The sequence below is a fragment of the Anabrus simplex genome, chromosome 1, assembly GCF_040414725.1.
Source record: "Anabrus simplex isolate iqAnaSimp1 chromosome 1, ASM4041472v1, whole genome shotgun sequence".
In the NCBI taxonomy this organism is placed as follows: Eukaryota; Metazoa; Arthropoda; class Insecta; order Orthoptera; family Tettigoniidae; genus Anabrus; species Anabrus simplex.
Window position 1 is genome coordinate 578,127,311 of NC_090265.1, and position 72,089 is coordinate 578,199,399.

Consider the following 72,089-nt stretch of genomic DNA (forward strand, 5'->3'; position numbering starts at 1 on the left):
ATTTAGAATTTGCTTTACGTCGCACCGTAGGTCTAATGGCGACAATGGGAAAGGAAAGGGCTAGGAGTGGGAAGGAAGCGGCCGTGGCCTTAATTAATGTGTGAAAATGGGAATAGGGCTGCCGACAGTGGGGTTCGAACCCATTATCTCCCGGATGCAAGCACACAGCTGTGCACCCTCAACCGCACCGTCAACTCGTCCGGTGGATATGAAAAGAAAGCCGGTCCTACCGAGTGCGGTAATGGATCTTGTGTAGATATTGATGGTTTTGATTGTTACCATGTAATTATATCCAACAATCTAAATCATAGCTTCTGTACTCTAAACCGGCTGCATTATTGAAACTGTTCGTAAAATTGATAATATCGTTCTTCGTTTGTGAGGAAGTAGAATCTTCATTTAATTTGTCTTCTTAAAAAAGGAACCACTTTGGTACTACGCCCCGTGAAGGTGACTACCTGCCAGGTCGTGGATATTTTGATCACGGGAGACTCATGGCCAATTCTATTGCACCTACAAACAAAGCTGTATCTTCCCGATCCCATGCCTTTCTTAACTCTGTCAGTGCCGGCATCGAATGCAGGATGCCTTAAGTCAAATTCTAAAATAAGGAGACCTAAAATAAACCAGCCGGCCCCGCAGTGTAGGGGTAGCATGCCTGCCTCTTACCGGAGGCCGCGGATTCGATTCCCAGCCAGGACCGGTTTTTTTACCTGGATCTGAGGGCTGGTTCGAGGTACACTCAGTCCAGGGGCTAACAGACGGTGAGATGGCGGTCCCGGTCTAGAAAGCCTAGAATACCGGCGGAGAGGATTCGTCGTGCTGGCCACAGGACACCTCGTAATTTGCAGGCCTTCGGGCTGAAGAGCGATCGCTTGGTAGGCGATGTCCCTTCGGGGCTGTTACTCCATGGAGTTTGGTTTGGAAAAGTGAACAGAGAAGGAAGCGACACCCCTGCAAGGCTCTTTAGGTTCCAGCTAGTTCTTCTGTCCGGCCTCGTGCATTTAGGATCGTTGGATAAAGTACGCCGTAATAAATACTCCTCATAAAGCCTTTGTAAAAATACTAACTGCATCTATTTATAACAATAATCACAAACTCATCCTTTTCATGTGGCTCAGTTGGTTGAGTCGCTGTCCGTCTGAGTCCGAGTTCGCAGGTTCAAATCCAGGCTTGGGTCGGTGGCCCTTAAAATGGTGTTGAAATGGCAACAGTTTCGTGTCGTTGGTTTCTGGCACTTTAATAAAAATTATACTTACGAATATAAGCGTCAAAAACTGTAACTTTTTACAACTATATTCTGTATCCCAGGTTTGCGAGGGAAAATAATTAACAATTTGCTTTACGTCGCACCGACAGAGATAGGTCTTATGGCAACGGTGGGACAGGAAAGACCTAGGAGTGGGAAAGAAGCGGCTGTGGCCTTAATTAAGGTACAGCCCCAGCATTTGCATGGTTTGAAAATGGGAAACCACGGGAAACAATTTTCAGGGCTGCCGACAGTGGGGTTCGAATCCACTATCTCCCGGTTGCAAGCTCACAGCTGTGCGGCCCTAACCGCGAGGGAAACTAATAGGACAACGTAAACCCTACCTAGCATATGATGTGACGTGTATTTTTCTATACCAACTAACAGAATAGCTGTACCCATACGCTTTACATTCTATATTTATTTATTTATTTATTTATTTATTTATTTATTTATTTATTTATTTATTTATTTATTTATTTATTAGTGCCTTCTGTACGGTGACGAAGTTAGGACTCCAGGCCCTCTCGTACACTTAACCACATACTAATCAGAATCTTAAATAACATACTGAGATACTTAAAATAATTAAAACTACATTAATAGAATTGAAAATAAATTTAAATAAATTACTAACTAAATTAACATTAAAACTAATTAATATTTTAACTCTTAAAAATGACTAATCCTCAGGTAAGCACATATTCATACTTCAACCATTCAGTCAGCTGTCCTCAGCATGTAGTCTCGGCAGGTGACCTTAAATCGTGATTTTTAAAAAGCTAGTTTCTCTAACCTGAGCTGGCAGGGAATTCCATAATCTGGCGACAGTCACCACAAGTGATCCATTAATTTTATTTGTGCGGTGCAGTGGAATAGAAAACAATGAATCTACAGTAGAACGTGTATTTAAATTGTAAAATGATGATTAAAAAATTAATTTAGAAGAAATATACAGTGGCTGACTTTCAGTGTGTAGCTGCCGACGTTTATCAGACATCAGCCATTGAGACAGCCTGATAGTATGGCGTGATATGAACATCGTACCCGATATTGTAAATAAATCGCAGGCAAGAATTCAGTGCTCGTTCAAGTTTAAGTGTTTCTTCTCTCGTCATGTCAACTAAAACAACGTCACAATAATCAAGAATAGGGAGAACCAGTGTTTGTATTAGTTTGGCCTGTAGCTAAAGTGACCAGACGTCCCGTTTTGAACGGGACAGTACCGTTTTTCAACCTGTTGTCCAGGTGTCCCGACAGATTTTGTCGGGACGCCTCTTTGTCCCGTTTTGTTAGAAAATGAATTTTAATTTTAGTCTCTATTTTCGTCAACGTAATATTTTAAATTATTATAGATACTGAAATTCGTGTATGGCAAGGTAACTGTTTTTATGTCCATAACAACTAAGCTAGCTAAGAGTAAAGAGGGAATATAGGAGGCTGTGACAATATTCATTACGAGCAACAACAAATATGGCAACCCTGCTACTCTGCCTGCATTTGTTTTCCTTGCCTGAAGCGAGTCCCTGGTTAATTCTCTCAACAACAGCAGTTGGAGTGTCGTAAGATGCAGGATTAAAGATGCCGATACGAAAATGTATGTTCTCTACTGCGTTGCAAGAAAGGTAAGCTCCATATTAACTTGGAATTTATAGCGAATTTAATGCAATTCAACTCCCAGTAATTATGTATAGATCAACAAATACTTATTTTCTATCGTAGGTACATGTTCATAAAGAAAAAAACTGACCGATTGTGATTGTGATGTTCGTTGCACCATTTGTAACCCCGAATTCTCTGTGTCCCATGGAGGGAAACGCGACATTGAACAACATCTAAAATCAAGGAAGCAGAAATTGCGGCATCGTCATCCAAAAGTGTAACTTCATTTTCTCGGCCAACTTCAGCAACAGACCGTGAACTGCACTTGGCTGCAATAGGGAACATGCATGATCCGTGGTTTTAATTTAAAATATGCTAATCTGATTCAAAATTTCATGCAGAATTCAAAAATGTGATCAGAATGTACAAATAATAACTCCAAACATGATAAAAATCTACGAAAATGTCACGTCACGCAAGTACGCGATCTCATTGGTCTGACGTCATCGTACAGGTTGACCGAATTAGCAGACGAAATAACACATAGTGCGCTGTGAGAAGCAGGATACACTTCGCGTATTTCTACTTTACGTTAGTGTCTAGTATGGTTAAATTCGAGGTCTATACATTGGATAATAATCTGAGTGGTATTATTTTAGACTTAAAATGAATCCTGCGCAGACAGTGAGGCAGAAAACTTATAAATGGTGTAGAGTTCCGATGTGCAATAGCACATCGCATACCATACCAAACAAATTGTTTATAAATGTTCCAAAGACGCTAAAACTAGGGAGAAATGGATTTTGGCGAGCCGCAGAAATGCTGATGATATATCGGAAAAGTCTACAGTTTATTTTTTTGAAGATTTTAACGTAAGATGAATTTGTTTGAATTTTCAAATCACTTTTCCATGTCAGCTGTCCTAGCGGTAAAACTTTAAATTTTAATGAATGATGCTTTATTTAAATGCTTCAATTACATCTTGGAATATGAAAGTAATAAACAGTGCATTAAATAATGCTGATTATTAAAGTATTCTCCAAACCTAACCTATGTTTTAGGTGATCCATGTCAAGATAATAAATCAAAGGGGTTATGAACCATTTTGACAGCTCTAATTCTACCAATATATCTTGGCATGGGACAGTTATGTATGTCTTTATTGAAGAGCTTAATTGGTAAATAAATTTAGGCTATATCTAAATACTCTATAATGTAACAAAAAATAGGCGTGTACATCATGAAAGGAAACAACGTAAATTTAACAAATGTATAACTCTACACAAAACCAATGCTTGTCTGTTGGGGTCTTATAAGTTAACAATGCTCAATTATAATAATTATCATAATATTAATGAAATAAATAACATAATTGCACACAGGTGAAAATAGTGATGTAGGTGTTTAAAATATTATCCAACTTAGCCTAAGTTTTAGGTTATACAAGCCAAGTCAATAAACCGAAGGGTAAAAATACCCCGCGAGTTGGCCGTGCGGTTAGGAGCGCGCAGCTGTGAGCTCGCATCCGGGAGATAGTGGGTTTTGAACCCCACTGCCGGCAGCCCTGAATATGGTTTTCCGTGGTTTCCCATTTTCACACCAGGCAAATGCTGAGGCTTTACCTAAGGGCACGGCCGCTTTGTTCCCATTCCTAGGCCTTTCCTGTCCCATCGTCGCCATAAGACCTATATGTGACGGTGTGACGTAAAGCAAACAGCAAAAAAAAAAAAATGTCACAGCACCCAAAGACATTCCTGTATTGAGCGACTAAAATATCACCAGGACACTTTTCTTTCCTGATATGCTCAGCTTGTTAAAAGCCAAATGTAATTAATGTTATTGGCTTCACGCCCCGCTAACTACTTCTACGATTTTCGGAGACGCCGATGTGCAGGAATTTAGTCCTGCAGGAGTTCTTTTACGTGCCAGTAAATCTACCGACACGAGGCTGACGTATTTGAGCACCTTCAACTACCACCGGACTGAACCAGGATCGAACCTGCCAAGTTGGGGTCAGAAGGCCAGCACCTCAACAGTCTGAACCACTCAGCCCGACTTGTGAAAACTAGATGAAGTCATATTTATCTTTATCATGTTTAACTTTTTCCCTCCACAAAGATATTTAATTCTCTTTCATGGGCCCTGGAAGTGGGTAGGCCAGTTGTCCCAACCATAAATATATATTTTTTTGGGAATGATATATTATAGCCGTATAGTACTATGATCTTTCTTTCTTTCTTAATCAGTTTATCCTTCAGGGTTGGTTTTCTCTCGGACTCAGCGAGGGATTTCACCTCTACCATTTCAAGGGCAGTGTCCTGGAACGTGAGACTTTGAGTATGGTGATGAAACTGGTGAGGAGGGCCATTACCTCGCCCATGTGGCTTCACCTGTTATGCTCAACAGGGGCCTTTTTGGAGGATGGGAGGATCGGAAGGGATAGACAAGGAAGAGGGAAGGAAACGGCCGTGGCCTTAGGTGCCTGGAGGAGAAGTAGGAAAATACGAAAAACCACTTCGAGGATGGCTGAGGTGGGATTCGAAACCCTTCTACTCAGTTGACCTCCCGAGGCTGAGTAGACCCCGTTCCAGCCCTCGTACTATTTGTTTTCAACTTTCATGGCAGAGCCGGGAATCGAAACCGGGCCTCCGGGAGTGGCACACATTAACCACTACACCACAGAAGCGGACTAGTACTATAATGCTACCTATATGTTTATGTTAGTGCTGAAATCCGATTTCTTGTTTACTAATGCTGAAAGCCCGAAAATGTAATGTTATTCTTTAATAGGGGAATCAGTCTAGAAGGAAATGTTGAAAGTGATGTGATATCTATCCAGGTTCGTTGTTATCCTAATACTATGGGTTACAGTACATTGCACGTATATAAAAGACGCCACTTACAAACTTGCTTGTTATCCGCGAATTTCTGCGGCCACAAAAGTCACATTTTTTCAAGAATGATGACATCTACACATGGTAGATTGTCTGAATGTGCTGTTTTGAACCTTTCTTCTGTCATTTCGAAGTTTTTCGCGATCATGAATAATAAACAATCGGCTTTTAGCAACGGCTGATGCACAATGGCTGGTAGAGCTCCATGCGGTACTGGATCGTGACGTCACAGCGCGCCGCTTACGTCAGAGGCCGTTTCACTCGCCTTGCGGAAAGGCACTATTAAATATTTTTTTAATGGTAGAAAACAAGGCAACATACCACAATGTAATACGTTTACGTACTATTTCATTGGTGTACTTTTCAAAACAAATATTTTTGAAAATGATGCATGTTCCCAATTGAAGGAGCCTGGACTTACCACATGGTTGAAGAAAATCATAGCTTTCGCTCAAATGACTGTGCTTCGAAACTAATAAGAACTTGGTTTGAACAGAAATTCTCTTGCGGTCGTACGAAGTGTGAAGTCATTGTTGTGAACGCACTTGCACCTCATTCTTATGAAATATTGCAGAAGGAAGAGAATGAAGTCACGTTTGTTACAATGTTTACAGATGCTTCTAATCATGGGGAGAAAAATATTTTTCCTGTTATGGTTAGGTACTTTTTTCCACTACAGGGTGTCCGTGTTCGAATTTTGGAAATTGATGAACGTCCTGGCGAAACAGCAGATATTGTTACCGATTATCTGATTGACGTGTTTGCTAAAAACAATCTTAACAACAAGATAATTGCATTCTGTGGTGACAATGCTAATAGTAATTTTGGTGGGGCAGCACGTAAGGGATCAAGAAATATTTTCCACAAACTTAGGATGTTATTACATCGTGAAATCCTTAGCGTTGGATGTGCAGCGAATATAGTGCACAGCACAATTAAGACTGCTGCTGATTGTTTACCTATCGATGCAGAACTTGTTATTCACAAAATATATTACCATTTTCACTCATACACTATTACAGTAGAATCATTAAGGGATTTCTGCAATTTTGCTGAGATTGAGTAAAGAAAATTGTTAGGTTATAGTAACACCAGGTGGTTAGCGTTGATGCCATCACTTGGAAGAGTTCTTGCAATTTTTGAAGGACTGAGGTCATATTTTCTGAGTCAGGAAAAATGTCCAATGATAATGAAAGATTTTTTGAAATCCCGTTGGCGAAAATTGTTCTTCATTTTCTGCACAACCAAGCTACAACTTTCCACCAGGCAGTTCTCCAGGTAGAAGGTGAGTTAACAACAGGAGTTGTAGTAGCCATGGCTCTATGTTGAAAGTAAATATGACTCAGAAAAAGGAGAACAATTTTAGCCCAGATGTTGTAAAATGTGCTTTGCATGAACTACAAGATGAGGGTAAGGTGAAAGTAGAGGATTTCCAAAAAATTGCTAATAGTTTATATGATTCATGTATTCAGTACTTAAAAGTCTGGACTGACAGATTTGAAGTATATAAGAAATTTGAATGGATCTTGATTAACAATGTCCTGAAATGGAATGATGTTGAAATATGTATACCTACGACTAAAATTGTATCTGGAGAACCAAATGTTGATGATAATGCTATTTTCAGTGAATTTGTTTATGTTAAGCAATTTGCTACTGCAGACAAAATCACTCAATGGAATAATGAAGGACAAGAAGCCCATCTGAGATGGGTAGAAATGTTTCAGTATTTCTCTTCTCAAAAACTATCATTCAGTACCTTTTCTAAGGTTGTAGAGTTTGTGTTATCCTTGCCAGGTACTAATGCACCTGTAGAGAGGGTTTTGGCAAGTATGAACAAAATATGGACATCAGAAAAATTCCAATTAAAAGTGGGAACGCTGAAAGCATTGTTGTTTTCCAAAGTCAGTCTAAAATACAGTTGCTTTGAGTTTTTCAATTACTTGAAGCAAATTGAGAAACTTCTGAAGAAAATCCATTCTTCAGAAAAATATGTCCTCTAGGCTAACTGTATAACATGATGTTAAATGTATGCGATGTTTATAGTAATTGTAATGCTTTAAATGTTCTGTATTCATTAGGCCTATTGTAATAATTTTGTCTTATGTTTGTAATAAATAGATAAACAGGCTTATAGTTTTCTATTTTCTTTAACTTATAGACCAAATAATACTTTTTTAAAGTCAGTTTATAAGTGTCCCGTTTTCAGCTTGAGAAAATATGGTCACATTACTGTAGCTCAAATGGAAATACATCCCTCTGCCGTTTAAGAGGATGAAGCACTCCAAAAATCTGTTTACGCATTTCTTTCGTGCAATCAGACCAACCATTTCATTCATCATTACGCCGAGATTTTTAACCGTTTTACTGTAGGAAATAATGTTACCATTTAGTAGGTTAGGCGGGATTGCGACATTGTTTAGAAGCTAATTTTCGTGATACAATTATGATTGCCTGAGATTTTGTGCAGTTTGATATAATAAGAGAGTTTCGTTGTGCGTATATATTGAGTCGTCGGAGGTCATTGTTAATATCTTATCTTGCAGAGCCGATATATTTGAAGATCGTCAGCATAGAGATGGTGTGTGTATTATTTCCTGTCACAGATGGTATGTCCTTGATATAAACAGAAAATTCCGGACCCTGGAATACTGCCATGTGGGGCAACACTAAGTTTCATTTTCCATTTAGAGGCCTTGTGCTTTACTGTTACACGCTGTTGACGGTTGTTCAAATAAGAAATAAAAACCTTAAGCGCAGCCAGGTCGAAATTTAGCGGTTTCATTTTCTTTATCATAGTCGGAATTACTATAGTACTAAAGGCGCTACTGAAGTCGAGAAGGATAAGTATAGTGAGCAGTCGTTTGTCCATAGCGTTTCTAATGTCTTCAGTAACCTTCACAAGTGCTGTCGCGGTACTGTGACCTCTCTTAAATACAGATTGCAAAGTGTCCAAAAGAGCATTTTTATTTAGGTATTCCAGAACTTGCTCGTATACTAAACGTTCAAAGGCTTTAGAAAGCGCAGGGAGTATAGACTAGACATAAGACGACGATAGTCAGAGGGTGATTATGGGTCTAAACTGTTAAGTACCGGTATAATATTGGCTGTTTTCCAGACAGTAGGGAAAGTTCCGTTTAGTAAACAGTACTTCAGTATGTGCGTCAGTAGTATAGTCAGGACAGCACCCATAATGCTATGTATAAAAGTAATAGGAATATCATCTACACCTGTAGCCTTTGATTTAATGGAATACAAAACCTTTTTAACCTGAAGTTTTGTGACACTGTGAAATGTGAATGGCGGATTGGCTGGAGGGGAGGGCGGTGGGTCGGTGCAGTTAATTGGGGTAGGTTGAATATTTATTCTACTAAAGTAATCGTTCAGTTCGTCAAGTGGAATGTCAGGAGTTGTCTGTCTCTGTTGATGTTTTCTTATTCCCAGAGCTCTAAGTCGAACAATTGCAGGAGTTGTCTGTCTCTGTTGATGCGCGATTAGAATTTAAGTTGTTGCCTAAATTACGGAAATATATATATTTATTCCTGATTAACCGCTTTGTGCGATTTCTTAAGGTGAGGTAAGATTCGAAGTCTGTGTCATCTAGGGTTTGTTTATAATGTCGAAATAACGAGTAACGGCGGGCCATCATTCTCTTGGCTTCAAAATCAAATCAATCAAATCAAAATCTCTTTATTTGCAAATGAGGTGTCTACCTCGGTGGCAAATGGTACACTAAAATACATTATTGTCAAACACTAAATTTTAAATTAACAGTAGACGAAGAAAATTTTCCTAGAATACAATATTATACAATTTACGCTAATAATTTTTTCTATTAAACACACACATCATCCTTAATGAATTTATATTGTTTACAAAATTCTACTTATAATATCTTACAAACATAGTCAACTCATATACAGTATGGTATGTGAAATTACTTCTAATAATACTATACAACTGGTATAAGATTAAAATTAACACTGAATTTATTTACATATTTATATTTTACCCATTTTGGAACCTAAGTAGCATAACGACCTGCTGCGTCTTAACCAGAGCCCTTTTTGCCACCACTTTTCAGAGTTCCTGAAGGGCCTTCACAGCTACCGTAGCGGTCCCAGGGCCCTCGAAGTCCCCACTGTACTTCACCCCTACAGGCAGTCCCCTACTTGGGCTGTCCAAACTCCTTAGACCAGGGGATGGAATTAATTTAATCACACACATTTATTATTTACAATATCCTGCACTGGTCGAATGCCCTCTAACATTTAATTTATTATCTCTGTTGTTGTTTATTCTCTTCCTGAATATCTGTACAGATTTTGGAAAAGGATCAAACACTGCCCCTGGTAAACTGTTCCACTCCTTCACGCCCTTCCCAATGAAAGAAAATTTACCCCAATCGCTTCTGCTAAAATTCCTTCTAATTTTGTACTTGTGGTCAGTTCTACCAATATAATTATTTTCCAACCGAAGCCTCTCACGGATATCTCCCCATGCTTCTTCTCCTGTATAGGCTCTATATAATCCTATAAGTCTAGTTTTCTCCCTTCTCTTACTTAAAGTTTCCCACCCAAGTTCCTTTAACATTTCTGATACACTACTCTTTCTCCTGAAATCCCCTGTTACAAACCTTGGTGCTTTCCTCTGCACACCATCTAGTTCTTTTATTAGGTACTCTTGGTGAGGATCCCAAACACTGTTTGCATATTCCAATAATGGACGAACCATACTTAAGTAACTTTTTTCTTTTAATTCTTTGTTGCATCCTTTAAGTAGTCTCATTATGACATGTAACGATCTGTATGCTTTCCCAACAATGTCATCAACATGACCCTTCCAGTGCAAATTACTTTCAAATCTCACACCTAAGTATTTGCACTTGCCATCTTTTGGGATAACTACCTCATCCAAAGTATATTCAAATTCAGTTTTAAAGCTCCTGTTGGTAAATGTTGTAACAGTTGATTTGCCTCCATTAATCTTCATATTATTTTCTTCAACCCATTCTTGGATACTGTCAAGGTCCCTTTGTAATTCTGAACAATCCTCATTGTTATTTATTTCCCTATAAACAATTATGTCATCTGCATACAATCTTATTTTCGATGTTATATTGTTCCCTAAATCATTTGCGTATATTAAGAAAAGTAACGGACCGATTATACTACCCTGTGCAATTCCCTTCCAGACTTTCTCTTCCTGTGATATATTATTTCCTACTTTGACTTTTTGAACCCTTGAATTTAGAAATGTTCTTATCCAACGTATAACCCTTACATCCAATTCTATTCCCTCCAATTTCTTTAATAATATTCCATGTTCCACTCTATCAAAGGCTTTGGAAAGATCTATGGCTATGCAATCTAACTGGCCTCCTGAATCCAATTGATCTGATATGTCCTGCTGAAATCCCACCAGTTGTGCCTCACAAGAAAATTTCTTTCTAAATCCATACTGGCTCCTCATGAACCAATTTTTATCATCACATATCCCTCTGATGTACTTTGCTATTAAACTCTCCAGTATTTTACAAACTATACTGGTCAGGCTGATTGGTCTGTAGTTCTCTGGTTTCCTTTTATCACCCTTTCCTTTATAAATTGGTATTATTATAGATTCCTTCCATTCCTTTGGTATCACACTATTATTTATGACATAGTCAAAGAGAAATTTTAAATAAGGCACTATGTACCACCCCATTGTCTTTAATACCTCCCCAGTAATTTGATCACTTCCTGCTGCTTTTCCTTGCTGAAGCAGTTGGATTTCTCTGAAAATATCTTCATTTGTGAATGAGAAGCTTCTTGTTTCCCTCTGTGTCTCTCCCTCTCTACCTTCTGTTACGGTTTCCAAGTCCTGACAATCTTCTACTGAATCTCGGAATTCCCTACTAAAGAGGTTTGCTTTCTCAGTATCTGTTAAATAGTGTTCACCCCCTTCTCCCACCATTGTAGGAATTTGGATTCCTTTTCCTTTTTGATTCCTAATATATGAATACAGCTTTTTCCATTTCCCTTTGTGGTCATTACCCTCTTGAAGAATGCCATTCATATAATTCTCTTTTGCTTCCTTTTTCACTCTATTCAGTTCCCTCATTAGCTGTTTTCTACTTTCTCTACTCTCCCTACCTTCTTTGATTTTCCTGTTTACTATTCTACATTTTCTTTTTAATTTTCTTATTTCCCTTGTGTAATAAACAGGGTCTGATGTCATTTTACCCTTCTTAACAGGTACAAATCTCTTCTCTCCTTCCCAAATGATTCCTTTAAATTTAGCCCAAAGTGTATCCACATTATTCCCTTCACTTATCCAACAACTGAATTGTGATTTAAGGTAAGTCCCAAATTCATCAACTTTAGTTTTTCTGTATAATTTCTTGTCTTTTGTGACCCTCTTATTAAGCATTTTTGGTACAAGTCCTACATCCATTATTACAGCCTTATGGTCACCTATTCCTTCAATTACCTCAGTTTTATCAACAATTTCCCATGGTTTAACCAAGAATACATCTAGCAAGTTATTGAGACGAGTTGGTTCTTGTACTACTTGTGTAAATCCTCCCTCCCAAATTAACTTATTTGCCAGTTTCTGTTCATGGGCTTCACTTGCAGCTCCATTCCATTCAACTTCAGGCAAGTTTAGATCTCCCCCAATTATTACCGTATCATTATTGTTTTTATGAGTATAATCTATTATTTTCTCAAATATTTCCATGTCTCTTTCCTCTCTTCCAGGTCTATATGTTCCTATAATTCCCACCTCCTTCATATTATCACAAACTAATTTTATCCCTAATATTTCATCCCTTTCATCAGTAAACCATTCATGCGAACAATAAGTTTCCTTCACCAGAATAAATACCCCTCCTCCCTTTTTATCTCCTCGGTCTCTGCGATAGACTGTATACCCTTCCGGAAATACTTCTGTATTACCCACCCCTTCTCTCAACCTTGATTCCACTCCTATCACCACATCCGTCTCATAAGATTCCATCAATGTACCGAATTTTAATTGTTTATTTACTACACTCTGACAGTTTACCAAGAGCAATCTCAGACCTCCTTCCTCCCTAAAACTTGACTGTTGCAATTGGGTAACGTTTGACTCATGAGTTGAGAACTTCCCTGGAACCCAGATCCTTGTACATAGATCTTGATTTAAGGGTCTGGGTTTTATGGCAAGTTTCCCTGTATGTGCCAGTTTAGTGGTATGGGTTTTCTTAAGTACAGATTAGTTTGCAAATCTCTGTTGATAATTGTAGCAATTTGTCTACAGAGAGTTGCTTTTCCATTACCATTTAGATGTAACCCATGTCTAGTGAACATTTGCCTGCCAAGACCTAAAGTATCTACTACATAGACATTTCTAAAACTCTTACTTAATCTCTTGATTTTTATATTTACATCATGTACAGCTTTGTTCACACATGAGTCCTCTAAAAGGTCAAACCTGGGTGGCACATTTACTACAATTACTTTTGAGTCAGGTAGTTTAGAAATCTTACCTCTGAGAGTAGTAATTAATTCCTCACCTTCATTTGCAGCAATGTCATTTGTACCACTCACAATCACCACATAATTGTCCTTCTCTAACACAGGATCACAACTTGAAAGGACGTCTTCAGTTTTGGCACCTGGTTTTATTAGTCCTAAAACCTCAGTCTCTGGATTCTGCAGCTCATCCTTGATGCCTTCTGCCATACCCCGCCCTTGACTGTCTGCGTAGAGATGAATCTTTGGCGATCTTGACTTTCGGTTGGTTTTCTTCTTCTGTAGCTTACCTCCACTGGATTTAAAATTATTTGGAAAACTTGGTGTGTTTTCTTCTGGAACTTGCTGCAATAACTGAAATCTATTTTGGCACTGCAAAGAATTTTTTCCCGGTTTTAAGTTGTACCGGTACGTAGTTTCTCCCATATGTTTAACATTAGGCCTAAAATGGCCACGCGTCACTTCCGTCCACGGCGATCTTTCTTCTCCAATGTCTTCTTTATCTTCCAGTTTCTTTATTCTGTCCTTTAAGCTTTCATTTTCATGTTTCAGAGCGCATAAGTCCTCTTGTAGCACTCCTAAAATCTTAATTATAGTTTCGTAAGTCTCTCTTTCTTGTTGTTCTGCCTCACTCTCAGTTTGTTTACACTCGGGACACAACCACTCACTTCATCATCTAGCCATGGACAAGAAAGGATAGAAACCTGTATTCGACGTGTGTGTGTGTCTGTGTGTATTTCTTTGCCGCATTATTTGTATAAAATGTCACTTTATTGCTTATCACATGGCCATTATTGTAATAACTAGGTGGCGGATTTCTATGACAAGTCATATTTTTTCCCTTAACATTATATCTTATAGGCTTGTATTTTCAACACGTTTCCAAGCATGATAATCAAAATTAAACAGGTTTTATTGGGCATATAAATGAATACTTAGGCTTTCTTAAGTTTTATGGCATATTTTGAATAAAATATCATTATAACGGCATATTTTGGTAATTTTCATTTGAATTTCGTATTATAAAAATCAGAATAAGCTCTAGAAATTATTTTTCAGGATAGATTGGAATATACTACTGAAGAACCATTCTAAAGTAGTGCATGGAATGTTTCTAACAGGTAGGAGCTATTGTTTGCTAGCTGGATCAATTCCTGGAAACCGGGCTATTGTTTACACGGAAGCAGAGGTAATTCTGCAGTTATTTTTCATTGTCCTTATCTCTCTCCTTCGCCCTTCCCTCTTCCACCTTCAACACACTGAATGACCTTGGTCATTAGGGAGCTTCAGTCATTCAGTTCCTTTCAATATGCCTAAAACGAAAGTCTCAGTTTGTGGGAAGTTGCGAAGTTTTGTTCGCGAGTTCGGTGAAAACATACTCAGTACGGCTGGAGTGATATTATTCTGTAAATTGTGTGAGGTAAAAGTTACTGCCGAGAAACGCTTCTCTGTGCAACAACACTGTAATACTGTAAAACATAAGAAATGTGTAACTAGATATTCTGCACTCGAAAATAGGCAACGTCTGCTATTCGAAACCCCGACATCAAGTTCACAGTGTTCAAAATTTTCACCAGATTTCTGCAAGATGATGGTTTCGTCTAATATTCATTTGAAGAAACTTAACAGCCGAAGCTTCAGACAGTTTCTTGAAAAATATACAAAGCATCCTGTTCCCAACGAATTTACTCTCAGGAAGGACTATCTGACCCTTTGTTATGAAGAGATGTTGGATATAATAAGACGTGGCGTGGGAGACAGTAAGATATGGGTTTCAATAGACGAAACCACAGATGTGGATGGAAGATATGCAGCAAATGTGATCGTTGACAGGCTGAAGGAAGACCGGCCTGGAGATACGTTCCTCCTGACATGTGAAGTGCTAGAGAAGACAAACCATTCCACCAATGCAGTTCTCTTCGACAATTCAGTGAATCTGTTGTGGCCAAACGGGGCAAAGAGAGAGCACATTTTTCTATTTGTAGCCTAACTGACACTGCTCCATATATGGTGAAGGCAGCCAAGGGACTTAAAATGCTATAGGCCTACCCGAAAATGATACATGTGACATGTCTTGATCGAGCTCGATAGCTGAAGTCGCTTAAGTGCAGCCAGTATCCAGTAATCGGGAGATAGTGGGTTCAAGCCCCACTGTCGGCAGCCCTGAAGATGGTTTTCCGTGGTTTCCCATTTTCACACCAGGCAAATGCTGGGGTTGTACCTTAATTAAGGCCACGGCCACTTCCTATTCCTAAACCTTTCGTATCCCATCATCGCCATAAGACATATCTGTGTCGGTGCGACGTAAAACAAATAGAAAAAAACAGAGGTAGCCTTGGAGGGGGTTGTCGTCCAAGGAATCGAGACAACACAGGAGTTTTAACGAATGTAACATTAGCTTCCGGAGTCCGACTCATTGGCTGAATGGTCAGTGTCGAGGCCTTCGGTTCAGAGGGTCCCGGGTTCGATTCCCGGCCGTGTCGGGGATTTTAATCGTGTCCGATTAATTCTTCTGGTTCGGGGACTGGGCGTTTGTCCGAACACTTTCCTCTTCATATTCAGACAACATACTACACTACCAATCACCACAGAAACACACAGTAGTGATTATATCCCTCCATATAGTATTGGCGTCGGGAAGGACATCTGGCCGTAAAACATGGCCAAATCCACATGTGCGACACAGTTCGCACCCGCGACCCCACAGATGTGGGAAAAGCGTGGGAAGAAGGAGATTACTATTAGTTTCTGGAATCTGCACGAATCCACCACTCTTACTTGGATCTAAGGGCACTCATTTCCTTTTTAAGTACTCTACACCACCTAAGCTTTGAAAGTTTGGACTCCTATCAAAATAAAATTCTGGTTGAATGCCCCCCCCCCCCACCCCCACCCAACTGAAATCCTGGCTACGCTATTGGCTGGGAGGATTGAAATCAGTGTTTCGCCGCATGCCCTGTTGTCTTCTTCTGCCTGCGCTGCCAGCTACCGATCGCTGCTCGATATTGCTCAATGCCAATCATGTTACACCGCTCTCATCTTACCACACATCCACACTGGTCGGTTGCAAGTTGTACTGGAATCAGTGTTTCAGGACATTGATTAGGAGCAATCATGAAATACTGTTCGTTAAATCTAGGTGTCGTTAGTAATCATATAGGTGTTGGCTTACATTTGGGAGATAGTGGGTTCAAACCCCACTGTCGGCAGCCCTGATGATGATTTTAGATGGTTTCCCATTTTCATACGAGGGAAATGCCGGGGCCATACCTTAATCAAGGCCATGGTCGATTCCTTCCCACTCCTTGCCCTTTCATGTTCCATCGTCGCCATAAGGCCTATCTGTGTCGGTGCAATGTTAAAAAAGAGAAAACAAAGAAAAGAAACGTTTAGTAATCTGGACATCAAGAGTTGGCAAAATTTTCTAAGTTCTATGGTGGCAGCGTAGCTATATGGTTACAGTGTTAACAGTCTGGCATTTTGAAGAAGGCATGGCAAAATTTGTTTTGATTTGATATGCCGTCCTGTTGAGATGCAGTTATGGTTGCTTACGGTACGACTTGTTAGTACTTCTAATGAATGTTGTACTAGTTACTTGCAGGTAACGGGTCTTGTGGTTATGCTTTAAGATGACAGAGCCAGGTGGATATGGGGTTCACATTGTTTGTAATAAATGAGAATGTTCTTGAGACCGAGAGAGTTGGTAATGCAGTTTGGGTTTTATAGTTGTCAGTTTGAATTCAGGAGATAATGGGTTCCAACCCTACTGTCGGCAGCCCTAAAGATGATTTTCTCTGGTTGACCATTTTGATACCGGCACATGCTGGGGTTTGTGCCTTATTTAAGACCATGCTTGCTTCCTTTTCAGTCCTAGCGCTTTCGTATGCCATCATCACCATAAGACCTGCCTGTGTCGGTGCAACATAAAGTAAATAGCAGAAAAGAAAAAAAGAAAATTTTAGAGATTCAGTGACTGGCTTAACACAACTATGGAGTATTTTAAGAAGGTCCCATTTTTAGGTCAAGGGTGAGAGAAAGATGAAGGCTGGGGTTGCCATAAGGTTCAGGATGAAATTCAGGACACCAACATCGACAAGTTCCAACCATAGGCGCCGACTCCAAGGGAGCACTTGCTGCCATACATATGGTGGTACGGGAACGCAGTCATAGAGTTAGTAGTGTATCATTTACTAACTCTATGGACGCAATCGTGTTTTTGCTCCCGTAAGAATGTTTGATATTTTCATCCTTCCCCGTACTCAAGACCAGAAGTCGGCGCCTATGGTTCCAACGAGTGTATGTGGGTAATTCTATATGAACTGTCCCGTCCGTTACCAAAATACACACTTGATATATGATGTTAATGTTTAAAATCAAATAGAGAAATAATAAGAAATCATACCTTATGTAAAACACCTAGGTACTTTACAGTACCACTCCAAAATTATATAATATACAATGTTATTTGCATAGATTTTTAAGTACCGTAACTGTTGGGGCAGTTCGCGTAGACTTACTCATTTCTCAATAACACGGATAGGTGAAAACTAAAAACAGCATTTATTTACTTATTTATTTATTTATGACACAGAAGTGCCGTGATGTTGATACCTATCATACTTTTCCGAACTTGACACACTTTTTAGCAACTCATCACATTTTAAAATGTAATCATGAAAGTCCTGCCAAGATATTTCTTTAAAATTATATTGCAGCAATGATATTGATTTACCAGATTCTACTTTCAGTCTATTTCTGTCATCTGTCCATTATGAATTCATAAAAGAAAAACTTATTACCACATGTGGATTATGGTCAGGTATAAAGAATAGAAATGAGCCAATTTAAGCAATTCAGAATATTGCTCACTGGATTCACACTGCTTTAAAAACTGAACCCATTTATTACTAGCAGTGGCGTATGCTGGTATCAAGACATGAGCTACCACTAGACTTACGTTACCTCTTTCGATAGTTGAGCTGCAGCCAATAGCCAACGGAGAAGCCTGCTGTGTTGTCAAGACTGCTTCGCAAGCTACTGTCCTGGCCTCTGCTACTGCCAACGCTCAACAACTGATCAGTGGAGATGGTAGCTTTAGGTTTAGCAAATTAAAATCCGGCTGTATGGCTAAATGGATAGAATGCTTGCCTTTGATCTGATAGACCCGGTTCAATTTTTCAGAATCAACCCCTTCACACTGTTAATTCCTCTGGCTTGGGGACTGGGTGTTTATGATGTCTTCACCATTCATGTTATCCTCATTAGGTCACCCCCAAGCCTATACAGATGTCATGCACTATTATTTTTATTATTATTAAATAAACATGTTGAATTTTACAGCGGTCGTACCCATCGTTCACTGGTTAATACTTCCTGGTGATCAGTGGTGGTGTCCGACCTATGATAACGGGTTCAATTGCAAGCAACAAAAGAGAACACTAAACCTGAAAGATTGCATTCCATTTTAGCAGATCTACCTATAAAAAGAAAACTATATTACTCCTATAACAGCAGCCCTGCAGTGTCTTCCTACAAGGATATAGAAGTGAAATACCAGCGGTCTGTTATCTCTATGATAAAGTCAGAAGTATGAGATAATGATAATAATAATTTCGTGTGGCTATTTCTAGCCGAGTGTTATGGTGGTGGAGGATAGTGTTATGTGTGGGGTGTGAGTTGCAGGGATGTTGGGGACAGTACAAACACCCATCCCCCGGGCCATTGGAATTAACCAATGAAAGATAAAATCCCCGACCCGGCCGGGAATCGAACCCAGGACCCTCTGAACCGAAGGCCAGTAAGCATCCCATTCAGCCAATGAGTCGAGGAGTCAACGAGCCAATGAGATGAGGAAGTATATACGATGAGTAACGCATGGTTGATAGTCAGCAGTGGCAATCTGACGGAATGAAGCCTAGCACAGCTATCACCCCGGTCCTAGCAGGAGGCCTAAAGGGGCCCATAGACATGCAATATTATTGCGCAAAATGGATTGTACAATATATTGTTAGCTGCCCACAGACATACAATATTATTGCACAACAATCGGGTTTGTGCAATAAATAGAATCGTGTGGAGATTGGTTGTCGGCCATACACGTACAATATGCGTGGCAATATATACCGGTAGTCAGTCCATGCCGGTATTTTGTTTGGTAAACACTCTTTTCTGTATCAGGAAGTCGCTTCACTTCCTTCCGAAAGTATGTACGCAAAGAACTGATTTTTTAAAATAACTTCTCGCTTGTCGGCATTGGGATATTTTTCGCGATATTTCTCAATAAGCACCTTGTTCCGTTCACGTTTTTTAACGCAATGACTGTAATCCTTGCTCTTAACGTCCCATAGAGCCGGAAGGTCATGTGGTACATACACTCCGATAAACTCCAAAATAAACTTTTTCACCAACTGTTTCTCTGCCATCACGATACATCCCCCCCCCCCCCACATGTTGATACCAACTGGTGGGAGGACGAGATATTGCACAATATTGCCAACACACGCCACAGTATTTTGCGATTTGCGCAATATATTTCAAACTTTTTTGATTTCGTACAATTTATTGCACAACCCTTCAATATTAAATACACACTGTCAGTTATATTGAACAAACCCCGATATTGCACAATAATATTGCACGTCTATGGGCCCCTTAAGATTCACCGCCATCTAGCACCACGCATGATGTCACGCAAAGTCGAACATACCCGACTCTGCTCCGACCCAGAAAAGTATCTTACTCCAGCACCCGATAGAGGCCAGCCGTTGCGTGCGCAATGGGACTCGCATTAATGTCATAATTGAAGAAAACTCTGAAATATACACTTTCACTGAAGTACGCATTTTATAAATGACGACATGAGATCATCCAAAGTAGTAATAATTATTGAAAATTGTTGAAAATAATCGGAAGTACTGTGTATTTTAAAACATGGGCGCCCGCAGGATCTTTTCAAGGGGGGAGGGGGCACATTAACAATTTTCTTGAATTTAAAAACCAATATAACGTCAGAAACATTAAATTGTTTACAGAAACTTCCAGTTATAATATATGCTAGCTGACTGTCAGTAATTTCAGTTTATGAAATAATCTAGTATGATATTAAACAATTGAACATCAACATCTTTAGAATTCCAGGGGGGCAAGTGCCCCTCTTGCCCCCCTTGCGGGCGCCCATGTTTTAAAATTCGAAAATTTTCAGAAATATACATACAAAGCATGCCTACACAATAAATTAGATATTAAATATCACTTTGTCAGAATTATAATGCTGAACTTCAGCGAGATAGGAATATACCATAAAATAATTTTATTCAGAACTGTTCTCTTAGTTTTGTGTCTTCAGACAGAATCCTCGGAAAACTCTCTGTAAATAAAGAATATTATTTTATTCACTGTTGCATAAAGAATATTTTCATGACAGCAAACGATATGTTTAAAATTCAGTGTAACTTTATTATTAAAGTAAAACAAAGATTCGGTTAGTTAGGCTACCAGTTCTCAATAAGTAATAAAAATGTACAAAGAAAATATACACAGTTTTTATTCATGAATAGCTAGTTATCTCCATAGAAATTATGTCTTTAGTTAATTTCCATTTAAACCCATACCTCGTAATTATTTCTAGTTCTGTTTATATTTCCATGACAGTGAGAAGGTGGAGGTGATTATTGCTTTATGAGAAAATACAACTGGGCAACCATCAACGCTTAACACTGATCACAGGAAAAAAGGAGGTCCGACACTTCGACAAATGAAGGTATCAGCCAAAGAAAGACAAGGATCACAAAGGGCGTGAAAATGAAAGACTCCATAGCATTCGCAGATTTAATACCAGCGGGGTCGGAAATGAACAAGAGTTGACCAAGAGAGGTTGGACAGGACTGATGAAAGTGTGGAGCCTGACTCAACTAAGTTGAAGCAATGCCAGGACTGAGCTAAGGGCGTCATGGTCGCTAACAACCCCCGACTCCCAAGCTGAAAGCCGCTGGGACCCCTTTTAGCTGCCTCTTAAGGTAAGCAGGGGATACCGTGGATATTATATTCTACAGACCCCGCAACCTCAGTGGGCTCCATGAAAGCCATTATATTTTACCAACAATAAGCCTATACAGTTGCTTCACGTCCGTAGGTTTAACCTCAAAGTGCCCTACACGTTGCCCCTGGGTGGTGCTAAGAAAGCAACAACATTGGCAGCCAGACAATCCTTGAGCTCTCCTGGCTTAAAACATATCACAATGACAAGACTTCAGGGAAACGGTCCTTATAAGGACCAACAACAATATAGGAACCTAGGTCGAAGTATTCAAATAATGCAGATCAGGGCTAAGTAGATCAAAGTGTCAGTTTTTATCAAGACTATCTCTGGAAAACAATATTGATGTAATTGCTTTGCAGGAAACGTACGTAGCAAATGAAGAGCAATTGCATACCAGAGGTAAAATACCAGGTTATGAACTTCTAGGTGCAACATTCCATCATGCATATGGAAGTGCAACATATGTACAAAATAAAGTAGAGAATGCTTCCCTGATCTCCACAAGCACAAGAGATGATGTCCATTCCATTGTAATCAAGATAGAAGATGTTACAGTCATCAATATCTATAAACCTCCTGCTGCCACATGGCCAGCACATATCATTCAACCATACCCTCACCCAACTGTCTATCTAGATGATTTTGACAGTCACCTTGAGCAATGGGGATGTTCTGTGACTGATTCCAACGGGGACGCTTTGACTTTGTGGGCTGAAGAGCACAATTTCCATCTTTATGACTCTAAAGATCGGCGTACTTTCAGATCAGCTGCTTGGAGGAGAGAGTATAATCCTGATTTATGCTATGTGTGTACCGACTAAAACACTATACCTCTACCAACCATGCGAAGAGTTCTCCCTGATTTTCCCCATAGCCAACATCGACCAGTTGTAGTGGAAATTGGAATTAAAGTTCTAATAGCATCCTCAGTTCCTCATCCACGCTGAAACATTCAGAGAGCAAATTGGATTGGCTATGCTGAACACCTTGATAAGTGCCTAGGATGGAGTCCACCTGTAAAAGACAACTACGAGAGATTTATTGGTGCTATGAAAAGCACAGCAAAGAAGTTTATACCTAGAGGCTACCGAAAGGAATATATCCCTAGTTGCATTGAAAACAGTCACGTTCTCTACCAGGAGTTCCTTACAACTGGTGACCTGTGCATAGCAGATGAATTACTCCACACTCTGGATGCTGCCCGCAGGCAGAAATGGACAGAAACAGTTGAAAGCCTTGACTTCAAACGCTCAAGTCGAAAAGCACGGTACATTCTAAGAAAGCTAGGAGGGGGCTGTCGGGTAGATCAAATTAGTTCTCCAGTAACTCCTGATAAAGTTGCAGCACAGATTGTGAACAATTCACAAGCTCCAGAAGATCGGGATCATACTACACGGATAAAACGTGAACTGAAAGCATTGAGGGCAACCAGTCCAGAAGAGAGTACTTATTCCAAGCCATTCACTCCACAAGATATATCAAATGCCTTACAAGGTATGAAGTCAGGCAAAGCCCCTGGGTTTGATGGCATTCACCCTGAATTTCTGTTACACTGTGGAAAATATGCTAGAATCTGGCTTGGTAAATTCTGCTCTGACATCCTGCAGAGAGGGTCTATCCCTCAGCTTATGAAACTGACAAAGATCATTGCTATCCTAAAACCAGGAAAATCTAACGATCAACCCAAAAATTCAATTAGAAATAGGAAAGGATTTCTACCTATCAATACTTGTTTATTGCACTTATTATGCTACAGGACCGGTTTCAACCCTTTACATAAGGTCATCCTCAGCTGAACTATGCATACATATCTATGTGATGAAGCTATGATTAAGATAGTATAGTCAAAGGAATGTCATATGATAATAAACATCCACAATGGGGCATGTCGTAACGTGAACTGGCATATATGTCACTATGTACAACAATGCATTGTATGTCTAAAATAGTATATTTAAGATCTTAAAATAAGTTGATAAAACATATCTCACTTAAAACTAATATATATATATATATACAAGATGAATACAATATATAGGAGTACTTCATGCACATGAACGTTCGTGTTTTGCTTGTTGGCTGACTCCCGTGTTCAAGTCTTATTTACACAGTTGTACACTCAGCTGCTGTTCTTGAAGTTTAAATGATATAGTTTGCTTGTAAAATTGTACATGTATATAGAGTAAAACACTTTCCAATTTTAAAAAGGTGCCAGACGTATGGTTAAAATTAGGCTAAAATATGTTCAGCTCTGCTGTGTGTGTTGCCTTGTGTTAAAATCAAATCATGTTGTCCTGTGACGTCCATAAAATTTGAGTAACATTGGGTTCAAAATAGTGGCTCCTTTCCCGTTTGTAGCTGTGCAGTGATGTTATATTTACATGTGGGAGATAAGATTGAGCTATGCGTGATATTTATGTTGGAGGAATGTCTAAGGGTTGTGTGTGCTAATTTGAATATGTACTTACTGTTGTTGGTGTGGCTGAGATGTGTTTGATAAGCGAGCTTGTTGTGTACTGCTTCGTGTTCTTCTTGGGCTCATACTAGCTGCTGTGAGGGGAAGAGAAGGAGGGGTAGGGAGAGTTGCTGTTGTGAGGGTAGGGGTGGAGCTGGGTGTGTTGTTAGATGTTTTCCTGTCGCGTGTCGCGTTCTGTTTATCGATTATCTTAAGGTAAGAGTTTTTTTAGGGCGGGGATAACTGTATTAAAAATGTTGTTAGTTTTTTCTGTGATTTCATTTATGTTGTAATTTGGATCTAGAGTGATGTAAAATTCTTCTGTTATGTTGAGCAGGGGGCCTTTGGGGTTTATGTTCAGGATTTGCATGTCGTTATGGATGTTTGTGAAGCTGTGTTTATAGTCTGCGGCATGTTGTCCTATTGAGGAAAAATGATTGTGTTTTACCGCGTTTATGTGTTCATTATATCGGGTTAGGAAGTTTCTGCTGGTGCGTCCGACATAGCTTGTCTCACAGTTATTGCATTTGATACGGTATACCCCTGAGTAGTTGTATTTGTTGTTGCTGTTGATTGTCCTGACGTTGTGTATGATGTTGGTACTGTTGTGTGTAGTTCTAAATGCTATTCTTAGGTTATGTTTTTAAAAAATGTTAGTTATGGGGTATATGTGTACATTATTGAAGGTGAATAGTGCATACTCTTTCTTGGATTCGTCTGCTTTTGTTAGTTTGGTTTTGGGTTGGGATTTTATTTTGTGAATGATTTTGTTGATCATTTCTTTCTTGTATTCATTGTTTTTGGCTATGTCGTGAATTAGTTGTAATTCTTTGTTTAGATATTATTTTGTTAACGGTATATTGAATGCTCTGTGTATCATGCTGTAGTAAGCTGCTCTTTTGTGTGTGTTGGAGTGAACGGAATCTATTTTAATTATATTTGAGGTATGCGTGGGTTTTCTGTATATTCTGTAAGAAAGGTGGTCTTCATGTCTAGTTATCGTTATGTCCAAGTAGTTCAAATTGCGATTGTTTTCAGTTTCCATGGTAAATTTTATATGGGAGTCTATTGTGTTGAGTTTATCTAATATATCAGTTTCATTTGTGGATCTATTGTCGATGATGACGAAAATGACATCAATAAATCTACACCAAAAAATGATATTTACTATTTTATTAATTGATGTGTGCTCTAAATAGTCAATGTAAATTTCGGCGAGTATTCCAGAAGCGGGAGATCCCATCGGTAATCCTTGTTGCTGATAAACAGTATCATGAAATTTAAAGTAGTTGTTACTAATGGCAAAATTAAGTAATTTAATGAACTATTTCTAAAGTGCTTAGAGTGCTGTGACTTTTTAGATTAGATTCAATGATTTCTATTGTTCGTTTTGTGGGAATGTTCGGGTACATGTTTATTATATCAAATTATGCGAGATTATGATATGGTTCAATCGTTAATCCTTTCGTTCTATTACAAAAATCTATTGAATTCCGTACTGTTTTATTAGCTGAGAATACGTAGTGCTTTTTGAGGAATCTTTGAATAAATTGCGAGAGTTTATAGGTGAGACAAGCTATGTCGGACGCGCCGGCAGAAACTTCCTAACCCGGTATAATGAACACTTAACGCGGTAAAACGCAATCATTTTTCCTCAATAGGACAACATGTCACAGACTATAAACACAGTTTCACAAACATCGATAACGACATGCAAATCCTGAACATAAACCCCAAGGGCCCCCTGCTCAACATAACACAAGAATTTTACATCACTCTAGATCAGTATACCAATCCAAATTACAACATAAATGAAATCACAGAAAAAACTAACATAATTTTAATACAGTTATCCCCGTCCTAAAAAACTCTTACCTTAAGATAATCGATAAACAGAACGCGACACGCGACAGGAAAACATCTAACAACACACCCAGCTCCACCCCTACCCTCACAACAGCAACTCTTCCTACCCCTCCTTCCCTTCCCCTCACAGCAGCTAGTATGAGCCCAAGAAGAACACGAAGCAGTACACAACAAGCTCGCATATCAAACACATCTTAGCCACACCAACAACAGTAAGTACATATTCAAATTAGCACACACAACCCTTAGACATTCCTCCAACATAAATATCACTCATAGCTCAATCTTATCTTCCACAGATAAATATAACATCACTGCACAGGTACAAATGGGAAAGGAGCCACTACTTTGAACCCAATGTCACTCAAATTTTATGGACGTCACAGGACAACATGATTTGATTTTAACACAAGGCAACACACACAGCAGAGCTGTACATATTTTAGCCTAATTTTAACCATACGTCTGGCACCTTTTTAAAATTGGAAAGTGTTTTACTCTATAGTCCTCTCCGTGTAAGGACGTACCCTAAGGGTGCAACCTTACCCTTTCTCCCCTGTAATATTAAGATATTGATTTATGGTTACTTTTCTTGCTGTTGGGTCTTTTTCAGTGTCGGTAACCATACAGTTTAGGGACCCTACTTGCCGATACGACGTCTTACATTTACCGTTAATCTGGCACGTTGGCAACGTTCAATCACTGCTCTAGCGTGAAGTGCGTGTTGCCACCGCATCGCCGTTAAAGTCAGTAGTGATACATTTGCAAGAATATTTAAAGCATATTTTCTTTTTCTGTGGGATTGTAAATCTATTTGGCTAATACCAGGTAAGTAGGATTGTGGCATGTTAGGATAATGCATTTAATAACATAGTTTGTGTGAAATGATGAAAGTGCTCAAATATGTCAGTCTCATGTCTAGATCTACCGGTACATGAAATAACTCTTGCGGGACGAAATTTTGGCAGTAGAACTTATAACATTATTATTTTCAAATCCGCAGTGAACTTGAAAGCTGACCTAAATTCTGTTCACGGTGCTTGGCACATTAGTATTCCTATATGTTTCCTGATAAGCTTGAAGATATAACCAGCCTGCAGGCTGAAAATATGCCCAATAATCTCTCTCCTTACTGGTTACCGGTATTGAAGAGAGAAGGAAATATTCGTGCAAAAGAAAGGGAAGTCATTGGATGTCTGGAACTTTAGAAAATCACACGGCAAAGACTTATTAAATAAATTGCATCATTTAACACGCCCCTCTTTTCAAGAATATGGTTATAGTACGCCTACTGTATATCAAAATAAAGACAGATAATTTAAGTGAGAAAGTGTGTTTATTTCCTTAATTCCTCATTGAGGAGATATTCATAATTATCTTGATTTATTTCATCTTATCTTTTATCATTTACTAGGGTAGGGAAACATTCATTATCGGTGTTTACTTTGAGGTTAGTTTGTTATGGTTATGTCTGATGACTTTAATATGTAACCAGGCAGGTTGGCAGCAGTGATCAGCCATTACAAAAAAGAGAAAAGAAGAGCATCGGGCGGCGATATTTACTTTCTGGGGTATTTCCTTACGTGGCAGTTACTATATATACATGTACAATTTTACAAGCAAACTATATCATTTAAACTTCAAGAACAGCAGCTGAGTGTACAACTGTGTAAATAAGACTTGAACACGGGAGTCAGCCAACAAGCAAAACACGAACGTTCATGTGCATGAAGTACTCCTATATATTGTATTCATCTTGTACATATATATATATATATATATATATATTAGTTTTAAGTGAGATATGTTTTATCAACTAATTTTAAGATCTTAAATATACTATTTTAGACATACAATGCATTGTTGTACATAGTGACATATATGCCAGTTCATGTTACAACATGCCCCATTTGGATGTGACCTAATGTTTATTATCGTATGACATTCCTTTGACTATACTAAATCATAGCTTCATCACATAGATATGTATGCATGGTTCAGCTGAGGATGACCTTATGTAAAGGGTCGAAACCGGTCCTGTAGGATAATAAGTGCAATAAACAAGTATTGATGGGTGGAAATCCTTTCCTAATTGTGTAGTTCATCAATACGGAAATGAAGATTATAGATTACGACAACCCAAATTACCGTCCAATTGCTCTTCTGAGCATAGTATACAAACTTCTGGAAAGTCTAATCTATAACAGAATTAGTTCCATCATTTTTCATAATTTGCCTGTTGAACAAGCAGGGTTCCAAACAAACCGTAGCTGTGCAGATCAGGTTTTGTCATTGACAACATTTATTGAGGCAGGCTTTCAAAAACAACTGAAAACCTCTGTGGCATTTATTGCTTTGACTGCAAGTTATGATACTGTGTGGAAACCAGGACTTATCTGCAAACTACTACGTGTTTTGCCATGTAAGAAGATTGCACAACTTATTGATAGCATGCTCACCAAGAGGAAGTTTCGTGTAATACTGGGAAATGGCACTAGCAGTGAGAAAACTCTAAACAATGGTCTTCCCCAAGGTTATTAGCTCCTCTGCTTTTCAACTTGTACATAGCTGATATACCTGAAACTAGCTCTAGGAAATTCAGATATGCTGATGATTGGGCTCTGGCAGTACAAGATAAATTCATGGAAAACACTGAAGAAACATTGACAGCTGATCTTACCACCTTGGGACAGTATTTTCGCAAATGGAGATTACATCCGAATCCAAATAAAAGTGAAGTTACATATTTTCACCTTAGCAACAAAATGACCAATCGTGAACTGAAGGTTCAGTTTGAGAACACTTGTCTTGCCCACAACAGATATCTACAATATCTAGGGATTACTCTTGACAGAACTCTGTCCTTCAAGAAACATCTTCAGAATACGGCTGCTAAGTTACGATCAAGAAACAACATCTTACAGAAGCTGTGTGGAACCACCTGGGGATCATTAGCATCTACCCTACGGTCTTCAGCTCTTGGTCTTGTGTACTCTGCTGCAGAATACTGCAGATCAATATGGCTGAATAGCAGTCACACCAAATTAATTGACACTCAGCTGAATCACACTATGCGTATGATATCAGGGACAATTAGATCTACTCCCACTTTCTGGCTACCTGTTCTATCCCATATTCCACCACCTCACCTCCGTCGAGAAAATTCTCTCCTACGAGATTATAAGAAAATAACTAACAACAGTTAGTTGCCAGTCCATGGTGACATGAATGATGCTCTTATTAACAGGCTAAAATCTAGATGCCCACTTGTTAGAACAGCCAGAAACCTAGCAGACGCTAACGTTAATCTACTTCAGGCCTAGAAGCAAGTATGGATATCCAGTGCTCCATCAGAATATCACTATCTACCATGGCTGAAAAACAAACCAGAGGGTTTTGATCTTCCACGGAAGACCTGGACAACTATCAAAAGGATTCACACTGGCCATGACAGATGTGGCGACTCCTTCCATAAATGGGGAATACTTAATTCGGCAGCGTGCAGTTGTGGTGCTGTGAAGCAAACAGTTTGGCACATTGTGGAGCAGTGTCCTCTCACTGCCTACCAGGGAAACCCAATAGACGTTTTTCTGCTCTCACCCTTGTGTGTTGACTATGTAAATAATTTGAACCTGTAAATACTTCAAACTGTGAATATTATGTATTACAATTGTGTATTTATATGCAATGTGATGTGTTAGCCATAGAATGGAAGATAGGAAACTTAAAAGGGTCCACCTTTTCAATACAAATAAATGTTATAGTTTATTTACAACATATATTTACACTTGGAACCAATTTCGACGCTGTTTGGCGTCATCTTCAGCCAAAATGTGGGAAATAGGCTAGCATGTAGACATTTATATTACACAATGTGTTACATTAGTGTGATTAAATGAGAGAACATGAAGACGCGAAGTACAATGTCAGTTTCAAAGTGGTCATGAAGGGTGAGTCAAAATTGTATAAACATGAGATAACATAATCACTTAAACAATAAAACATATAATCATATAAACTGTAACAAAACCATGCGGAAGTACGAGATGATTGGCATTGGAGATTCAAATTATTTCAGACACTCTTCCATTGAATGTTGCCTGCCGCGAGTGTAGTACAAAACATAGGTTATATTTCAATAAACACAATCTTCTCAAAAATGCACAAAACATTATAAAATATTTGGGTTGAGATGAAATTTGGCGGTTAGGGATTGAAATCACTTATTCAATAAGCGTCAATTCATAAAACACTGTAAAGGGTGAGACACGAATTAAACAAGCGTGAGTTTGGACCCGAAAAATGCAAAAAGCACATGAAACACACTCGAGAATGTAGGTTCGTGATGGATTTGGCACAAAAGGTCTGCGTTCAATCATTCATTGAATGGCACCGGTGCGAGTGTAGTTCAAATGTGAGTTAGGATTTAACAGCCTCTTAGAATTGCACGTGACATCTGAACTCATGCTGCGAGATGAACTTGGCAGTGAAGGTTCGAATTGTAGATATTCATTAATGTCAATTCAAAACAGTCCATGAAGGGTGAATGCAAAAACACAACTTTAGTGAGGTATTAGAAATTCTAAATAAAGGTTCTTTCCTAGACGTCACTGAAAACCTCTATATTCATTTAGACCAATATTTCAATCCAAACCTAAACCTAAATGATATCTCAGAGAAACAAAAGATCCTATTCGACTTTCTCATTGCATTTTTCAAAAACATTAATATCCCGAAAAACAGATCTGTTTTTCACATTATGCATAATACTTTGTCACGCCACACACTTTCACCGCATCACCCTCCATATTTCCCCTCCTTCCACTCCTCCTCCCCTTCCGCTCCTTCCCTCTCCCCTCCTAATCCAACAATGGCCGCTCCCCAGGCCCAAACTATTGAATACGCTCTGTTCCTCTTCATCTCGCGCCATAGCTTTACCGCCTTAGGTCCCGCAATAAACATCATAGAAACCTGCCCCCATCCTACACGTAACGCTGCAACAATACACCACAAATACTGGCACAGTCAACCTCTAAGTTCTCAGAGGAACGTCTTCCTTAATTCCAATTTTATATTTCTTGTCGAGCTGAATATGTTTACTACACCCTCAACAAAGTGATTCTTTATCTACCATGTTCATCTCACACTTGGATTCAAATATGCATTTGTACCAGTTAGGATATGTTGAGCCCTGTCTCATACTTACGCTGCGCTTGACCTATATGGCACCTGACGAAGAAATCCTACAAATTTTAATTATTTAACTGCCAATTTCACCGTGTACCACGAAAAGTTGAATATGTTATTTGTATTTGAAAATATTATTTAATGAGTCCTAACTCGTATGAATATAGCTTTTGCATTCACCCTTCATGGACTGTTTTGAATTGACATTAATGAATATCTTTTTTTTTTTTTTTTGCTAGGGGCTTTACGTCGCACCGACACAGATAGGTCTTATGGCGACGATGGGATAGGAAAGGCCTAGGAGTTGGAAGGAAGCGGCCGTGGCCTTAATTAAGGTACAGCCCCAGCATTTGCCTGGTGTGAAAATGGGAAACCACGGAAAACCATCTTCAGGGCTGCCGATAGTGGGATTCGAACCTACTATCTCCCGGATGCAAGCTCACAGCCACGCGCCTCTACGCGCACGGCCAACTCGCCCGGTAATGAATATCTACAATTCGAACCTTCACTGCCAAGTTCATCTCGCACCATAAGTTCAGATGTCACGTGCAATTCTAAGAGACTGTTAAATCCTAACTCACATTTGAACTACACTCTCACCAGTGCCATTCAATGAATGATTGAACGCAGACCTTTTGTGCCAAATCCATCACGAACCTACATTTTCGAGTGTGTTTCATGTGTTTTTTGCATTTATCAGGTCCAAACTCACGCTCATGGGCGCCCGCAAGGGGGGGGGGCAAGGGGGGCACTTGCCCCCCCTGGAATTCTAAAGATGTTGATGTTCAATTGTTTAATATCATACTAGATTATTTCATAAACTGAAATTTCTGACAGTCAGCTAGCATATGTTATAACTGGAAGTTTCTGTAAACAATTTAATGTTGCTGACGTTATATTGGTTTTTATATTCAAGAAAATTGTTAATGTGCCCCCCCCCCCCCCCTCCCTGGAAAAGATCCTGCGGGCGCCCATGCTCACGCTTGTGCAATTCTTGTCTCACCCTTTACAGCTGTTTTTTTGAATTGACGCTTATTGAATAAGTGATTTCAATCCCTAACCGCCAACTTGCATCTCAACCCAAATATTTTATAATGTTTTGTGCATTTTTGAGAAGACTGTGTTTATTGAAATATAACCTATGTTTTGTACTACACTCGCGGCAGGCAACATTCAATGGAAGAGTGTCTGAAATAATTTGAATCTCCAATGTCAATCATCTCGTACTTCCGCATGGTTTTGTTACAGTTTATATGATTATATGTTTTATTGTTTAAGTGATTATGTTATCTCATGTTTATACAATTTTGACTCACCCTTCATGACCACTTTGAAAATGACATTGTACTTCGCGTCTTCATGTTCTCTCATTTAATCACACTAATGTAACACCTTGTGTAATATAAATGTCTACATGCTAGCCTATTTCTCACATTTTGGCTGAAGATGACGCCAAACAGCGTCGAAACTAGTTCCAAGTGTAAATATATGTTGCAAATAAACTATAACATTTATTTGTATTGAAAAGGTGGACCCTTTTAAGTTTCCTATCTTCCAGTCTCAATTCAATCAAATACAGTAGAGACAATACACGACACTTACGGATTTCGCCTTGCTAAAATGGGAGACAATTCGACGGTGGCGCTCCTAGTGACTTGAGCTGAACAAATCGCGCTAAATTCAAATATCAATGGAAATATATATACGGAAGTGGATAAATAAATTACGTCTAGAAAGAAAGTGGTATTGAGATATTAACTTCGAAGTTGCTAAAGCAATTCTGGATAAATGAATGAAGAATTATTTAAAAGGTTATTATTCAAAGACTGAAATTAGACACATAAACAAGATATGAAATGGGCTGCTGTGAAATAGCTTGATCTTTCATTTATGCGTTACTTCTTTAGCTTTAGCATTCCTGCCTGAACTTTTACGGTTGGATTTGTCTTTTTTCTCATTTAAAAAACATTGTATGATCACATTAAGACACTTGTCAATAAAAATATCGGCACATTCCTTACACACATGATGCAATGAATTAACATTTAAAAGCTGGACAATTTTCCTCTTAACATGAAGCCTACTAACAGAAAGAAAAACTATAAAATTCCGGCTTTAATCTGAGAAGATGGATTAAATAAAGAAAAGTATGAAAATGTTGTCGATAGTGATGCTTTGAGTAATATTTACATACAATTAGAGTACAAATGTAACATACCCTTGGCTGTATAGTCGAGGATTTTTAAAGTCACTGGCCTGGAAATGATCTGAACAGATCTTATAATTCTTATATAAGCGTAATGTCCCTTCTTTCTTGTACACCTTATCCAAATCACTCCTGTGACAATTCAAAATCCACAGATCACACCTACAACAACACATCGGTATTGAAGGTTAAATTCTGCACTATACAATAAAATATGCGTATTACATTTTATCCCAGTTAAAATATGGGTCGAGCAGGTCAGAAGATTAAGTACTATAAAAATCTCTGTCACTGGAAGAATATATATGCAAACACAATATTACTTACTTACATTACTTACATTTTCTTGTTACGAGGGAACCTGAAGAACGACCGCGCATTTTTCTCTACTTCGTAATTACTGCAGCCAAACACAACACATACCTTTCCTCTCATGTTGAGAGGAGATATCAAGGAATGACACACACTACTATTTAATTATGTCAGCTCACTGAAAACGCATAAATAACACCAAAAACTTCACACAAAAATACACGTGCTCTTATGAGAGAATCAGTACTGTTCAGGTCTATCTGCTAGAGTGAGCTCCAATAGCTGTCCCTCGATATCTCGCTCAGTGTCGTGTATTGTCTCTACTGTATTTGGTTCAATACAGTCAAAAATGAAATTCTTAGATTTAAATATGTGTTAGCCATATGCTAAATAAATATTAAAGATTTCTAAATTGGGTACTAATTCTGAATTTGGCCGATGACCTAGCTGTTAGGCCCATACAAACAAACAAACAAACAAACAAACAAACAAACAAACAAACAAACAAACAAACAAACAAACAAACAAACAAACAAACAATTCTGAATTTTTAAAAATAATGTGCATAGCTATAACAGATGCAATAGGAAAGTAATAGTGCCATGTAATTTTCCTATTCTTCTTCCATTTTTCCCACATCCTTGTGAAGTCGGATGCCAACTGTGTGGCACATGTGGACTGGAGCCTGCTTTACGACCGGATGCCCTTCCTAACACCAAATATATGTGGAGGGATGCATTCAATTTTACGAGTACCAAGTTAGTTGGCCATGCAGTTAGGGTCACGCAGCTGTTAGCTTTCATGCGGCATATGGTGGGATTGAATGCGACGTTAAACCATTAGGAAAAAAAAACTACCTTGTCCCCGATTTAAATTAACTATATGCAGTTAAAAAGCGACCTGGCCGGGAATCAAACCTATGACGCTCTGAAATGGAGGTCTTGACGCTGGCCATAAGCTACGGAGCTAATAGCAGTGTAGAATAATATGTATTAAATAAACATTTGTTTGTGTTATAGCTATGCACATTATTTTTAAAAATTCAGTATTAGTATCCAATCTAGAAATCTTTAATGTTAAAGTTTCACTGAAGTACTGTGTAGGCTTATTATTTGTAATATACAGGGTTATTCTAAATGATTGTTGGGGTTTCGTAATTTTTTTTGAAAACGTGGAAAACCTACCATTTTTATTGTTGCAGTAACGGTTAGACAAACTCTCATAGTTTTGTTTTGCATCAACTGTAGTACATAAGTTACCACCAGATGGCAGTAATAGCAGTGTTTAACAAAATGACGGTTAGCGATAAGGAGAAAGCCTTTTGTACTCTTGAATTTCATCAACACCGATCTGTTACCAGAGTCCAGCACTATTTTCGGACAAAATACGGGAATGAGCCTCCTTCCGACAATTCTATTCGTAGATGGTATGCACAATTTGTGGATACAGGTTGTTTGTGCAAAGGGAAAAGCAGTGGGTATCCCGCTGTGTCAGAAGCAGATGTGAATCGGATTAGGGGCATTTATCTCCGTAGTCCTAAGAAATCAACTACCGTACGAGATGTAGCAGGGAACTGCAAGTTCCTTAAAGAACAGTATGGCTTGTATTACGAAGGCGCCTAAAGGTGTTGATGAAATTCAAGAGTACAAAAAGCCTTCTTCTTATTGCTAACTGCCATTTTGTTAAACACTGCTATTACTGCCATCTAGTGGTAACTTATATACTACAGTTAATGCAAAACAAAACTTTGAGAGTTTGTCTAACTGTTACTGCAACAATAAAAATGGTACGTTTTCCACGTTTTCAAAAAACAATTCACAAAACCCTGACAATCATTTAGAATAACCCTGTATAACGGCTTTCGTGAAGCCCTCTGAGGTTCTTTTTACAACTTGCTTTACGTCACACCGACATAGATAGGTCTTATGGCGACGATGGGAAGGAAGCAGCCATGGCCTTAATTAAGGTACAGCCCCAGCATTTGCCTGGTGTGAAAAATTAGAAAGCACGGAAAACCATCTTCAGGGCTGCCGACAGTGGGGTTCAAACTCACTATCTCTCAGATGGAAGCTCACAGCTGCGTGCCCCTAACTGCTCAGCCAACTCGCCCGGTACCTCTGAGGTTGCAGGGTGTAGAATATATCCACGGTATCCCTTGCTTGTCGTAAGAGGCGGCTAAAAGGGGTCCCTGGGGCTTAAATTTGGAAGCGTGGGTTGGTCCTTAGCTGAGTCCTGGCATTGCTTTCACTTAGTTGTGCCAGGCTCCACACTTTCATCAGTCCTATCCAACCTCTCTTGGTCAATTCTCGTTCACTTCTGACCCCGGTGGTATTAGATCTGCGAATGGAGTCTTTTATTTTCACGCCCTGTGTGACCCTTGTCTTTCTTTGGCCGATACCTTCATTTGTCGAAGTGTCGGACCTGGTCCTGTGATCAGTTTTTTAAGCGTTGATGGTTGCCCAGTTGTATTTTCTCTTAAAACAGTAATCACCACCACCTTCTCACTGTCATGGAGATATAAACAGAAATAGAGATAATTACGAGGTTTGGGTTGAAACGGAGATTAACTAAACATAATTTCTAGGGAGTTAACTAGCTATTCATGAATAAAATTGTGTACCTATATTATCTTTGTACAGTTGTATTATTTATTGAGAACTGGTATCTAAACGAATCTCCGTTACACTGAATTTTAAACATATTGTTTGCTGTCATGAAAACATTCTTTTTGTAACAGTGACTATTCTTTATTTACAGACAGTTTTCCAAGGATTCTGATTGAAGGCATAAAACTAACAGAATAGTTCTCAATAAAATTATTTTATGGTATATTGCTATCCCACTGAGTTTCGGACCAAGCGATATTTAATATCAAATTTATTGTGTACTTTGTATTTATATTTCTGAAAAGAAAAATAACTTTGAATTTTAAAATATACTTCAAGTTACTTTTGATAATGACTACCTACTGGGGATGATTTCATGTCGTCATGAGTACTACAGTGAAAGTGTATATTTCAGTATTTTCTGAAATTATTACATAAATGCGAGTCCCAGTGCGCGCGCAGCCGCTGGCCCCTGTCGAGTTCTACACAGACTCGGAGCGGAGTCGGTTATGTTCAGCTTTGCGTGACGTCACGCAAGGTGCTAGATGGCAGTGGATCTTAGGCCTCCTGTGAGATGTATTTCCCGGCCTTATGTATCTCTTAGGCAACTTTATGACCAACCAAAAAAATTCTATTCCCTTTCAAAAACATTTCAGCAAAATTTTAAATAATTTGCTCTGATTTTTAAAATTCAGGATATTTAGGGATTTTTAAAAATTCATTCAGGACATCGGGACACATGCTGAAATTCAGAACAATCCCGCTTTTTCAGGACGTATGGCAACCCTATTGAAGGCTTACTTCAAAAGATGGGCTGAGTGGCTCAGATGGTTAAGGCGCTGGCTTTCTGAGCTCAAGTCCGGTGGCATTTGAAGATGCTTGGCGGATTTATTGGCATGTAAATAAAACTCCTACAGGACAAAATTGTCACCTCAGCATCTCCGAAAACCTTAAAAGTAGTTAGTGTGTCGTAAAACCATACCGGTAACATAATTATTGCTTAAGCCTACTTCAAATTACTGTGGAAGTTCAGATTGCCAGATTGGTTGGTAGTTATTTATGAAGAATACACACTAGGTGAAGTTGTGTGAAGTAACCTACCCTGATGAAGTTCCTAGACAGGTAGACAGGTGGTAGTTGTTAGAGTGACGGGCTTCAGGTTTTGAGCAAATCATGTAAAATGGACACTAATTTGAGTAAAGGGAATTGAAGAAGGAGTTAAAAGTGGATGCGTGTCAAGGTACTACAGCAGAAAAGTGTACTTACCCTGCCGGGCTGAGTGGCTCAGACAGTTGAGGCACTGGCCTTCTGACCCCAAATTGGCAGGTTCGATCCTGGCTTGGTCCGGTGGTATTTGAAGGTGCTCAAATACGTCAGCCTCATGTCGGTAGATTTACTGGCATGTAAAAGAACTTGTGCGGTACTCATTTCTGGCATCTCGGCGTCTCCAAAAACCGTTAAAGTAGTTAGTGGGATGTAAAGAAAAATAACATTATTATTATTATTATTATTATTATTATTATTATTATTATTATTATTATTATTATTATTATTATTATTATTTAGTGGTTCATGGTGTGGGCTACTGCAGTCACGTCCTAGTTTGTGAACCATGGGCATTGGCTGAGTGGCCTAGTAAGTGGGCCTGAGAGTCGGGATACCAGTTGCTATGGAGTGGGAGTTGGCATTATTATTATTATTATACCCCAGTGAACAACTGTCAGCTGAAGACTGAAGGGGTTCAGAGGCAACAACATGCTTGTCATGATTTTCTCTGGAAAGATAGTCTCAGATGGCAGACCATTAGTTTTCAGAACCCAAGATAGTGGATCCAGTCCCGACACAATTCCATGTTATTTGAAGATGTTCAAATACACCAGCCTCATGTTGGTACATTTACTGTACTAGCACATTATAGAATTCCTGCGGGACAAAATTTACAACACCTTGGCATCTCTGACAACCATAAAAGTAGTTAGTACGATGTAAAACATCATCAACATGTGTAGGTACTATTTAGCAAACAAAACCACAATAATTCTTGTTTACATATCCTTAGTACAACATCCATCAGCAAGTACCTTATATTCCCACACAAGACCGTGAGCACTTGAAAACAAATACATCTTTTAACTTAATGCAGACTCCATCCACCTTGTACATTGACTGATCTTTTAATATTGCACCAAAACTGCTACATAATTTGTTAACAATTCCTAATATTCCACATTTGAAGATAGTAAATTATTTGACTCTCAAAATTCTGAAATGTCAATTGCTTGTCTTGTGAGGAATTGGAGGCTGGATATTAGCAGGTGCTAAGGATTAAGGAATGCCCAGCATAAACATCAGGTAATCATTATTGTTTACTTTTCTCTTTCCTCCATGTAGCCCTCTTCTACAGTTTCCTTCCCGATTAGCATCGTCTGGTTACATGAACGTTTGGAGCTTTGCAAGAGAATTCAAGGAATCTGGTTGTTGGGGTGGAAAATAGAGGTGCAGCATCTGATGAAATAAATTGATGATACTGGTCTCTACATACTTTCACAGATGCAATTCTTGTCATTTGAGAACTGAGACAGATAGTGGAGTAGTGGTACAGTTATTGTTGGTCATGGTATGTGTGACACTATTGAAGATTAACTGTGGAGAGGCTGCCTCTTGGACTGCCTTATTGGAAGTTGCTTTGCATCTTAAGTTAGGACAGCGCTTTCACTTGAGAACGTAAAAATTATTTTGATGGACTCATCTACGATTTGCCTGGATAAGAGGAAAGGAGAACTGGGCAACATTCCTGGGAGAGTACAAGAGATCAACAGACCAACAGATCCTGAGGTCTGGTGGCACATTCCTTATATGCAGAATCTAGCATCACATTGGAGTACCAAAAATGTTGGAAACATGATAATAGTAGAATCAAAAATGGTGGGGTAATCTAATGATTTATTCTACCATTTTGAACCTCCCAACATTTTTCTCTTCCTCTATTAAAAAAGATTTACTGAAAATTTTGGGTCATTGTGTTGTTTATCATTTCTTTGTATACTGGTACTATTGACTTTGACACCGGTAACATCTGTTCCCTTAACTTGTTTTATTTTAAATATATTAAAAATAACATTCTGGAAAAGGGCTACATTACCAACAACTATGTCATTGTGCCTCCAAAACTTGCTATGTATCAATTTTATTGTAAACCAGCTGTAGTACCCATTATTGACGAGACAATACTTACCAGGTGCATGATTATGTTTTTGTCTACCTCTCATATTGTTTCACAGATGCTGAGGCATATAAGTGGGCGTGCCTCTCCCTGTCTGTGGCTTATCATGATGAACTCGCTTCCTTGCTCTCGGTGACCCTTTGCAGATTTATTTTAGTTTGTATTACGTTATTGCTGATCTTGACTTGATATCTTCCGGTATTAAAAAAAAAACAAAAAACAAAAGGCAAAATATTGGGTTAATTTTCAAAACATACCGACAGATGTACAAAGCTTTAAAATGTTGCTGAAATGATCTCCATAGCAACTCTCTCTACAGTCTATAGTTAGTTACTGGCTCTTGGACTTAGCCTTTCACCTAACTGCCACCATTATTTCCCTTATTTTTACCTGTATCGGAAAGATGTTTAAAACAAAAACATGCCATGAGCTATGTTCTTGTAAAAACAAACTGTATGAGTGATACATCAATTTTTATGGTTTAAGCCATTTCTGAAGCACACCCTGCTCTTGAAATTTTTTAAACAACTTGTAACTAAGATTGAATTTGACCTTATTCTAAATTGAAACGCCAAGTTTCATTAAAATCCACCCATCCACTTTCCCATGAAGGTGTGACAGACACAAACAAATATTAAACTGAACTTGATATAGGTCATTACAGTGACATCAGTATTCTCATTAGAATACAATATTAGCAGACTGGAATGTCATGTTAAAAAGCAATGCTATCATATGAAATGCTTGATCAAATGAAAAAACGGCACAGTTCCTCGCTTTTCATGAAGAGTACTACGCTGGCGTTCTAATAAAGCTAAGTTCCAAAGCTGAAATGACCTACCCACAGACACTGGTGAACATTGCTCTACCATTTTCCGTTAAATGTTCACACTACCCATTATTATCAGAGCCTCACAGAAGGGATTGAATAGCTTGGATTACTATGATGAATCAGTGTATCACATACCAGTAGTTATCAGAAAATGCATGAACCAGAGGAATGGAATGCAAAAAAATAGTTATCTCATTCCCCAGCTACTTCCTGCCAATACTCAGGCAGGTTGTTGTACTTGGCTCGCAAGGGAAATACCATCTATTGGAGATCAGTGACAACAGAAGAGACTAAGCACATTACAAGAAAACAATAGCCAATGTAATGTTATTGTTGATAAATTTTATGAACTTTCAACGTTGTAGGTCTTCACATCTAGTTTTCTTTTGACTGATATTAGGGGATCCAATGTAAACGGAGTACATCTTCCTCCCTTCATGATGTTCTTTCATGACTTTTTCTCATTTCAGTAGCCATCATTACAATTTTCCTTGCCAGTATGGGCTGATGAGCACCTTAAAACAGTCGTGACTAAAACACCACTATTGCCAGTTAATACAACTGAACAGTATTTCCATGTTAGTGATGCTCAGTGTAAACATGGACTAAGCAATAAAAGCCTAAATGATTAATATCTTTGTTTTCATAGCTGATATAAGACATAAATGATCAGAAATTGTATTCTCTACAACTTCTGTTAACCCGTGAGTGGTCACTATATGAGATTTTCTCTCACATTATTTTTTATTGTGATATTACTTCACAGTGATGACAGGGAGGTGACTGTTCCCTCTTCTAGCTGAGTTTATAACTGTCGTGAGTAGAGCGATTCACATTTGAAGGGTAAGCACCCCCTCCCCTAGTCAGAACAAAGGTTCCTATATGACCGTGCGCACTGCATGAGAGTTTCTTTCGCGCGACCAATGGCATTAGTGTTATGTTGAAGTGGAGCGGAAAACTTACTCATGTTGTACGCGTTAGTATTTGTATTATGAGCACTTCTTGTTTTTGAAAATGTTATTGTGTTCAGAAACCTTGCTTTTTACGTAAATATTACTAGATATAGTGCATGTGTGGGATTTAATTTTTTTTACAACTCCAGGGCGGAAGTTATTTTTATGTACATTGCATATGTTATTTTAAGTAACAATTTGTGTCTTTAATAAACAGCTAATCATTTCATATTTATGTCTGGCTCCATGGCTAAATGGTTAGCGTGCTGGCATTTGGTCACAGGGGTCCTGGGTTCGATTCCCGGCAGGTTCAGGAATTTTAACCATAATTGGTTAATTTCACTAGCATGAGGGCTGAGTGTATGTGTCGTCTTCTTCATCATTTCATCCTCATCACAATGCGCAGGTCGCCTACGGGAGTCAAATCAAAAACCTGCATCTGGCGAGCCGAACATGTCCTCGGACACTCCCGGCACTAAAAGCCATACGCCATTTCATTTTCTTTATTTCATTTTTATCTAAAATATATAAGGTAGAACTTGTGTTTGATTTCAGTGGTAAATTTCAGCCTTACGCCCCACAAAGCTGTGAAAAATGACAAATTTATTTTAATGTGAGAGAAAGTCTCACGTGCGACCACTCACGTTACATTTTGGCTAGCGACCACTCACGGGTTAAGTAGTATTGAGGATCACTAATAACATCAATATTTGAGAATTACATTTTAGGCCTTTTCCTAAACTACCATTTCACACAGCATGAAGAAAACTGCATTGCCTTATTCCCCAACTTTACCCCAACTTTATATACCAATTTTCTTTCAATTCTGTTCAGATATTTTCTTGTGACTCAGCGCTGATATGGACTAAACAAGAAAAATCTAAGTTCATGAACATCTCTGTTACAGCTGGTACAGTTAAACTGTGTAAGTATTACACGTTATGAGTCTCATTATGATAGCCGTATTGGAGTACAGAATGTAAAAGTTTCAAACAAATTTATTTAAAAACCACCATTCCAATACTTTAAAATCTCTAAGTCTAAGATACAAACACTAACATGTTAAAATGGGACATGTTTCGCTTAGGCTTTGTAAGCATCTTCAGCCATACTTAATCTAAAGCTGTCAGGGCCCTGAAATGGGTTTCTCATTAAAATATAATAATACAAGATAAAACAGTCATAAAATCTAGTTTGTGGAAAAAGCAATACTTAAATGCAAATAGAATTCAATAATGAACTTGTCATAGTATTATATGTACATGGAATGAATACTAGTGTTCATCTAAAAAAGTACACGTTAGTTATTTGTAGAACAAGACAGTCATAATGATCTGACATAAATTTGGATTGTACAGATTGTTTGACATTAATGAAGCATGGATTAATTAAAAATGTAAAAAAAAATCTTCAAGCATTGTTGACTGAGAATCAGGTACGTAGAATACAGTAGAGTTGTTGACTCCAAGTGGTTGCGTAATAAGGTCAAGCGCCTTCGTTTTTCGAATATACAGGAAACCTACACACACTCCCTTAACTATTATGGATTCATCCCTACACCCCAAGTCCCAAAAACAAGCCTCTTTCTATAATTTAATTTATAGAGCTTTTAAAATTCCTCTTTCTCCCAACAATTTAAAAATTGAACTGAAATACATAAGGAATCTTGTTCAGCTCAATGGGTTTCAAATTGATATGGTTAACTGTTTAATTAATAAAATCAAAATTAAATTGTCCACTAATCTCATCCCAGACAAACCTAAAAAAAAGAAACGAGTTTTGCCACATTTACATATGATAACCCAGCCGTCCATCAGTTCGCAAATACTTTAAAGAAGCACAATATTAATATAGCCTTCAGGACAGTTAACACCAATCAAAACATATTTTTTAACCACAACAAGGTCAATTACAATAGCAACCATTATTCAAGGTCTGGCATATATAAACTAACATGTACACTATGTGATTTTTCTTATATAGGTCAAATTGGGCGGAGCTTCCACACAAGATATTTGGAACATTATAATGCTCAAAAAAGCAACTACTCACCGGTAAGCCAACATATGAGAGAAATGGGCCATCACTTTACATCCATAGAGAAAGATCTTACCATCATTAGAAGCATAGGTAAAGAGAAATTAATGAACAAACTGGAAGATCTACACATCTTTTTGGACCAGACCTATAATAAAAATCAAAATCTTAACGATGTCAACAAAATTAAAAATTCTTTGTACAAATTAACACCTAGATTAATTAATATCGTGAATTCAAATCAAAACAAAATCCCTCAATTATTTAAATCTCCACACTCAAATGCTTCATCCACCATGCCAAATGTTAAGCCCGCCCATATCGCTTCTAGAAACTCCCTTCCAGCAATAGCACATACGCCCATAGACCAGCCTACCCCCATTCTGCCACCAGGCCCCGCCCCTCCATTACCGCACCAATACAACACCAGGAGTAGAAGTGTTAATAAGACAGGCGCTGCCAGAACAGACAGGTCCACCCAGTACGAATTGAACAAGTAAGTCATTTTACAGTTATGAGGTGTTAGTTTAATACATTTGTCACAACGCGTGCTCTAAATTGTTAATAAAAATTTCTTTTTTTACTTCATTACAGATAATCTCAAGATCCCTCCCAAAGACCAAGCAACACATCAACGGGAATGATATTCATACAAGACTGAATCAAGTGTCTAGGATGTTCCTTCTCAATTAAGCAGCAGCCTAAAACTAAGAAAATGCCTAATATTGTACTCTTTACAACTCCTAGTCGTTACATAAGACCCAAAGTCGAGACGATTACAGTTTCATTCACGACAGCGTTCTTGACCAGTCTGTATATAACAATCAGTTTTAAATCTCCACTAGTGTATGACAACACATTTCAACATTAGTTACGTCAAGAACATGAAAATGAAATATGTGGGTCAAATAAGCCCCAGTATCAATATCCTCTTTTCTCAAGACTTATGATAGAGAAGAAGATCCATTTAAGTTCTGAGCATATTTTTAAGTTAAATAGAACAGAACCGACAGTTTTATCTATGTAAAAAACACCGTTAATTTAAATTTATATTTTCATTCACAACAATCTTGACCAGCCTACAATTAACAATCAATTCTAAATCTCCACTTGTGGTTGACAACACATTCTGAAATTAGTTACAGTACGTCAAGAACATGAAATGATATAGGTGGGTCAAATGAACCCCGGTATGTAATAACCTCTTTAACCAAGACTTATGATAGAGGAAGAAGATCCATTTTAGTTTTGGACATATTTTTAAGTTAGATAGAATAGGACCAACAAGTTTTAATTGTGTTAAAACACCATTAATTTATGTTACCCACAGTTATTGTTTTGTTCACATTTTAAAATTATTATCCTGGCATGTTAGTCTTAAAAGATTATTATCGTTCTTATATTATACTATAAATGGTTAAAAAGGTCCCAAACCTTGACCTAAAGCTTGTCTACAGGCTAAAGATGCCAAAATAATGGGTGAAACATGTACCTGACGTGATAAGTCTACATAAATTCATGTAGATTCAAACCACATTAAATATGGAAAGTATTGAATAGGTGGTTTTAATATATTATCCTTGAGATTCTATGCCTAAGTGGTATGTTCCGAGCTGTCAGCGGAGAGATGGTGTGGAATGACATTAGTAGATGAACAAGTTTGAGTGGTGTCTTTAAAAGTAGGAAAGATATGAAGATAAAGTTGGAATTCAAGAGGACAAATTGGGGCAAATAAACATTTATAGGAAGAGGAGTTAGGGACTGGAATAACTTACCAAGGTAGGTGTTCAATAAATTTCCAATTTCTTTGAAAACATTTAAGAAAAGTCTAGGAAAACAACAGATAGGGAATCTGCCACCTGGGCGACGGCCCTAAATGCAGATCAGTATAAATTGATTGATTGATTGATGTCACAAAAAAGGTGTCATCGATACACCTCACTCCCCTCCATCTCTTTCCCATCTCTTGAAATGGCCTGCACTATGTGAGGGCACCATCACTAAGCAGGTTCTTTCACTTTTGAGTCTGCTCCATTTTGCATTCATTACGCTTTGTGGATAGTTGTGTACCATAATATTGCATAGACTGACAATAAAATCTATGCAATGACAAATACAACAAAAATTAACACTAAATACTACAGCACAGCAATTGTGTAACAGGAACATGAAGTTTTAATAATATCAAGAAATGCAACGAAAAATAACCCTACACAATTTAAGAATAATGTAAGTTGAAAGCCTATATATAGGGGCTGCCTGGCCGAGGTGGTAAAGGTGTGCTCGGTTCACCCGGAAGGATGTGGGTTCAAAACCCCGCCAGGATACCAATATAAATGGTCCGTTATTGGACATTATAAGTTTTCCAGCTAACTCATTCATGGTTGCCAGCGTTTCGCCCCCATGTGCTAGGTTGGGCTCGTCAGTTGGTACCAAACTTTTCAACATTTTTGTAATGCTACTCTTTTGTCGGAAATCGCCCAGAACCAATCAGGCTGCTTTTCTTTGGATTTCCTCCAATTTTTTAATCGGGTAATCCTGGTGAGGGTCCCATACACTGAAACCATACTCTAAGTTGAGGTCTTACCACAGGCTTATATGACCTCTCTTTTACATCTGGTTCATGCGTTCATGAACGTATGATTTTGTTGGTAATTTTTGCTATTTTCAGTACCTCTCCTACTTGTCTGAATTTATGTTAGATGTTGCTCTTACCTTAATTGCTTTAGGTTTGGTTACTTTTCATTGATTTTTTATAAGTTCCCTTTGACGTGCAATCATGTCACAGGTTATACAAACACTGCTTGCCTATTTTCTTTCTCTGGCCCTGCTGACTTACATCATTTTTTCTTGTCTGTTGATTGGTTACATTACCTTGACATGACTGTTTGCGTCACCGACAACTTCATTTCCAGTTGGTACCAAGCATGTATTCTTCCGCGTCTTCCGACTTTTTCATTGGTCATTTCTGTTATTTGGTTTTTGCCTTTGTTATATTATTAATTAATTGGAAATTATTAATATTCTTCTGGACTTACTTTCTCTCGTTATTTTGTAGTTTTTGATATGGTTTTTATGTACTTTTTAGTAATTACTACCGTTAGTCTTACAGCACTACTTTATGTCAGATCTGGAACCTTCTGCAGTGCTTCTTAAGGACTGCCCCTCATCATATTCTCCAGGATTCGGCTCCTCACTCTTAACGAGCAGCTCACCATAATCGCCGTTCCGCGGCAACTTGTATGCTGACTTCTCGTCCAGGCTGATATTTTCGCTGCGCGCACTGGAGACGGCATTTTGACGACATGCATTTCACTTCGCCTTGCTTGGGGCCGTTGACCTGGGCTTTGCTCACCTGTCTTGACACTTCTGCAGCTGGCCTGTCCTGCACATCTATTCTCTTACTAAATTCTACTAATGGCAGCCTGGACTTTGCGTTCTGCACAAACTTGTGCATTAATCTTATGAATATTTTAATCTACGTTTTTGTCAGCATATCTGTTTCTGTTTCCAGCTGGGAAGACGAGACTTGCTATGTTGACAATCTTGTCCAAAGATTAAAAAATTACAAGGTGGCTTACAGTCGCTATGACGAAGCCCAAACCAACTTAGAAATTCAACTGGTTTGCCTTTGAAGATTTGTCTATAGCACTGCAGTGTTGGACTATTTATTTGACAGTTTAATGTTTGGCAACCATTTCTTTCAATTGTAATCGCCCTGTTGGAGAAATTAATGCTGCAAGTCTTGCTTCAAGTTTTGTCATTAAAATTCGAGTCTTTGTTAATCTGTTGGTCACGGAGACCACTTTTATATTCAACTTTGTCATTTTGGATGTCTTTAATATCTAATCTCGCTATCAAGTATCAATATTGGTTTGGCTAGGACCGGCCTTCAAGTTAATATAATTTTTTTCAGATATTATGAATTGTGTCAGCTCAATAAGACATCAGTCTTATTCATATTTACATTTATATTTGCACAGCCGGTGGCCGTTTTTGGCTCAAGGACATGTGTATGCTACCTGATTTTTTTGACATTGTTCAAATAGTTCAGATTGTTTATTGTTAATTTCTCAAATATTCTAGTAAATGTTGTGACTGCTGATCCCTTACTTTTCTCATTTCCTGTAAAACTTGGAATCCCTTTCTGGCTTTTCCTTGTTTTCTCCAGGGTACCGAAACCCGGGACAGCAGATTTCATTTTCTTCCTATTTTGTACTAACTTTGAATTGTTTTTGTTTCAGAAGATCATTTTGTAATTACTTCCTATTGGTTTTTGATGCAGCCTGCAGCTGCCCCAGTTAACTTGGATGCCAGTATGCTTCCCGAGGACAAGCTGATACGAGCTCATGCTCCTTACAAGGGACAACTAAGACTGATTCGTGAGTTCCTTTCCAGCTGGGAAGACGAGACTTGCTATGTTGACAATCTTGTCCAAAGATTAAAAAATTACAAGGTGGCTTACAGTCGCTATGACGAAGCCCAAACCAACTTAGAAATTCAATGCCCTGAGCAGTCAGCTGATTGGGAGGAGGTTGAGAACCTTTATTATGAAGGACACGCTCAGGCAGTTCAAATCATTAGACGTCTTACTCATTCCTTGATGCAGGAAGAACTTTCTAATTCAACTTCCCGTTCAGGATTGTTGAAAACTCCTGATAGTTCCTCTCAGGTCTCTTTGCCTAAAATTCAGCTTCCTCAGTTTCGTGGTAATGAAGATGAATGGGATTCCTTTTTTGAATTGTTTGACTCTTTAGTCAACCAGAATGAGTCACTTCCTGACATTCAAAAATTTCATTACCTGTGTTCTTTGGTACAAGGTTCGGCATTGAAACTCATTGAGTCTCTTTTGCTTACTGGTGATAACTATGCAGTTGCCCTAGGGTTATTGAAGAAGCGTTATGGTAACCCCTGTTTGAGGATACAATGATATATGCAAGCCCTATTTGATTTGCCTGCTACTAGAGCAGATAAGGTTCAAACATTCAGAGCATTATTAGGCACTGTCGATCTGCATGTTAAGGCTTTGGTGATTTTAAATCAACCAGTTGAACACTGGGATACTTTTTTAGTATATTTAATTTCCTCCAAATTTGATCAGGTTACTTTAAAAATCTGGGAGTTTGAGATCTGTAATTCTCAAACAGTTACTTATAAAAATATAATTCAATTTCTAAAGCAGAAATGTCAGATTCTTTCAGCTGTCAATTTTCAAATGAATAGCCTGCCTTCAAAATTGATGAATAAAATTCCGCTGCCGTCAAAGGTCTCTAAGTTCAAATCTCTTTCAAAACACCAGGTGTTGAATGTTCAGACCGAAATTTCGAAATGCGGGTGTTTTTCAGGAGACCATTTTTTGTATTTGTGCCCTAAATTTAAATCGCTGTCCATAGATGACAGGAGGCTATTTCTTCAAGCAAACAAGCATTGCTTTAATTGCCTAACTAGCAATTATTTGCTAAACAAATGCAACTCTACTAATTCTTGTAAGCATTGTGGCTCTAAATATCACTCCTTAATACATCGCCACAACAAAAAAAGTGTTCACACTTCGTCGGCAGATTCTGTTCAAGTCAGTATTCCACCCGCTAGTGCACAAACTCTTCCGCAAGATTCATCCTCTTTGCGAGGTTCTCAAGTATTGCTTTCCACAGCCGTTGTTCAAATAAAGGATTCCAGAGGTCAGTGGAACTCGGTTCGATGTCTGTTGGATAATGCCGCCACTCATGACTTTATTAGTGAGAATTTAATCAAAAGGCTAGCATTAACAAAACATCATCTACTAGTTATGTGAGGATCTGTATTAAGGATTCTATTCAAAGCAATGTACTTTTTAATTTGAACTGTTTAGCTATGAAAGTTATCGGTAGTAATACACCTCCTCTTTCCTTTGACATTCAAGACTGGGTTATCCCCCTCATGTCAAATTAGCTGACCCTAGTTTTTTGAGAGCACGCCTATAGATCTGTTATTGAGTGCTGATATTTTTTGTCAAGTATTATTACCTGAGAAGGTACAAATTATGCCTAATGCGTTTGCCCATAAAACTAAGCTGGGTTGGATTCTCACTGGGCGTCTTCCTAAGAATTCTATGGCTGTTAAATCCCAATGTCATTTTATTTCTGCTCAAGATCAATACCATCTAGAAACATTTTGGAAATTGGAAGAATGTTCTTTAGATTATCTTCAACTGTCTGAGCAGGAGCAAGTCTGTGAACAACTTTATAAACAAACTACTTTTCGTAACTGTGATGGTAGATTTGTGGTCCAACTTCCTCGTGTCTCCAATTCCCCTGTTTTAATTAATACTAAGCCTCGTGCTCTTAAGGCCTTGATAGCTATTGAATCAAAATTCAAGCATGATCCCTCTCTTAAACTTCAATATACTCAATTCATGGAAGAGTATGAAGCTTTAGACCATATGGAGGTAGTAAAGAAAATTGAAGACATTAGCCTTACAGATTCTGTCTATCTTAATCATCATCCCGTTTGGAAGAGTGCACAAACTCTTCCGCAAGATTCATCCTCTTTGCGAGGTTCTCAAGTATTGCTTTCCACAGCCGTTGTTCAAATAAAGGATTCCAGAGGTCAGTGGAACTCGGTTCGATGTCTGTTGGATAATGCCGCCACTCATGACTTTATTAGTGAGAATTTAATCAAAAGGCTAGCATTAACAAAACATCATCTACTAGTTATGTGAGGATCTGTATTAAGGATTCTATTCAAAGCAATGTACTTTTTAATTTGAACTGTTTAGCTATGAAAGTTATCGGTAGTAATACACCTCCTCTTTCCTTTGACATTCAAGACTGGGTTATCCCCCTCATGTCAAATTAGCTGACCCTAGTTTTTTGAGAGTACGCCTATAGATCTGTTATTGAGTGCTGATATTTTTTGTCAAGTATTATTACCTGAGAAGGTACAAATTATGCCTAATGCGTTTGCCCATAAAACTAAGCTGGGTTGGATTCTCACTGGGCGTCTTCCTAAGAATTCTATGGCTGTTAAATCCCAATGTCATTTTATTTCTGCTCAAGATCAATACCATCTAGAAACATTTTGGAAATTGGAAGAATGTTCTTTAGATTATCTTCAACTGTCTGAGCAGGAGCAAGTCTGTGAACAACTTTATAAACAAACTACTTTTCGTAACTGTGATGGTAGATTTGTGGTCCAACTTCCTCGTGTCTCCAATTCCCCTGTTTTAATTAATACTAAGCCTCGTGCTCTTAAGGCCTTGATAGCTATTGAATCAAAATTCAAGCATGATCCCTCTCTTAAACTTCAATATACTCAATTCATGGAAGAGTATGAAGCTTTAGACCATATGGAGGTAGTAAAGAAAATTGAAGACATTAGCCTTACAGATTCTGTCTATCTTAATCATCATCCCGTTTGGAAGAGTGAAAACGAAAAATCTAAGAAAATTTGAGTAGTGTTTAATGGTTCAGCCCTGGATGATCAGGAAATTTATTTAAATGATACTCTTTTGACTGGTCGTTCTATTCAAGTTGATTTATCTATTGTCTTGTTGAATTTTAGATTATTTCCTGTTGCGGTGATGGCCGACATTCAGCAGATGTGTCAACAAATTCTGATTGATCCTACTCAACGTGACCTGCAAAGGATTCTTTGGCGTGATGATCCTAGGAAACCATTAAGTCTTTTGATTAAAAACTCTAACGTATGGATTGTAACCTTCCGCTTTCCTGGCTATCAGAACTCTTCACCATCTTTTTTCCTCCTGAGGTAAGTCAGGCTCTACAGTAACTACGTCCTTTTATGTGGACGATTTCTTATCCTCTTTTTCTTCAGTCTCAGAGGCTACCCAGGTGGCTAAGGGTTTGGTTCAATTACTTGAAGGTGGTGAATTCGTCCTACACAAGTGGTGTTCCAATCACGACTAATTTCCAAAAGCCTTTAAGGATAGAGATCTGATTAGTGATTGCGTAGAGTTCTTTAAGGAAGGAACTACCATCAAGGCTCTTGATATATATTGGTGTCCCAAGCAGGACATATTTACTTATAAATCGACACTCTTCGCAGAGCCACCTACCACTAAAAGTCAAGTTCTTTCAGAAATTGCAAAAATCTTTTACCCTTTGCAATATTTAGCTCGCATTATAGTACTGGCTAAACTTTTCATGCAGGAGTTGTGGACATTGAAAACTACTTAGGGTGAAATTGTGCCCTCTAGCTTTCTTCAACAATGGGTTAAATATAGAGACAGCCTTCTCGAAGTTTCTACTATAACCATACCTAGAGTTCTCATTAAGCATCCCCCTACTGATATTCTAGAACATTTGTTTTTGGATAGTTCTGAAAAGGTATACAGAAAGCTGTGCTTACCTTGTCTCAAGAAATGAACCATTTGTTTCCAATCTTGTGTCTTCGAAATCCAAGGTGGCTCCTTTAAAGGTTGTTTCGCTACCTCGGTTAGAACTCTGTGCTGCCCTACTCGCTGTAGATTTGTCCGATAAATTGCTTCAAAATTTAAAGGACCATATTTCTCAAACTTTTTTCTGGACTGACTCGACTATCATCTTGTCTTGGTTCGCTAAGCCTTCATATCATTGGCAACCTTTTGTGTCTCACAGAGTTGCTATAATTCAAGAACAAACTTCAGTGGACTCCTGGTGTTACGTTCCTACTCGCGAGAACCCTGCTGATGTGATTTCGAGAGGTTGTAGTCCTAAGCATTTAGCTAACCTTGCTTTATATTGGCACTGTCCTAATTGGCTTATTCAGTCTACTTCTCAATGGCCTAGCTATCCTAATTTAGAGTTTGTTAAGCAATTTGAAGTTCGCAGAATTTTTTTGTACTAGATCAACCTTTAAGACCTTGAGAATTTCTAACTGCCTTGGAATTAAAGGCAGCCACTAATAAAATCTTGTTTTTGGTGCAACAAGAAACATTTCTGGAGGAGTTTCGATTCCTCAATAAAGGTATTCCCTTGAAGAAGAGTAGTAAATTTTTTTTGTTGTCTCCCTACCTTGATCATGATAATCTTTTACGAGTGGGTGGTCGGTTATCTTATTCCATTTTATCAGAGGATAAGAAGCATCCCATCATCTTACCCTCTAAATACCACGTTACCAGGTTGATTATCCGACAATTTCATTATCAGCATTTGCATGCCGGTGCTCACACTTTGTTATATCTCATTCGTGAACATTATTGGATCATTAACGGGATTCATGAGGTTAATTCTGTGATACACAAATGTGTTAAATGTTTTCGTGCCAATCCCATGCCTGCATCTCAGCTTATGAGTGATGTACCCTCATTTAGATCTCAAGCTTGTCGACCTTTGGAGTTCACCGGTGTTGATTATACAGGTCCATTTTCCTATAAAACTAATCCTCTGAGGCCTGCTTCTAAGACTTTAGGCAAGGCTTATGCTGTTCTGTTCGTTTGCATGGTTACTGGAGCTATTCACCTTGAACTTGTTACCAGTGCTTCCGCTTTCTATTTTTTAGCTGCCTTCTCTCAATTCTCTTCTCGTAGAGGGGTGCTCTCAGAAGTTTTTTCTGATAATGCTAAAACATTTTGTGGAGCTTCGGAAGAATTGAAGCGAGCTATTGCCTCTTACTCAGCTCAGCAGGAAATTCAAAATTTTGCCCATTTAAAAGGATTTAAGTGGAATTTTATCCCTCCCTATGGGCCCCACCATGGAGGTCGATGGGAATCTTATGTCAAACTTCTCAAACGTCATTTAAAGAGAACTTTAAATTCATCCTTCCTTTCTTATGAAGAATTTAATTCCCTTCTTGTCTTGATTGAAGGTGTAATAAATTCTAGGCCGCTTACCTCTTTGTCTCAGGATCCTCAAGATCTTCGTCCCCTTACTCCTTCACATTTTTTGATAGGGCGATCCATGGCCTCCTCTCCTGTGGTGCTGCTCCGGAGACTTGATTTATCTTTGCCAATTTTGTGGAAGAAGGTAGAGGCTGCTCGTAATTGGTTCTGATAGCGTTGGTGCATGGAATACCTGGGGCAGCTTCTGGTAAGGAGTAAATGGAAGTTTGAACAACCAAACATCAAAGAAGGCGGTTTGGTTCTTCTCTGGGATTCGAGTCCTCCTTTAGTCTGGCCATTGGGTAGAGTTGTTCAAATCTTCCCTGGGCAGGATAAGAGGATTCGGGTGGTAAGGTTCCGCACTAGTGGTGGATTCTTTATTAGACCCATTACGTCGATATGTCCTCTCCCTCTTTATATTTCTTGATTAATTTGTTTTGTTGTTGTAAGTCCCGAAAGAATATTTCTGTTTTTTTCTGTTTGCCCTCCCCCCAGTATGGTTCATGTGTTCATGAACATACGATTTTGTTGGTCATTTTTGCTATTTTTGGTACCTCTCCTACTTGTCTGAATTTATGTTACCTTACCTTAATTGCTTTAGGTTTGGTTACTTTTTGTTGATTTATTGTAAGTTCCCTTTGACGTGCAATCATGTTACAGGTTATACGAACACTGCTTGCCTATTTTCTTTCTCTGGCTCCACTGACTTACGTCATTTTTTCTTGCCTGTTGATTGGTTACATTACCTTGACATGACTGTTTGCGTCACCGGCAACTTCATTTCCAGTTGGTACCGAGAATGTATTCTTCCGCGTCTTTCTACTTTTTCATGGGTCATTTCTGTTATTTGCTTTTTGCCTTTGTTATATTATTAATTAATTGGAAATTATTAATATTCTTTCTGGACTTGTTTCTCTCGTTATTTTGTAGTTTTTGATAAGGTTTTTTTAATCTACATTTTAGTTCCAGGATTCGGCTCCTCACTCTCAATGAGCAGCTCACAATTGCCGTTCTGCGGCAACTTGTATGTTGACTTCTCGTCTAGGCTGATATTTTCACCGCGCGCACTGGAGGCAGCATTCTGACGACATGCATTTCACTTCGCCATGCTTGGGGCCGTTGACCTGGGCTTTGCTCACCTGTTTGAACTAAAGCATGTCAAGCCGAGCGTTTTCGACACTTCTGCAGCTGGCCTGTCCGGCACTTCTATTCTCTTACTAAATTCTACTAATGGCAGCCTGGACTTTGCATTCTGCACAAACTTGTGCATTAATCTTATGAATATTTGAATCTACGTTTTTGTCAGCATATCTGTTTCTGGAAGACAAAATTTCTACTCAACTGGTTTGCCTTCGAAGATTTGTCTATAGCCCTGCAGTGTTGGACTATTTATTTGACAGTTTAATGTTTGGCAACCATTTCTTTCAATTGTTATCTCCCTGTTGGAGAAATTAATGCTGCAAGTCTTGCTTCAAGTTTTGTCATTAAAATTCAAGTCTTTTTTAATTTATTGGTCACGGAGACCACTTTTGTATTCAACTTTGTCATTTTGGATGTCTTTAATATCTAATCTTGCTATCAAGTATCAATATTGGTTTGGCTAGGACCGGCCTTCAAGTTAATACATTTTTTTCCAGATATTCTGAATTGTGTCAGCTTCAATAAGACACCAGCCTTATTCATATTTACATTTATATTTGCACAGCCGGTGGCCGTTTTTGGCTCAAGGACATGTGTACGTTACCTGATTTTTTGCCATTGTTTAAATCGTTCAGATTGTTTATTGTTAATTTCTTAAATATCCTAATAAATGTTGTGACTGCTGATCCCTTACTTTTCTCATTTCCCATAAAACTTAGAATCCCTTTCTGACTTTTTCTTGCTTTCTCTATCATCCTTTCTACAACCCCTAAATACCCTCATAACCATGTGCAGGGATCTGTATGCTTTATTTATAATCTCATTTATGTGATTACCCCAGTAAAGATCTTTCCTTATGTTAACAGCTAGGTACTTGCAGTGATCCCCAAAGGCAACTTTCACCTCCATCAGTGCAGTAATTAAAACTGGGAGGACTTTTCCTACTTGTGAAACTCACAAACTGACTTTTAACCCCATTTATCATTATACCATTGCCTACTGTCCATCTCACAACATGATTGAGGTCTTTTGCAGTTGCTCACAATCTTGTAACTTATTTATTACTCTGTACAGAATATCTAAAACGTCTTATCTCTGATTCCACTTATTTCTTCTTCTTCTTCTTCTTCTTCTTCTTCTTCTTCTTCTTCTTCTTCTTCTTCTTCATGTGCCATGTCCTCGAAGAATGTTGGCGATCAGTAGCATGATCTGTTGTTTGTTCATAGCTGTTCTGAACAGAGTAAGCTTTGACACCCCAAACCACTGGCTCAAGTTGCCAAGCCATGATGTCCTACTTCTCCCCGGACCACGTTTTCCGTTAATTTTCTCTTGGAGTATTACTTGCAGAAGGTGGTATTTACAGTTCCGCATCATATGACCAAAGTATTCTAGCTTCCTTCTCTTGATGGTAGTGTGAATTTCCGGTTCTTTGTGCATACTGTGCAAAACGTCTATATTGGTCATTTTAGCTGTCCAAGGTATCTTCAGCATCCTTCGGTACATCAACATTTCAAATGCTTGCAACTTCTTGCATATGGTCTCAGTTAGTGTTCATGCCTCAACGCCATATAACAGAATGCAGAAAATGTAGCACCGGAGTAGTCATGTCCGTAGTGAAATGGAAAGATTACGGCTTGTCAAAAGTTTTTTAAGTCTCTGAAAAGGAGTCTTGGCCTGCTCAATTCTGCATCGGATCTTGTGAGTAAGGTCCCAGTCATCACTGATGTGACATCCCAGGTATTTAAATGTTGCCACTCTTGCGATCTGTTCCTTTGCTGTTGTGAAATTACCTCGAATGCCATCTTCTTTCCTACTTATAACCATCCACTTGGTCTTCTTTACATTAAGCTTCAAGTCCATTGCGCTGCTGGCTTCAGTGACAGCATTAAGTAGTTCCTGTAGATCCTGGAGATTGGTTGCAAGTAGCACAGTGTCATCAGCGTACCTGATGTTATTTATGATGAAACCATTAACCACAATTCCTTGAGTCTTTCCGTAAAGAGCATCTCGAAAAATCTTTTCTGAATAGATGTTGAAAAGCATGGGGGAAAGAATACAGCCTTGGTGAACTCCTTTCATAATTGAGACTTCTTCCGAGACACGACCATCAACTCTTATGCCAGCACACGCGTCCCAGTAGAGATTACCAATAATACGAATGTCCCATCCATCAAGTCCTAATTGTCGAAGAATGTTCATAAGTTCATCATGGCGGACTGTATCGAAGGCCTTTTCGTAATTGATGAAACAAGCAAAAACATCGACATTGACATCCTGGCACTGTTGGACTAATACCTGCAGACTGAATGATGCCTCATATCATTTATATATGTAAGAAAATATAATGGTCCAATAATACTGTCTTGAGGAATTCCCCTTTTTATTATTACAAAGTCAGAGAAAGCTTTGCCTATTCTAATTCTCTGAGTTCTATTTTCTAGAAATCTAGCCACCCATTCAGTCACTCTTTTATCTTGTCCAACTGCATACATTTTTGCCAGTAGTCTCCCATGATCTACCTTATAAAATGCGATACAGTCCATTGAACCTTCTGAATCCAAGATATCTGCTATATCTTGCAAGAATCCAACAAGTTGAACTTCAGTGGAATAACCTTTCCTGCTTCCTATCGAACCAGTTATTAATTTTGCAAAGATGTCTAATATAATCAGAAAGAATGCTTTTGCAAATCTTACATGTAATGCATGCCAAACTGACTGGCCTGTAATTTTCAGCTTTATGTCTATCACCCTTTCTTTTATACACAGGGACTACTATAGCAACTCTCCATTCATTTGGCATCGCTCCTTCATGCAAACAATAATCAAGTAAGTACTTCTGATATGATATTATATCTCAACCCAGTGTTTTTAGTATATTCTCAGAAATCTTACCAATTCCAGCTGCTTTTCTAGTTTTCAACTTTTGTATCTTATTGTAAATGTCATTGTTATCATTGGCCAATTTTCATACTTCTTTAGTATTAGTCACCTCCTCTATCTGGACATTATACTTGTAACCAACAATTTTTACATCTGCGACTGAATACTTCTGCCTTTTGAAGATCCTGACATACACACTCCCCTTGGTCATTAAAGATTTCTGAAATGTCCTTCTTGGAACCTGTTTCTGCCTTAAACTACCTAGACGTACCCCTCCATGTTTCAATAAAATTTGTATGACTGCCAATTATGCTTGCCATCATGTTATCCTTAGCTAACTTCTTTGCTAGATTCAATTTCCTAGTAAGTTCCTTCAATTTCTCCTTACTTCCACAGCCATTTCTAACTCTATTTCTTTCCAATCTGCACCTCCTTCACAGTCTCTTTATTTCTCTGTTATAATATAGTGGGTCTTTACCATTTCTTACAACCTTTAAAGGTACAAAACTATTTTCATATTCCTCAACAATTGAGTCATATGCGTGAACAAACGTCTATGTTACATTCCCTATCCTATCTCTACGTTACACACTCCAGTTCTGTGAGAGAATTTTGGCATCCATTATATCATTTGTCAGCCAAGATTTAACTCCTGTTACAATATCTGGTAGGTATATATCTATTAAATTACTTAATTCTATTCCTTTCTTTACAGTACTTCTACAATTCAACACTAACATTTTTATGTCATCCCTACTTGACTTCCAGATCCCTGTACCCTTATCACCGCTCCCTGGACCACCGTGTTTCCCTGAAACTACAAGTTGGAGGATGTCTCCGTATACCAGATGAGTCATGTTATCCTGGATAGGAATTACAGGTGTATGTGTATCAAACATGATTGTACTCCAGAACATGATGGAATGCACCCATACACACAACAAAGACCCATGATAAACAACGGTTATATTAGGCAACTTGTCACAGGTAACTAACTCACTGGGTGAATACAAACTTACGACTAGCAACTAGCACACACTGCTCCCCAACCAGCTGCGGTGTCGAACAATATGGCTGCTGCTTTCAAGGAGTGGTCCTGTTTGACCTGGCTAAGGGCCACTCCATTACTCTTCTCACCTTCCTGGGTAAACATGACAAGAGTACACACTTTTGCTCTTGACCATATTTGAACTGTGAGATTTCTGCAAGAAAGGGAATGACAAAGTGATGTTGCCACTCATGCTGAAGCAAGTCCGAGTGATATCTCCACAGACTCAAAAAAGTTCAGACATACAAATGGTTGTTGATCAACAACGGACAGGAAGGATGCTAATATTTATCACTTGCAACGAACAGGAAACCATGCAAAACAACTTGCAGGGAGGATTGGTATTTGTTGCTTACAGCACATCGTAGGCAGACTGATACTGCCAACTCATTCTACCAGGATCTTCGGAAGGCCACCGGAGAAAACGTGCCGGATCGGACAGTGCTAAATCATCTGCTCAACGGAAGACTGACTTTAAGGAGGTCGGTACGAAAAAGCTAGATGAGCAACAACTCATAACCCATAGTATCAAGAACAGCGGACGCGTCCCTTCATCCTGGACCACCATCAGTCAAGTAATATCGTACTGAAGGGGGCTACCAGTGCCATTAATGCTGTTGAGATGCGAAAGGTGAGAACATTTCCTATTTTATTACAGGTAAAGCTTTGAACACAATTATTATTTAGCGTATGACATTAAAAATAAAAACACACAATCACAAATTAAATATACGGTACACTATGTAGGTTACAATTTCACCATCAAGCTCTGCAAATAGTCTATACAAGAAGGACTTGGGTCAAGAAAGTCTTTTGGGCTACCCTGATAAGCACTCAGGGGGCACTGTTCCACTATATGACGAACTGTTTGCTTAGGGGCACCGCATCTACATTCCGAGGAGAAAAGTTTGCCCCATTTATAGAGGAAGTCAGTGCACTTTCCATGGCCTGTCCTGATATGATTGAGGGTTGTCCAGGTTTTGCGAGGTGGGTCAAATCCTTTTGGTATACTTGTTATACAGGGGAAGTTCTGATACTCAGCTGAAGCCATAAAAGTCCATTCTTGAAACCAATCCTGCTGCAGGCTGAATTAGTCAACCAGGATTTTGGCAGTCCTTATTAGTGGATTTGTGGACCGAAGTCTGTTGTTCAAGGCGTAGGGTATATCTCCATGAATTGGTAGATTGGAATTGTAAGATTGTAATTGTAAGATTCCTCGACAGCTTCTGGTACTCATGCAACAAGGCATTCTTTCTCCGTAGGTGAGGTGGAGGAATATGGCTCAGAACTGGTAGCCAAGAAGTGGGGGTAGATTTTATGGTTCTGATATAATGCGCAAAGTATGATTTAGCTGTGTATCAACCAGTTTTATGTAACAGCTGTTCAGCCAGACTGGAGAGCAATATTCTGCAGTTGAGAAGACAAGGGCAAGGGCTGAAGTTCGTAAGGTCGAAGCAGAAGAACTGCAGGTGGTGCCACACAGTTTGTGGATGATATTGTTCCGTGACTGGAGTTTAGCTTTTGTCAACTTCAGATGTTTCTTGAAGGACAGTGTTCTGTCAAAGGTTACTCTGAGGTATTTTGGTTGTTTGTTGTGAGGAAGTCTAGCATTGACATTAAGTTCATGGTGGCCAGTTTGTTGTTGAGATGGAAACATGAGACTTCAGTTTTACTCAAACTTGGCCTAAGTCTCCACTTGCAAAAGTACTGATCTAAGGTGGCGAGATCAGCTGTCAGCGTATCTTCGGTGTTCTCCATAGATTTGCCCTGTGTTGCAAATGCCCAGTCATCCACATAACCAAATGCTTTAGAGGCTGTTTTCAGTAAGTCTGATATATATAAGTTAAACAGCAGAGGTGCTAGTACTAATCCTTGAGGAAGACCGTTATTAAGGATCCTTTCCTTACATGTCTTGTTTCCCTAAATTACACGAAACCTCCCGCCTATAAGCATGTTTCCGATGAGCTTGGTGATTTTCTTGCAAGGTATTACTTGAAGCACTTTGTAGATGAGTCCTTGTCTCCATACTGTATCGTATGCTTTGAACACAATATACTCTTATTATAGTATGGTACTCCCCATTTTAACTACTATTCTCATTTTTTTATTCAGGGTGTTCAATCCCCGGATGAGGAAAATGGAGGCAGCTTTGAACATTCACAGTGTCAAAAGAAAGAAGAGAAATTGAAATTGGTAATTAGGAAAATGAGGGCTTCATTGAGGTGTACGAGAATGGTCATTAAAAATTTACGAAGAAGGAATGCTAGGATAAAAAAGAAAAGAAAGAGACAACTATGAAACCTTTATATCACAAATTGAAATCAAAAAGTTCACAAATGAGCGCGCTATTCAGCTTATTAATAATTCAAGTGTTTGCCTAAGACACTTATTAAGAGTACGAAATGAAAAGATGCAGGGAACAAAAATTAGACAACATTTCACCAAAGTTATGAAGTTCAAAGGACAGTACCGTAAAACGGGGTAACTTCGGCCACTTTCTCGTATATTTTAAAATTAAAATGTGAAATACAGAAGTCCGTTATAGCGAGAATTCATAACAGCGAAACATCTACTCGCTATAACGGATTGTCGTTATATCCGGTTTTTGTATAAAAGTCGGAAAACCCTTCATGCACTTTCAAATTGGTATGAAACGGCAATCAATTTGTCCAAAACTTGCGTTTCCGCAGATGATATCCACACTACGACTTACTTGTTTGTTATTTTTCGTAATCCGATACTACGTGAAAGTGTATGTTTAATTTCATTGTGAAAATAATATAGTACCGTATTTCTCCGAATCCAAGATGAACCCCACTTTTTCCTTCAAAAATTTTTAAATCAGGCTCAAAAAGAAGTTTGTAAAATCATATGAATGCCTTGTTGTACAGTAGGCCTACGCTTTTTAGACTATTTTCAAACGCCGAACATTGACTTTCGTCACGTCGGTTTTTTTTTTTTTTTTGTGACTGCACAATTATTCTTTATTTCCGCGGGTTTACGGACCATTAATTTAACATTGGCATCATAATACTGAAGAGAACTCGTTGAAAATTTTCCCGCAATACTTATTCCATGCGTCTCTACAATACAATGATCCACCAGGAAATTATTCTTGCTGTCTATAAAACTGTTACTTTTACGCAGCGTCAGATATAACCGGCTACCGCTACACGCACGTCTCGCTTGTCGGGTTCGGCCAATTTCAGCGGCTAGCGATGTATAGGCTTAATCGCGAACGTTGAAAGTCAACGAACGAGTTTATTGCGCCACGGTATGGCCATTCCGCCCTTGCGTTTTTCGTGCATATACCTCACAATTTCATCTTCAACTTCTTTAAAGCGTCCTTGTTGCGGACCACTGAATACATTTTTTGTACAGCACGCATTTGTTTAGCTCTTTGTCTTCACGCTAACGCCAAACATTGGCCTTAGTTAGGCCTATGCCGTATTTTCTTGCGGCTGCACAATTATTCTACATTTCCGAGTGTTTAATAAACATTACCTAACTTAAAATTGGCGTTATAATATCGACTAGAACCCGTTGAAAATTTGCCGGCAATACCTTTTCCACGTATCTTTACAATACGACTATCCATCACGAAAATATTCCTGCTGTCTATAAACCTTAATTTTACTAAGTGTCAAGTACAGTAGACGCGTTATGACTCTGCCACTGGCTTTTCTAAGAATTCGAAGGGTCGCATGTTTTGATGCCATTCTGCAGATTTGAGAAACACACAGGCACTGTACAACCGGTTGTCGCGGCTAGCGATGTGTAGTAAAGATACGATCGTTTATCGTCAACGAGTTCTGTGCGCGTGTGAAAAGAAGCAGCGTGGTTACCGCGGTAGTTGCCAGTGGTATCCATTAACTTACTGTTAGGCCGCGAATGTAAAAACCCTTGAGTTTTCGCATGAGATTCTGAGAAAAAAGAAGTCTTGGATTCGGAGAAATACGGTATCACTCCAGAGATTTTTGTGGCAACACTGCCTTCGTGATGTACAGGCCGTACTGTACATCCGATGACGTCACACAAAGAGGCGAACTGTTTCCTCTATCCGACCCGTGTAATGCAAGGACATGATGCGTCTGTACCTTTTGTAATTATGAAAAATTTACAAATGTTGTATTAATATTACAGGTGAGATCACTAAAACCTGTAATCGCATCAAAACTCGTAAGTAATTTTAGGAGGAGTAGGTTTGAAGTGCGATCTACGCGGTCAAAGTTTCAGTGTTTTACTCGTCAATGTACCCAACAAAAAAAGTATTATGCACTAATATAAATATGGAGACAACAAACGTGCAATAGTAAACTTTACTCTCATACCTCTAAATGGCCATATAACAGTAGCTTTATTTTGTTGTTGTTGTTGTTGTTGTAGTTTGTCACTTCTGGCACTATCGTTCGAAGACTGTCTGAGCCCTTTCTTCTATACAAACATTTGTATCATTTTTTGTTTAGGAATAGCCCATGTTTTCCCAAATATTAATGCACTGATCAGCCAGATCTATTAGTTACTTTCCACATTCACGGAAGCTGCCGAGGAATGGTTTTTACTCGCATTAATTTTGGGGAGAAAAGGCAGCGCGTACTCAACATTACGAACCCAATAAATAACCATATGTAGGTTCCATTGGTTACTGTCCACTTTCATACTTGTTCTGTATCAACAATAAAACGCTCTGCTGTAAACCTGTGTAACAAGAAAGTCAAAAGCAGAACTCATCATCAGCTCTGGAAAATGAGTGAAACATACACCTTTATTCTTCGCAACAGGTACTTTTTCGTTTGGGATTTTCGTCTATCATAAAGGTAGTAAAGATACGATCGTATACGAAGAAGATGAAAATATTAATATCTGTTTACTTGTATAGTTGTATTTTCGCCGTGCTACGCACAAGTTCTTAGCATTGTGTCAAATGCGAACTTTCACACACTGTATTTAAATGTGTAGCACATTATATTTCCACAAAAACGTGTTATACGATAACAATTAAATGAATAAATTACACGAGGAGTATTACGTCCCTTGAATTTACATTACTCACCACGTGAAGATACCATGCCTAACCTAAACTATGAGGTCTCATTATCTTAATAACAGGTGTTTACGTAAATCCTGATGTGATAAATTTAAAGAAAAAACATGCAATATACTTAAATATAAATTTTTGTCTCTCAACGGTCACAATTATCCTAAGAATGCCCCCAATCCTTATGGATTACATTCACAAGTACAATTTGTAACATTCACTTAGCTCGCCTCAATTGATCAGCTGATGGGCTTGGCGCGCTTTCTACAGTAGGCCTGTATATTACGAAGGCAGTGGTGGCAAACACCTCAGCTTCCTTCTTCAAACAGTGTCACCTAACCTAACCTTATATGTAGCCTATCATGAAAACATATTTGAAACGCATGTAGAGAAATAACCTCCTCGCGAAAAATTTACATGTAAATAGCCGTAACTAGACGCGAGAAGATATGAAATATCCTTTGAAATCAGTGATGTACTCTGCCATATCTTGAAGTGTATCACATTCTAACTTGATTTCCGTATATAACATTAAAATTAAGATGTCGTTTATTCAGTTTTTATTTTTAACGAGTTAGCAACTGCTATCGGCCACGTTATTTACGCATTTATTGCGAAAACGTGTTATTCTCTTTCATTTCGAAAATTTTTTAGAGAACAGCAGTCGATGCGTATTACTGGTATTACTAATCAACTCCACCATCGCCTTTGAATCTCAACGAGAGAGCTCGCAAATGCACAAAGTGAGAAAACTATACCCTACTGAAGATGATCGATCGCATTTTGTTGCAAACGTTTCAGTTTTCTTATTCAAACAGCGTTACGTATCCTAACTTAACCGTACTATACGTATGATGAAAACACACTTCAAGCGCCAGTAGAGAAATTATACCTTTCTCGCTATAAATATTCATAAAAGTCTTTCCGTAATTTAACCAGACGCGACAAAATGTAAAATAACCTCTGAAATCAATTAAGCACTTTGCTATATCTTGAGGTGTATCCCATTCTTGCTTAATTGCAGTATTTAGGCTCAAAATTAAGCGGTCGTTTAGTCAGCCTTAATTTTTTACAAGTTGGCAACCGTTATCGGACACGTTATTTACGCATTTGTTTCGAAAATATGTTCTCTTTCATTTCGAATTTTCTTCAAATACAGTAGAGACAATACACGACACTTACGGATTTCGCCTTGCTAAAATGGGAGACAATTCGACGGTGGCGCTCCTAGTGACTTGACCTGAACAAATCGCGCTAAATTCAAATATCAATGGAAATGTATATACGGAAATGGATAAATAAATTACGTCTAGAAAGACAGTAGTATTGAGATATTAACTTCGAAGTTGCTAAAACAATTCTGGATAAATGAATGAAGAATTATTTAAAAGGTTATTATTCAAAGACTGAAATCAGACATATAAACAAGGTGTGAAATGAACTGCTGTGAAATAGCTTGATCTTTCATTTATGCATTACTTTTTTAGCTTTAGCATACCTGCCTGAAATCTTACGGTTGGATTTGTCTTTTTTCCTCATTTAAAAACAATGTATCATCACATTAAGACACTTGTCAATAAAAATATCGGCACATTCCTTACACATTTGATGCAATGAATTAACATTTAATAGCTGGACAATTTTCCTCTTAACATGAAGCCTACTAACAGAAAGAAAATCTATAAAATCCCGGCTTCAATCTGAGAAGAGGGATAAAAGAAAGAAAAGTTTGAAAATGTTGTCGATAGTGATGCTTTGAGGAATATTTACGTACAATTAGAGTAAAAATGTCACATACCCTTGGCTGTATAGTCGAGGATTTTTAAAGTCGCTGGCCTGGAAATGATCTGAACAGATCTTATAATTCTTATACAAGCGTAACGCCCCTTCTTTCTTGTACACTTTATCCAAATCGCTTCTGTGACATTTCAAAACCCACAGATCACACCTACAACAACACATCGGTATTGAAGGTTAACTGCTGCACTATACAATAAAATATGCGTATTATATTTTAAGCCCGTTAAAACATGGGTCGAGCAGGTCAGAAGATTATGAAGTACTATAAAAATCTCTGTCACTGGAAGAATATATATGCAAACACAATATTACTTACATGTTCTTGTCACAAGGGAACCTGAAGAACGAGCGCGCATTTTTCTCTACTTCGTTAGTACTGCAGCCAAACACAGCACATACCTTTCCCCTCATGTTGAGAGGAGATATCAAGGAATGACACACGCTACTATTTAATTATGTCAACTCACTGGAAACGCATAAATAACACCAAAAACTTCACACCAAAATACACGTGCTCTTATGACAGAATCAGTACCGTTCAGGTCTATCCGCTAGAGTGAGCTCCAATAGCTGTCCCTCGATATCTCGCTCAGTGTCGTGTATTGTCTCTACTGTATTTGTTTTCTTTACGGAACAGCTGTCGACGGATATTACTAATCGACTCCGACATCGCCTTCGAATGTCGACAAGAAAAATCGCTGAGGAAACTATGCCGAAGGTAATCGATCGCATGCAATATCATCGCTGGGGTGCATAAGTATCGGTAACGGAAAAAATCGCGCGCGCTTAATCGCTCGTAATAACGGATGCGCCAGTGATAGGGTTCTCACTGTAACCGAAGGACGATACACAGTTTAATATAGGAATTTTGAAGGGACAGAAAAAAGCAGTCGCTGTAACGGAGATCTCGTTATGTGCCGTACTCGCTATAGCGGACTTCTACTGTATTCCCTCTAATTTTCTGAAAAATGTCATATAAGTTCTGCCATGTTTGTTCTTCATTTCTAAATATGAACACAATTCTAATTGTTATTCAGTAATGAATTATGATTATCGAAAGAGTGGCCGGAGTTACCCCATGTTTTGGGGTAACTTCGGCCGCCAGAAAAATATATCTTAAAATGAAGTTTTCTTCCATGTAGTGTTACTTCAGCCACTGTGAATGTTTTTTAAAAACCTGCAAAAAGCCCAGTATCAACAATCACAAACAAATTAAAACGATTTGTGGTGAAACAGAAGTATAGCGATCAAATTAGCATTTTTCACAAAGAAGAAACTATTTTATTTAGCCTAAGCATACAAACATTGTATGATATTACAAATTACATGTTGCATTGTGTAATTATTCTTAATGATACAAAAGATAATAAATAAAAAGTACAAAAATCATAAAGCCCAATAGAATGGAGGGAAAAGGAGATTGGAAAGGAAGCAATCTTGTAGACTGTTCTCATAATGCACTGTCTTCTAAATGAGAAAATATCTGGGCCATCAATCAAGTTCTTAATTGCGCCTCGTCCATGTCAGCTGATTTCCGTGTATTTATCATTGAAAATAGGAACCGTCTTTCTCCTCCCTGTCGGGATAAACTTCCCCATTTATTGTTATTGTGGCTTTATTAATCTCTTCTAAAGCATTCTTGTAGTAAACAGGCTCGTAATTACAAAACCCGCAGCCGCGTAATATTTTCCTGTACGTTCTTGGCATGGCCGAAGTTACCCCGGAAGTGGACAACTTTCATCACAAAACTATTCCCTGAAGAACTTATTTGAATACAATGCATCAAATTAGGTTGATCAGTTACCAGACGTACTTACATTTTGACCCCATAAACCACTCGAATGGAGAATCGAATGCTGGGGCTAGAGAACAGTTTGTTTTCTGCTGTTACCAGACAAGACAATAGTCGGGGCTGCAAAAAAATGGATTGACTCAAAAATGAGCCCGCCAATGTTCTTTGGACTACCGAGTGTTGATAGAGCATTCTATTGTACGTGCATTTCAGTTGTTGCAAGTGGTTTATCTTTTTCAGTTAAGGAGGCAGGAGAAAATAAGTGTTGCTATTCGTCAGTGGCCGAAGTTACCCTGTATGGCCGAAGTTATCCCACTTTGGTAATGCTCACAGTTGGACCTTATCTGAGTTGCAATGCTTGTTCTTGTCAATTTGTAGTCTGTGAGCAGCTTTAGTTTGGTCAAAAGTACAGTTTTGTATGTTACAATTTTGTTTACATTGTAGCATATTATAATTAGGTGCCTTATGCTTGAATAGGAAGAAAACACAGTCATTTTTAACCACATTCTTCCTCATTCTGTAGCACATGGTTGTGCTGAATGGGCGTGGCCTCAAGGGCTTCCCCATCCAGTGAAGTGGGCCCACATTCTATACAGGCTGGCTGTGGTGCGGGGCCACTCCATTACTCTTCTCACCTCCCTGTGTTTACCTGAGTCCTAAACATGCTGTCTATACACCACCGACCTTACAACTAATGTTGTTAAACTGTCCGACTAGACAAATGCTTCCTATTGGAGAAATATTGAACCTTATCTGAGTTTAGCATAACTGTATGTTTCTGGCATTGGTCCACAGTGCATTCTGTGATATATACCATGTGAAATCATTATTTATTATTAGTTACTAAGGGAGCCAATAACCTAGATGTTAGGCCCCTTTAAACAACAAGCATCATTAGTTACTAATGCCTTGTCATTGTAAACATAATCTCCTGTCTTCAGTTTCATATTTTATCTTGCTACCTAAATTGTTAGATAAAATGTCCGTGATTGTGGTTCATAACGGACCAAAATCTTGCCGGGCCCCAGGATCTTAGGATCTATGCTGAACATCAATAAACTAGCCTACTTCATAGAAACAATAAGATGAAGTCACACATATTTATTAAGGCACCAATTAATGAACATGCAGTTGGAAATTGAGAAAAGAGGAGCCCAGTAATTCAATTACTAATACATACAAACACATAATTAAAAGATTGCAGCGCAGATCCTGTGAACACTCATCAGTAACATAGGAATACACAGGATAAAGGATACCAGGTTGGTGGTACAACTTACGGACTCTGATTCCTTTATCTATAAGAGTTTTAAGTTTATAAGAGGGAATTTCTATCTCCGAAATTCTCCCTCTCGAGGTCACTCTTGTGATTTACATTGTTCATTAATATTAATTTAATTTAAGTTTCTTCTCATTGCCTTTCTTCCCTTGTTGTCCACCACAAAAAAAAATTAGTATTCTACATTTCCAAGACAATGCTCCTGATGTAAAGCCTATTTTGGAGTGGGGCAGACATTGCAACACAGAGTAAATTGAAGAGATGGCAAAGAATAAAATACATGTTTACATCTACCCGGGTGTTTGATGTCACGATAACAAAATGTCCTCCCACAAAATAGAAAGGAAGGTTTTGTATCTGCAAACAAAATCAGAGTATTAAAATTAGAAAGCTAATACCAAACTCAATCACACAAGTTGGGACATACCACAAGGAATGGGAGAAAAGCAAGGAGACCGGAAAAATATCAGATTTGGTACGCAATTTTATCACATATAAATAGAGCGCTAATATTGAGTAGCTCCTCATATCATCTCATACGTCGGTAGGATCCCATTACTTAACTTCCGTACAAATACACGTATTTCTGCAACAGGTAAATGAACACAGTTTGGGAAGGACGCATGACTGAACAAACACTGCGTACCAAAAAAATGTCTCCAGTAAGCCATGGCAAATAAGAAACAGGCACAAAATCAAATGTCATCAAAATATCTTGCATTGTTTATAATCAAGATACAAGGTACACAAAAGGAGAATAAATGAAAACAAGGACATCACCACTTAAAATGGCCTGGCTGAAATAATGAAAGAATTAAATTACTAAAACACCTCACAAAAGGAATGCAAAAAAGGAAACAATAATTCAGGTTATCATGCCAACCAGGACAACCACATAGACGAGGAGGTAAACAATAACTTACTGGAACTGTGTCGTACATACCATGCAAGTACAGACATTAATTTTTAAAAAATTATTTACATCGCACTGACACAGATAGGTCTTATGGCAACAATGGGATAGGAAAGGGCTTGGAGTGGGAAGGAAGTGGCCATGGTCATAATTAAGGTACAGCTCCAGCATTTGCCTGGTGTGAAAATAGGAACCCATGGAAGACCATCTTCGGGGCTGCCAACAGTGGGGTTTGAACCCACTATTTCCGGGATGCAAAGTTACAGCTGCGTGCCCCTAACCGCACGGCCAACTCGCCCGGTGGAGGTCATTAAAACATCCATCCTAGTCAGATTATGAATCCTAATGTTCATTATAAGGAACTTAATCCTCAGTCGGGATAGTAAAATACAAAATCAGGTTAGCAAAATGCACAGAATAGAATAGCTCATTTCTGTAACAGACCAAAGTTGTTCTAACAGAGACAACGGAGATCACAGGATCGATATCACTGCCATCTGTTGTGACCATCATATTGAAATATTGCAACAGAACAGATAGTAAACAGACAAGAAAAGGTTTCTTGGAATGTCTTAAGTCTAACATTTAGCATCAGATCATGAAGATACTTGGCCCTTGGTCTTCCTCACCCTTTCTTTCTCAGAACTTTTTCCTCAGCAATGTTAGTCACGAATATGTCTCACGGTGTGCCCAAGGAATTTGGCTGTCCTTTTCTGCATCATGGTGAGTAGTTTTCTCTTCTTTGATTTCATTCAGAATGCTTTCATTTGATCTCCTTTCCATGCAGCTAATCCTCAGCATTCGTCTCCAGATCACCATTTCAAAAGCTTCTAGTAATTTCCTGTCTTGTATGGGAAATCATAACATGCTTTTTTTTCTTCTTTTGAGCACTGTGTAATCTTAGTATGACAAACATTGTTTCTGAGCATTAAATGTTGTTGTGTCTGGATCTTGAAGTTTTAAATTCTGCTTGTTTATGTAAGAACTAGCTTATGTACCAGTGCTTTGCTACAGAATTCTACATTATATACAGAATTCTAGGTGAAGTATACACGTTGTAAGATTTTATTAAATTACTTAGCTCTTAGCATTACCCTACAAACACGACAGGGAGTTCGCTATATGTCGTTTCTCATGTGGATACTGGGTTAGGGACTTTTCATTGTTATGGCAGGCTCCCTAGCCTACTGTTGGTTGCAACTGAATTGGGGAGTTTTCATTATGATGGCAAACTCCCTTGCCTCCTGCCAGTCACAGTTGAGTTGGGCAGTTTCCATTATAATGGCAGACACTCGCTCTCCACCTGCTTTTTTATATCATCTGATAGACTGTTCCAAAAGCTTTAAAGGATCTGTCAATGGACAGAAAACCAACATGAGAGCAATATTAATGCAATATACTAGGCGAGTTAGCTGCGCAGTTAGGGCCGCGCAGTTGTGAGCTTGCATCTAGGAGATAGTGGGTTGGAACCCCACTGTCGGCAGCCCTGAAGATAGTTTTCCTCGGTTTCCAATTTTACACCAGGAAAATGCTGGGGCTGTACCTTAATTAAGGCCATGGCTGCTTCCTTCTCACTCCTAGGCCTTTCCTATTCCATTGTCACCATAAGACCTATCTGTGTTGGTGTGACATAAAGCACATTGTAAAAAAAAATAAAAAATGCATTAAAGTGTTCAGGCACTTTTAAGGATCCCAGGCATTCATTTTCCGATGACTTGCTTCACATTATTTCTGCCTTTTGGAGTTTGTTCATAATACCAGTTAGTTTCATCCACTAAATACTGAAACCATGCATCAGTCATAAAAAGTGAAGCAGTTTTCAAAAAATCTGAAGGTTCTTCTATCTGTATTTACATTGAAATCTTCTGATTTTGAAGCAGTATCAACGAATGGCTTCACAAAAGGTGAAGTACAGAAATATTTACATTATTTACATTATCATCACTATCACATGTATTTACATTGTCAGTAATTACACATGTACTTCCATGAGCAAAAATGCCAACTTTCTGATTCTTCCCTGTTGGTTGGTGATCCATTTCAGTGTCACTGCCCCCATTTTCATTTAAACTCCATTCTAATTTACAGTCTGAATCTCCATTTGCTAGTATTTTATTTATTCTTCATCATGATGTGCGCTACAATTACTCTTCCTGTGAGTTAACAGTGTCACCATCAGCTGGATAATGCTAAGGCATGGAATGTCCTAATAGTGGCAAGGTCTAAACCACTTGAAATAGTTTCCACACAAGGCTAGAGATGTGCATTCATGTAAACTAGTAGCCATCTAGTAACTAGAGAATGAACTAGTATGGGGTATATAGGGAGGTTTTGCTGTATTGAGATATGCTGATGATGGCCTTCACATTAAAAAAATGCCAATGGTGGGTCTCCTTGTGTTAACACATTCACTCCCATCTCCCTCCTTGGGTATTCAATTATGTAGCCCAGCAATTTTTAGATGACATCCGGCCTCGCTAGGTAACATGTAACACATGGCTTTAACTTAGTATCTCTTCTATACTATAAACCCTAAAAATCTGAAGAAAGGAAATACAGTACCTTCACAAGATGATCTAGTATGATTTTGTTACTTGCAACTACTATTCGTTATATCACTCCCCACCACTTGAAGAATCCCAACCGTGCACTTCAGAGTCCTCAGTACTGGCACGTGTATATTTAGATCACACATCCCACAATGCGGGAAATTACCTGAAGCGCTAGTAAAATGTTCATTTACCCGCTGTCTAACGGCAAATTGATATACTGTGTCATCTAACGTATATTTGAATGTAAAAACTTGGCACAAATTCCAATACAACTAAGGTCGGATACGAAGGTTATTGAAATAATAACAATACGTTAATTTATTAATTTGTCCACCTAATCAATACAATAAGTCTTGTCTTTGTTAAATTACATTGGCATGTTAATTAAAATGGTACATGTTTTGCCTTACATACAGGCATCATCAGCCATGGGCTTAACCTTGAAATAAAATAAGGCACCTGATTTACATATAAAAAAAGATCAAACTGATTTATAAAAAGCCTTGAAGAGACAAGAGAGAAAATTAACATATGTAGAGGACTAGTACAATATTGGTTTTAAAGACAAGGCTATGAGTGAGAAGTTTATAATTGGGGAAAGTATTTACAATAGTAACATTGAAAGACTATTAATATGAGTAATATAATAAAATGGTAGTTTGTTATAGACTAGTAGTAAAATTGCTGTAAAATGATGTTGATCAACTAGCGGTTGGAGCTAGATATTAATGAGAATGACGATCGGAATCATATTTTTAAAACATAATGTTGAATAAAATAAAGTTGAGAGATGGTCAAGTGACCTGTGATAATTTGTTTACGTAAGTTAAAAGTCAAAAGTCAAAAGTCAAAAGCATATGGTGATGTTGTGGTTCACTTTGATGCAGAAG